The 72089-nt window shown below is 31.6% G+C and overlaps 1 protein-coding gene across 1 annotated transcript; it reads right to left on the reverse strand.

The window, feature by feature from the left end:
- Positions 1-11604: 11604 nt before the first annotated feature.
- Positions 11605-48743, reverse strand: LOC139515634 (adhesion G protein-coupled receptor B1-like). The gene is made up of 29 exons (XM_071305259.1): positions 48676-48743; positions 47623-47694; positions 46637-46708; positions 45711-45782; positions 44190-44261; positions 42266-42337; positions 41166-41237; positions 40071-40142; positions 39154-39299; positions 38078-38188; positions 35384-35583; positions 34855-35040; positions 33148-33219; positions 31935-32043; positions 30917-31036; positions 28451-28523; positions 27269-27383; positions 26878-26924; positions 25768-25891; positions 23471-23574; positions 20575-20677; positions 19789-19939; positions 19311-19380; positions 18771-18837; positions 17738-17823; positions 15892-16018; positions 14475-14516; positions 12651-12734; positions 11605-11793 (listed from the first exon to the last, which is right to left on the reverse strand). Exons 5-29 carry the CDS (start codon positions 44240-44242, stop codon positions 11737-11739), a joined length of 2463 nt encoding a protein of 820 aa, XP_071161360.1. The 5' UTR covers positions 44243-44261; positions 45711-45782; positions 46637-46708; positions 47623-47694; positions 48676-48743; the 3' UTR covers positions 11605-11736.
- Between the last annotated feature and the right edge of the window lie 23346 nt (positions 48744-72089).

Consider the following 72089-nt stretch of genomic DNA (forward strand, 5'->3'; position numbering starts at 1 on the left):
TTTCGGAACTCATACATAGAAAGTTTATAACGTCAATGCTGCAATTAAAAAAAAATTCAAACGCAACTATCAAGACAAATAGATATAAGAAGAAGCATTTATGAATCTTGTAATTATAAAATAGGTGAGGTTCCGATTTCGGAGAAACATACATGTACCTAGCTTGCGTGACTGATGACAGAAAAATTGAGACTCATATATTTAGCTTTGATGAAACAAGCACTATACCTTTAATCTGCTGTAAACTCATGAAGGTATTACCGATCTGATAAAGTAATCAATGTGTATATGTTAAAAAAAAAAACGTAAAAGGGGAAGATATCATGATTTTCATAGAGAAAATTCTAAACTGATTGTCTCAATTGACAACTTTTGAGTTAGTTGTTTTTCGTAAAAAACCTGGAATACCATTCGTTCGTTGTAAACGTATTGTATATCTAATGCATAATATTCAATGTAAGCATAAATAAGGAAGATATGGTATGAGTGTACTAAAGACAAGTAACAATGTGAAAACAGTTTTAAACAATTATAGGTCAAAGTACGGCCTTCGACACAGAGCCTTTGCTCCTAACGAACAGGAAGATATATATAAAAAAAAAACTTTTCATTATTCTGCAACCAAAGTATGGAATAACTTACCACTTGAAATAAAAGAAAAATATCGTAATGCAGAATTATTCAAGAAACATTGCTATAATCATTTTCTTGAAAATTATATTCTAGTCAATAAGTTGTTGTCCTTTAACAAAACTTGATCACATATTGCCCTTTATTACCATTTGTTTATTTAAATGATTGAATTATGTATATACTAGTATTATATATATATTAAAATATATTGTATTTTAATGTATGAATATATAAATGTTAACTGTATGCATGTGTTTTGTTTGAGGGCCTCAAAGACAATTAGACTAGTTCTTATTGAGTTAACCTCTTTACATAAAGAATTTATTATTACTTTTTTATTATTATTATCATAGGGAAATCAAAATAACTAGTGTAATACAATTGAAACAGGAAAATCTAAAGTCTAACCTATTGAAAAAACGATGAACACTGAAAATGAAGCGGGTTTTACCGTTTAACAGACCTATCTTCAGCGTAACTTGATATTTGAGAAAGAAACACTATACAATATCAATTGTCATGGCTTCACTCGATCCAACAAAACATATTATTATCAACAATAAACTAACAAAAGAAAATAGACTTAATTACAGTGTTGCTAATTATCTTTATCAAACGTGCGTGTACTCTAAACTGGGAGAATTCTTTTTAAACAATTGAAACAATGATACATTTTAGAACAATTACAAGGACATGTCTCATTGGTTATGGAATGTGCTTAAGCATACACAAAGGATAAAGTAAGATACGTTTTATTTTAAAGGCGCATTTATTATTCCAATAAAAAAATGTACAACGGATAAAATTGAGAATGGAAACGAAGAATGCTTCAAAGAGACACCAACCCGACCAAAGAGCAGAAAACAGTTCAGGGCCATCGATGGGAGGTACATCAAATAATACAGCAAAAACAAAACGCACCCGGAGAAAGGCTGTTTTCTCGTCATCGGTGTATTCTTGTGCACTGATTTTTTCTATCAATCTGATAATCACACGCATATACTTTTGACTACTTAATTCTTGATACCTAGGGGAATCCGCCAGAAGTTTTCGTTACTGATGCTGTTTCATCTTCTACTTCACAGAATTGCTCAATAAAAATATATTATGCATACTTATTTTAGTTTTAGTACTTCTATTCTTAACAACATTGTACTCAATATACTTTAAGATTTTACAATTTGTTTATAAAATTACAATCGTTCACACAGTTTGATACTGCTAGATAATACTCATTCGTTGTTTTCAGTTTATTCATGTATCTATGTTTGAAAAAATAAACAATTTCCATACAGTCTTGTTATAAAGCAGCCATTCAGAAATTTTGTCACAAAACATTCATTATTTTGTCAAAAAAAACAAATAAACAAGATGTCAGCAAAATTTAACTAAACAGATATTAATTCCAAAAATATTATTGTGTAACGACTGGATAAAACAATCTATTAACATGGTCAGAGTCATATTACTACAATAGGACATTCGTTTACAATCTCATCGATCTAAACTAAAATGCGAAGTATCCTGAGATTTATCGATATTGACACTTTGGAAACATCTTAAATGAAATGCAATATTCAATCATGATCAGTTGTAATTCTATGAGTCATTGTCCCTATATTTCCCATGTAAAGCCCCATTGAAAATAATATTGTTATCTCCCGCAATAATGCTTCAATAATGGTAACATATTTTGCCTATAGATGGTGAATTGTAAGTCCTAAAGACGGGACACATATTTTGTGGATTGGATGAAAAAGATTGACATTCTTGAAGTATCCTTGCTGAGTAATATAGATCGTATAAGTAACACAATATGAAGTTATACTTCAATATTTAATACAAATTCATCAAATAAAGAAGAGAATAAACACTGCAACCCAAAGTAAACAAGTTTTATAAAAAATGAAATGTATTCATGTGTGTTAAAATATCTGAACGAATTATACTGATGCATCATCCCTTTTACGGGGTGTAAATTTAAAGGGTTATTGTGTACAAGATATGAAAAACATTACATTATGATTAAGTTTGGTTCAATAATAGATTAACGTGTATAATCAAATATCATAAATATATATTGAGGTATTTTCTTTTAGAATGATAGGTTATTCTTTCGAAGAATCAACCTGGACGATACCATGTTTCAAGGCTTGAAAATTCTAAATAAAAAGGCAAAATATGATTGACTCAAGCATATAACTCGTACGATAGATTAGTTGTTTTTGCTAATTGAGGAATTTATTTTCTTTAAAGTTCCATCTTTGAAATGTTTAACAAAAAATCGTTATTGACGCAGATTTTTTCTTTAAAAACGAAATAATGTAATGTTTTGTCAATGTATCACTACAATAAACAGTCATTGTCATATATGAGAGATGAATTTAAATGTAAAACAACGATTATTTAGGTGTAACATTTGAAAATTGTATTGACTCACATTGAACAAGAAAGCACGACTTGACTTGTATCAATATGTATTTCGTGTTATGTGTACATACATCGCGATTTATTGCTCTCTTCGTGTCAGTTCTTAATTGTTTGAATATACACATGGAAAAAAGTATTGCAACACCAAATTGAAATTGAAATTAAAAAAATACACTTTTTATTTTTTTGTGTAATAATTTGATAAAATAGAACTACTTAAAACATTATTCAAGTATCGCCTGAGTTATCCAATAAAAATCGACTCGGTCAGTTTGTATCTGCACATGCAGCTACTGTACCCGTAAACAGCAAAACAGATGTTTTCATCCTCATTGTTTTCAACACTTTAAATAACCAAGTTTTTAAAGTTATGTGATTGACACCTTGTAATGGGTCCTCGACAACTCTAAACTGCAGCATGATGACAGATTATCAGCATGAGAGAAGCAGGGATGTCGCTTTAACAAATGCACGTATTTTTGGTCATCACCATTACACTATAAGTCGTTTTGAGAATAAAAAATGGCACTAAACGTTGTTAAAGACCTTCTGAGATAAAGAAAACCCCCTTTACCATTTGCTAGGGAAAATCAAGCATAATAAAGGTTGGTCAGAAGGAAACCCATTGCATACAATACAATCCCAAAAAGAGAGTGGTGGGCATACAGGAGCCTTTTAACAAGAACTGTTCGAGATCGACTCATCGCTATTGGTTATCGTGCCTTAAGACCATTTTGGAGGCCTTTGCTTACGAACAGACACACACTTATCCGTATCCAATGTAGTGCAGCGTTCACTAAAGTTGAAACTTAGCATCGTAGAGGAAGATTCATTGTTCAAATGGAATTCGGGTCATCTTCCTTGGACGGATCGTAGCCCAGATTTGAACTATATCAAGCATATATGGGACACTATTGGGCGGAAAAAAAAGAGGGACGAAAGATACCAAAGGGACAGTCAAACTCATAAATCTAAAACAAACTGACAACGCCATGGCTAAAAATGAAAAAGACAAACATAAAAACAATAGTACACATGACACAACATAGAAAACTAAAGAATAAACAACACGAACCCCACCAAAAACTAGAATTGGCAGTCCTGGCCTTGAAGGCATAAAACTTTGCTCAGTGCTCTGAGTACAAAAATCATGCTTGAAAATTTTATGAACATGAGACCTGAAGTGATTGCTTTGTGAATCACTTCAGAGACACACATTCTGTTGGTGTCAAATTCTGATTAAATACAGATTACAGATTCAATTTCTGAATGCTGAGACAAACTTAAATTGAAACTACAGTAACAATGAATAATTAGCAAATAGTTTTATTTAAGGCTTATCAGCACATGTTTTATATTTGACAGGTACAACACCAGATGGTAATTATGTGTATTCCTTTGAGAATGTAGGGGTCGGAAAGTGCGCAAAAGAACACCCCAGTTCAAGCACATCATGACATAACTAATGCCCTTCATCAGAAATGGTTGCTGCTACCTTAGCAACAAATTAGTCGATTTTTGACAGGAATCAAAAGACGTTAAGATGCGGTTATCCGTTTGAAAGGAGTACAAAGTACTAATTCTTTGGCGTATAACGATCAAACATGATGTGAACAGTCATCTGAAGATTAATTTTTGAAATGTCTGACATTGTAAAGTTCGACTACAGTCAAAGTTGTACAAAAAACACTTAATTTTAATATTTAAATTGTGGTTATATAAATAAATTTGTTTTCAACCTTTTTTTGTTCGTGACAATGCCAATGTTATCATAAACTTTGTTTCAATAATATTATACAAATATCTTATTATATATCATCCAAAAAAAGAGGCTGATTTTTACAAGTTTTGAAAAATCAAGGTGTTGCAATACTTTTTTCCATGTGTATATATACGTTTTGCTCTAACAAATGATCAACTGATAAAATATTCTCATAATCTATTGACTAACAGCCTTTTATCTTACAATGGAGTCGGGGTAAAGGGGTATATAATTAAATCCAGTAGCACCCCTCACATAAATTTTATTGATACAATATATTACTTACAAAGTGACTGGTATTTCTCGTACACCGTTATCGGGTGGTAACACTTCATTTGTGTCTTTTTTCATGTAGTTACAGTGATATTTGTAATGTGTCTGGATAATGATTTTTAGCATTTATATCTAGATTTATAAGTGAGTTTAATTGCACATTCTAAATAAGCCGTAGGGCGTATTAAAATTAGGATGCACCAGAAATGAATATCCTTCTTTAGTGTGGTCGGTAAAATGAAATACTAATACTACAAATCTGTATAGAAAAAATATTTGATGCTTTTCTAGAGTCTTCATTACACAATTAAATTAACATAAAAATGTTACAATTATATTCCCCTATATATTTTCGGCTAGCATTTATGATAACAAGTTTGCATATTACTACGACGATTCGTTTGACAGTATAAATCTTCTTGACAAATTAGCTTTTTTTATATCACAAAAGTTTATAACAACTACATGTAAGTTTAAGTGTAAATGCTATATGTTATTTTCATGTTCAAACATTGGTTGAATGAAGAATCAAACTATCTCCTCGAAAACGTTTGTGTTTACATTCTAGAAAAGCATTTTTTAAATAATGGGTACCTGATAACTTAAACAATTTTGCGAATATATTTTGATTTAAATAAACAAGTAAAAAAATACACATACCTTCAACACTTGATCGCTGAACAATACTCATCGTACTAAATGATTTGTTTTAAAGATTTAAATGTTTTAACGAATCGACCAATCATTTGATAATTGTCAAACAACACTCTTGTTATATATGAATTGTTATCTTTGAAGGGTTATATGCATTGTTAATTCATTAGCATTAGTTGTGTTTTATAAAAAAAAACTCTGCACTGTAAAAATACATATTATAGTAAATAAACGTATTGTTGTTGGTGATGATGTATATATGCTTACAAATAGTAAATTGTGTTGAGTCCTTTCCAAAATCACAGAAATCAACCATTAACAATGACAAAAGGTCAATATGAACCGCACTGTATGTTATTTTATTTCAACTGGTCTATAGCGTGGTCACTGAGGTCATTTCTAATTCCGTTGGCGTATATTAAAAATATCGATTTTAATTACAAAGTGACGTATCTTGACACTAACTGATATTAATAATGTGAAAATGAAAGCTCTATACGAAGAAATATATTTTAGTATTACATAGATTAAAAGCCATTCTTGGAGGCATTTTCCCATATTTCCGATTTTAACACGACATTATGATCTACTGTTAATAAAATTGAGAATGGAAATGGGGAATGTAACAAAGAGACAACAACCAGACCATAGTCAATACAACAGCAGAAGATCACCAACAGGTCTTCAATGTAACGAGAAACTCTCGCACCCGGAGGCGTTCTACAGCTGGCCCCTGAACAGATATATACCAGTTCATTGATAATGAACGCCAGACTAATTTCCAAATTGTACACAAGAAACTAAAATTAACATATTACAAGACTAACAAAGACCAGAGGCTCCTGACTTGGGACAGGCCCAAAAAATGCGGCGGGATTAAACATGTTTATGAGATCTCGACCCTCCCCCTATACCCCTAGCCAATGTAAAAAAGTAAACGCATAACACTACGTACATTCAAAATTCAATTCAAGAGAAGTTCGAGTCTGATGTCAGAAGATGTAACCAAAGAAAATAAATAAAACGACAATTATACATAAATAACAACAGACTACTAGCAGTTAACTTACATGCCGGCTCCAGACTTTATGTATTTCGTTATTGGCTACCATAAATCAACAAAATCAAGGAAATAGAAACAGCAATTCAACAACAACATTTCGCATGTATCGGAATAAAAAAAACACTCTTTTATGAATAAATAAACTCATCATAGATACCAGGACTAAATTTAGTATATACGCCATACGCGCGTTTCGTCTGCAAACGACTCATCAGTGACGCTCGAATCCAAAAAGTTAAAAAGGTCAAATAAAGTACGAAGTTGAAGAGCATTGAGGACCAGAATTCCTAAAAGTTCAGCTCAGGTAATTTCAGTGACTTAATTTTAAAATCGTTATGCCAATATGAATCTTGTTGTATCAGTGAAAATTTAGAATTTTCAAATCATTCACCAGCCAAAGTCAAAGAAGTTGCAATATTGGAAAGCTTAGACGTAACCAGTCTTTAAACCTATATGCCACACAAACTAGGATAAGTTACCAATAAATCATGGCTTGAGTCATATATGTTTTAATGACTAAGATATTTATATAATTTGTGTTGTAGGGATTGAAAATCATACTCGATAATAACGCCTTTTTCTTTAATGAAAAATATTATATTCACATGTTTTTTACAGCTATTGGAATTAAAGTTATTCTAACATACCCAACTCACGTGATGCGATTTAAGGGTATAAATAAAGGCAACAGTAGTATACCGCTGTTCAAAACTCGTAAATCCATAGACAACAAACAAAATCGGGGTATCAAACTAAATCTGAGAGAAGCGCATTAAATATAAGAGGAGAACAACGACACAACATACGAGTGTAACACAAACAGAAACGGACTAAGCATAAAACAAAATCCAATGAGAATAACAAGTATAACATCAAAACCAAATACACGAAATTTGGGATAGAAAAGTACCGTAACACGTCTTATAGTAATGTGAAATCACACTCAAGCACAAGAGAAAACAAACGACACAACGGAAACACAACGTCAAAATGTAACACACAGAAACGAACTATAACATAACAATGGCCATATTCCTGACTTGGTACAGAACAGTTTTAAAGACAAAAATGGTGGGTTGAACCTGGTTTTGCGGCATGCCAAACCTCGCATGTACAATATATCAAAATGTTGAAATTGAAATTGAATTGATACAAGGTTTTCATTTACCAAAAAAGTGTTCATTCTTCACGTAAGACGTCCACAATTGTAAGCAATGACCCCATGCAGGAATAATGTTTGAATGAACAACTGATCTTTGTGAAAGAACAAAACTATCCAAACGAACTAATAGTTCAGGAAATGGAAAGCGCAGAAGCAAAAAAAAAAAGACGAAACTGAGGATCCAGCACATAGAGGAAGAACTGCAGAACTTATTCCATTATAAAAGAGACAAACATTTTTTATTTTGTTTTCAACCATAAAATCTTAAAGTTTTTACTCCAGAGATGTTTATAAAAACACTATATAATGTGAGAATATGAATTTCCGATCTGATAATTTAGTTGGAAGGTGGAAACATTTAAAAATCGGTATTTGGTGGTACTTTCCAATTGAAATTTAACAGTGAATGACATAATGGCAATCATACTTACTTGTTGCTCACATTTACGACATAATCCCAGAGGTCAGGCCTATGATAACATTAACGTAATAATTTTATAACTTACGTGATCGACTCAACGGGTGCCACACGTGGAGCAGGATATGCATACCCTTAAAAAATAACATAAGATCATTTTAGTTTATCTTTCGTCCTTCTTATGCTGACTGGTGTCTGGCATTGCAGGTAACTCGTTACTCGTTAATACATCTTGAATTATAGGGGTTGCGTCCATATTTGGAAAGATAGTTGAATTAGGGGACATAGTTTTAGGGCCACACTCTTTAAACTGACATATATTTGTAAACGACCTATTGATTGGACACATATTTGAGGTTAGGACACACATTTGAGAATGTACACGGATTGGAGTCGGACACAAGTATCATCTAAATATTGAAAGCAAGAGTACAAGGTCCAATAAAAGCCGTCGTTTGGTCCCCTATAAAAGTGAATTGAAACTAATACATGTTATAGTTTATAATTTCAATAAACTAAGTTTTCAAAAATGACAATTTGGATTGGATAGTATTATGTGTTTCTTGTCTAGGTACAGATTTCAAACATTCCATTCATTTTCCCTTTAATAAAACGACGGCTTTACCTTATGAATGAAAATGCATTATTGAATACTTCATTAAAGAAATCTAAAATAGTTAATTCAATTACATTATTCAAACGATTATATATTTATAAATAATATAACCACCAGATTGATCCTTAGCATTACACATCTCATTAGCCAACCAGAGACTTTGATGTGTGCTCAAGAAAGTTGGGCTTAGACTCTGATGTAACACATTTGTTCATTGTAGGATCGTTTAAACCGTTGATTTTGTGTGCCAATTTTATACCTTGTATTGCATTATACACCGGATGAGAAGTGGAACCGTTGATAACCGAGATTGTAAGGTAAAGTGAGACCTGCACTAGTTTAGATGGCAAAGCAACGTGTTCGTGAAGATATATAAAACGTCTACATCTTTGAAAAGCATTTAAATACTAGTACTGTATGATCTAATTTGGTTCTCTCATTCTTTTGTTCTTCTGTGAATTATTGGAAACTTTTCTTATCCAATGCCAACTCTCATGACAAAGAAAAATCTCGAAGGGGTTACAATTCCACTACTGACAGGGATTTAATTTCGATTCTAACATGACGTCCTTCAAACGCTTTGAGTACACACCCGTGGTAAAATGTGAATATATTGCTAAGGCTGTTCCTATTGTACTCCCACGTCAGATGTATTTTAATTAATGAGATACCCGACGTCATAGAACAACGACGTCAGAATATAAGCATTTTACGGGAAAATACACGCTTGTGAAACCGAAAATCATCACAACTAGAAAATGTAAACAAACGATGCTAAAATGTGATATAAGTCCATTTTTTTTTAAGAATTTAAGACATTTGAGTAAATAAGTCATTAAATTCATCCAAAACTATCTAAATACATTATTGTTAACAGTTTAAGTATGTCCCTTATTCAGTTTGTTCCATTCTTTTACGCGAATTGAATGATGCGTTTATTTATGGAAACGGCAAATATCAGCCTCCACCTAGCGCGTTTTTATCCAAAAGAATTGCCGTATTTGTCCTATTAGAATCGAAATGATTCATGGGGGCTTGAATATATCTATATTTTACCACGGGTTGTCCATTTATGCCGATATTTTACCCCTCGCTATCGCTCAGGGTAAAACATTTGTCATAAAGGGCCAACCCTTGGTAAAATCACGATATACATTGTATTCAAGCCCCAACGAATTATTTCTTAATCAGAATTTTGAGTGGTTATTTTGTTGTATGGTGTTGCCCTTTTGTCTGTATCTTTTTTGTCAGTTTTTCTCTTCCCATCTTGATCTCAGCTCTTGACTGTGCCTTGTGTATTTTCCTTTCGTACTCGTAATTCTCGACCAAAGGATTAGCGATGTCTGCAGCTAATACCCGTCACCCTGTCCTGACTAATAAACTTATTGGATCAACTTTGGTTTGTTTTTGAAAAGGTCCATACCTTTGGCTTAACTTTTTGGAATTGTTGGTCCTCAATGCTTTTCAACTTTGGACCTAGTGGTTTGATAGCTGTTTTGGCATGAGCGTCACTGATGAGTCTTATGAAGATAAAACGCGCGTCTGGTGTGTAGCCGGGTCCCTTTGATAACTGTTATGCATTGTTAAATGATTTATGTTACTGTTAAAAATGACAAATGGATCGGACACCAGTTTTGACAGTAAGCATCGTCTTCTCTTAGCTGAACTTTAAGATATTTTAAAATGAGCTTACTTTTTTTTTTTTTGACGTTCGAACATACCTTTATGACTAGAACTACTCGTTGGTACAAACAGGCTAGAATATTTTAGTCTGGCGTATTAAATTATAATCCTGGTACTTTTGATAACTTTTTACACCACTGGGTCGATACCACTGCTGGTGGACGTTTCGTCCCTGAGGGTATCACCACCCCAGTAGTCAACACCTCGGGGTTGACATGAATATTAATAATGTGGTCATTTTTACAAATTTCCGGTTTACAAAACTTTTAATTTTTCGAAAAAACTAAGGATTTTCTTATACCAGGCATATATTACCTTAGCCGTATTGAGCACAACTTTTTGGAATTGTGGATCCTCAATGCTCTTTATCTTTTTACTTGTTTGGCTTCTGATGTACTAAATTATAATCCTGATAACTATTTGTAAAATTTAAATGGCACTGCAAAAGGACCGTTGATAAGAGATATCATCGGCATCTGATGCATGTCCAAAGCCTTGTCCACATGTCTCTCGATTGGCTACCGGTAATCTCCAATCTGTAACGTGACCGTTGTGACGTCAGTGGAGATAACGCTCACGTTACAAGTCAAGAAACTCAAAAAGTTATTCGCCGGTGAATAATAGGGTTTTAGACCGCTGATGTAAATGTTTAGGGTTATTCATCCTACCTTGCAATGGAATGAAAATTAACTGAATTATTCCATGTAATGTGATAACGTGTTACCCAATATATTTTTTTGTAATATATGCAAGGTATAATAATACAAATTATGCTGTTTTTCGTATTAATTGAACTTGATTGTTAAGCTTGCAAGTAGCACTACGGAAATGCATTGTAGTAATAAGAACAGTTCTATTATCAGAAAAGTACAACATCTTAAAGTACGCAAAATAAACATCAAATCCGACACATTTTAAGTACAAGTTTATGTAATTCGGTAAGACATTTTAACAAAAATGATAGATTGGTATATATACTGAAGGTAAAAAAAAAGAAACAAATCACAAGACTGCGTAAGTATGTATTGCCATAGTCTCTACTTTATTTAGTCTCTGAGCTGATATTGTCAAAGATAGGCTGTTGTGTTTTGTGGTTTTCCTATAAGAAAAGAAACGGTACGTTTATCAATTATAATCATCAATGAATCTTACGAAACCACAATGTACATAGATAATCAGATAATAGAGAGATGTTTAAAGAAAAACTCATGCCAAAACATCGTGTTTTTTCTGTAAATTATTACAGAAAATGTTATCGTTAAATATTTTATCGGTTGTTTCACTATCTGTATCACTCCTCAATGTTCAATGCATTATGTATCCCGATTTGGTATCTGGATAATGATAAAAAAAACACAACATTTTTGCATAACACTTTTAAAAAAAAAAATACTCGCATTCGACGAAATTTACTTATGTTTTTTAAGTTACACGAGGAGTATTTCTCTTCGTGATAAAAAGAGGGAGAAGAAAGCAGAAGCTAAGATAAATAGAACACTTTTCTGAAATCGACAAACAAAAAAATAGTATAAAGTTAACAATAATTGAAAAAGAAAGGATATGGGGTGTTCATCCATAACACAATCATGACAATTCAGTACATGCATATCAAAAATAACACTAGAAGCAAATGCGAGGAGCTGTTAAGATGCTGTACCTGTCAAAGTCAAAATGAGGTATTCAACAGAGAGAAAAAACAGAAACTAATTCCACCTTCAAAAATCATAATATTTTGAGCTCTTAAATGATACATGATTTAAGAAACACACTGCATCTACAAAAATAAACTAATAACTCGTGTTGCTTCAGACATGTGTATTAAGTATACTGTAACTGGCATCTAATTTCATGTCACTGTTCCGGTAATAAGAATATACTTGATAATTACTTATTGCCGGTATGACACCGTTTCTTATCAACCTTTGTTAAATTTTATATCTGTATAATAATTCTTACAGATTTAGTTGACTCGGTAGATAGTTTCGAATCCATACGACTAGCGTGTCGTCGTCTCTGATAATGACTGTAGCCCAGCCTTACCTGCAGAATTATTACATATTAACATATGTTCAAATTAAAAAGAAAACAGAAAAAATACATTTAGTTTTTTAAAATATTACTGATTTTAATGATGCCTTGTGATTATATTAGCCATTGTTTATTACTATGATTTTTGGTAACTTGTGTAGATTTTTTAAATTTGCAATCATACTACATGTTCTGTCCAGAACGAGTGTTAAATGTGGATCAAACTATCCAAACATCCCATCTGCACTTGATATTATTCCAGTATTTTCTGCCCAATCTTTTATTTTGTTTAATTCTAGTAACCTATAGGTCAGATAAATGAACTTCTAACCATCATCAAGTTTCAATAACATCAATCTTGGCATGCTACCTAGTAAAATTCAACTTATAGACATTTGGAACGTAAACATCTCATATCAGAGGATCCAGTAACCAATATTTGTATTTAAACACATGTCTGTATCGTACTTTGAAGTAACAATGTTTCAATAGTTGCTCACTCGATCTTGTTCATGTTGTTAAGATTTTGGTTATGATTTGGCAACACGAAATGAAGGCCATACGAATATATGTGCAGATATATATAACATATTAACAAAGACCATAACATCAGTTAACAATATTTCATTTGTCTGATGAATCACATTCAATCTCAATTCGTGCCGTGGAAAAAAAAACACAGACCTAACAATTTTTATCTTAAAACTCCTCCTTGTAGAAATATGCAAGATTACAGGACAATATGTACATTTGTATGTCAACTGTGACACCCTACAAATAATATGATCGTCTATCTATAGAATGTTTATAGGGTAGGATTACGGTGGTTGGAAGGATATTTGATAAAAGTTAATCCAGTGGTTGTAAGCAAACTCATCTAAGATGCAGGAATTAAATTAAGGAACACTAGAAACAACACAAAATGTAAAAAAAAAATGTATATCCATGTAAGGCATTTTGACAAATATGTCAGGTTTATCCTAGTTAGCTAGCTGGGACGGGATTGTTTCCCTTAGAAAAAAAGTAAAATCACAAAAAAACTGAACTCAGAGAAAAATCAATTAGGAAAGTCCATGATCACATGTCAAAATCAAATAACAACACGCATCAAAAACGAATGGACATAGAACATGATGTAAATACCTAGTCAGCAATGAGCGGTTGAGCTAAGGAAGTACTTCTTTAGCTCAGTCGAGAAACGCGTTCCCTTTTAACACAGAGTTTTCGCGAGTCCCGGTAGACTCATGCGATTTTGCAGAATCATATTCTCCAGTTACATTGGCGCCCAACTAATAAAACACGGAGTTTAGAGGGGAACTCTAGCAAGAGTACGTTTGAGTGAGAGTAATATTGGTATGATGACTATTGAGGTGGGGAAGTGTGACGGGATTGCTTCTTTTAGAACATGTGGTAGATACGTAGTCATCCGTAAGCGGGTGAGCTAGGTAAGTACTTATTTAGCTCAGTCGGTTAACGCGCTGCCTTGTAACACAGAGGTCCCGGGTTAGAGTCACAGTGGAGACATGCAATTTTGCAAGTAAAATCATGCTCTCCGGTAACATAGCTAAACACAACTGGTATTTCTTTCATTGATTATTTTCTTATTGTGTGTGGTGAAAGTTGGATTGTATATGTATACATTTTGAAAGTTTCTGTTAATCTATCTATGTTTGTGGATATTGGATTGATGATAGCTCGTGTAAATGTTTGCTTTTCCTTCATTTTGTTATATCCTATCAAAATGATACATACCTGCTCATTCAAAAAACAGTGGAACAGGCATATGAACAGACCCTGTTTAAAGGAAAATAAAAACAATAATATGTTTATAAATGATAAGATACATGTATATCAATCAATAACAATAGATAAAACACTAACAATTTAAAAAAAAAAGGACTTAGTAATGACATGTTTCGAGATCGCTGATAAGGCTTCTTTATTGGCTAATTGCGTATGAACGAGCTAGACGAGCATTTTCTTAAAATCAGATTCATTTATTGCAATCGAATAGAAGGAGCTGGGAAGTCAAATTTAAAAATACGAAGCTCGAAACTTGTGATTAAATAGTCTAAAACATAGCCGTGAAAATTGAATCATGTCATAATTACTTCAAACTTTCAGTTTGTTGAATATGATATATTTGCAAGTTACAAAAACACACATGTGTACCGGTTTAACCATTTTCGTTATTTCCAATGCAATATCTAAAAAAAAAATTGTTAAAAGAGTTATGCTATTTCCAATCAGACATATATCTCTGTTAATAAGGGATAATATGCACTGATCATTCAACCTGTCTGAGACATTGTTGTTATAAACGTTTAAATAATGTTTTATAAAATTTACAAAGCATTAATATTATTAAAAGGCATCTTTTTAATTTTTAAAAAAGGCTTATTTGTTCTGATGATCGACATTTTACAAAATATTGGTTATATAAAAATCTAACATATATAGTTTGAAAAACAGAGCACCTAAAGAGCAGTTTTCCATATACCTGATATTCTTAAAAAGGATGAGAGGCACTGATTTTATACAATCATCCGGAACTTATATTCATCTTTGCTAAATCTCTGACAAGAACAATGCATGTATAACAAAGCAATTTTCAATATAGTGTTTTGTTTACAAGGACATCACTCTTACAAAAAAGACAACTTCTGTGAACCATTTCTCTGTGGCAACTTCGCAGTAACGTTTTTATATCGAGTGGTTATTTCCGATTTGAGACGATTTTATCGAGCATTCGTTTTGTAATATCGTTTCCTGAACAGATGGTTGCTATTTTTAGTGAAACTTGATCAATTTGGCAATCGTTAGTTTTTCTATGCTTTTATGACAAATGATTTTCTTTTCGTATTTTTTTTTTTGTATTTTTATTGGGTTGCTATTCTGTCTTCAACCTGTTATTATTGATATTTATGTGGTAATTTCCATCTATTTGGTACAATAAATTTATATCGAAATTAAAAGCTTCAAGTTTAATTTTGTTATAATTTAATATCCGATTGCCATGTGATTATTGACTTTCCGATTGGATTTTCCTCTGAGTTCAGTATTTTTGTGATTTTACTTTTTACAATTACTTTTTTAGATGCCTGCATTTAGTTTTGATAATTTCGTAAATGCTTTTGTCTAGGGGATAACTAAATTTGATATAGTGTACCTGGAGAGAATTGCAAATTGCAAAAAGGTATTGGAACATGACCAAATCATCGTTCAAAGAAAATGCTCCCAGCACCCAAGTTACACCAAACAACGGCAAAATGACACAAATGCTTTTTAAACCAGTCCTATCAAAAAGCAAGATGAATGTGTTATAACAAATACATATAAAGTATACATTTCTCAGGTCAGACGATATTACAGAGCGTTTATTGCTTACCTTATATGTACTGCAATGAACAGCAAGGTATGTGTCACATGTTGAACGAAGAAATCCTAAGCATATCCATGTTTTCCTTTTCGCTTAGGTTAGTGTTGTCCAGGTTGTAGTGTCCTACCTATTCTTTTTTGATTTGTCCAATTGTCGCTGTGTTTCATTTTTTTTATCATGACACTATATTTTATAATTTTGGGTTAAAATGTCCCGGAGGCTTTATTCTTTTTTTTTATTTTCGAGCCAATCGAGTTAGAGACAACAAAAGTAAACTTCAGTCGTGTTTTTTTTTAATCTTTCATTTAAATATGTGCTTTGACATATTTGTACCGAGCGATAATGGAAAAGCCAAGTGACTGTATTGACTTGTTATATAGATTACATGGAGTGCGCTGACCAAGTAACGTTTGCTATGCAATGTATTGTCTTTATAGTTTACGAAGACAGTTATTACTTCCACTTTTTTTGTGTTATTGAATTTGCTGTTACAAAATGTTAGAAATTATTATAAATTAAGGGATGTATCTCCCTCGTGCAAAGATCTGATTCCTATCACGAATTTTACTATACTTTTTTGACCTTTTGGATTATAGCTCTTCATCTTCTATATAAGCTTAGGTTTTGTAATATTTTGGCCACGATCATCACTGAAGAGATATGTATTATCGAAATGCGCATCTGGTGCAGGAAAACTGATAACGTTAATGGTTTGACTCCCACTGGGTCATTGCCTCTGCTGGGGGACTGATTGTCCCTGAGGGTATCACCAGCCCAATAGTCAGAACTTCGGTACTGGCATGAAAATACGGATTTGTTTTGTTTTATTAAAATTTGCTGTTACAAAATGTTAAAAATTATTATAAATTAAGGAATGTATCTCCCTCACTCAACGCTCTGATTCCTTTCACGGATTTGGTTATACTTTTTGGACCTTTTGGATTATAGCTCTTCATCTTTTATATAAGCTAAGGTTTTGAAATATTCTGGCCACGATCATCACTGAGGAGACATGTATTATCGAAATGCGCATCTGGTGCAAAAAAAACTGATAACGTTAATGGTTTGACTTCCACTGGGTCATTGCTCTCCTGGTGGACTGTTTGTCCCCGAGGGTATCACCAGCCCAATAGTCAGAACTTCGGTACTGGCATGAAAATACGGGTTTGTTTTGTTTTATTAAAATTTGCTGTTACAAAATGTTAGAAATTATTATAAATTAAGGAATGTATCTCCCTCACTCAACGCTCTGATTCCTTTCACGGGTTTGGCTATACTTTTTGGACTTTTGGATTATAGCTCTTCATCTTTTATATAAGCTTTGGATTTCAAATATATTGGTCATGATCATCACCGAAGAGACATGTATCGTCGAAATCTGGTGCAGGAAAATTGGTACCGTTAATGTTATTAATGCCTATATTGCGTACATTTATTATTGGGATTTTAACATGATTTCTTAGGAAAAGCTGCATACTACTATGGGTGATATAGATTACAAGCGAGTTCTCATCAAGGCAGTATTTTTTGTTATTTGCTATTAAATGTTTATGACTAATGTCTTATGTCAAAAATGCATTAAAAGGATTGTTTACAAATTATGTTTTAGTAGTGATTCAATACATCGAAGTCTTACTTATATTTCGTTTGAAGTGTTTTGGCAGCTAACCCTGTACTGGTCAATATTTTATACACCGTAATGATGATAATAATTAGATTTATCTGAAATAGACAATGTGAAAATATAGATAATTAACTGAAAATACATTAGGAATACAAAAAAAAGTAACTTCTGATCATTATGGCAATTTGATTTTTTGATGATATTTAATGTTGTTCTATGCATCTCTTTATCTGATTTGCATTGCCCTCCTACTTTTAAGCATGTTTATATTAACATTTTTTGTTTTGAATTTGAGTTATTGCACACAATACAGTTGTTATTAAATAAAACCTCTGAAGTCTTTGAAAATACACAGTGCGTCATATTGTTGTCATGGTGTAATTGCGTTTAATTTCATAACCATCTGCCATTATCAAATGCTGCGTTTATGGCTATGTTGATTATTTTTTCCTTGAATAAAAGCCTATATAGCAATAGTTATGACACATCTTAGTATACAAAAGCCGAAAAAATGTCAATACCAAGCTATTGTTACTGAAGACATTCGGCACACCGAAACATAAAAAGAAATATTGGTCTGCTCAAGCATTTTTGACGTTTTAAATGACCAAATCTTAATTATTTCTTTTCATACTACTGTTGACAAAAGTTTTCGACAGTAAACATCATCCTCTGATTTACATTTGCAAAATATTATTGTACCTCTGTTGAACAATGTTTTTAAATATTTCTACCAGAAAATAGAAAATACTCAACCTTTTAAATGCTTCAAATGTATAATCTATATTTTCTTGCCTTTATCTTTTTTAGTGCTACTATGTTTGTTTTGTACTCCTATCTTTATAATATTTTTGTCCTTTTTTTCATTTATTAGGAGAGATCTTAATACTGTTATATATATTGTATACAAACGAGGTTTTGAGCCAAAAAATAATCACGAATATTAAAGGTTAAAATTAGAATGAAAAAAATAATGACAATTACACATTTAATAATTGATCATGATATTCTATGATTTGTTATATTATTGTCATGAAATACATACCAATATAACCAGCAGTGCTGGTCCAATAAATGTCCAGATCAGATTTGACTCAAGGGTTAACCAACAACTGAAACAATTTAAGCAATCATCTTGATGGTTATCAAATAAATATTTTACGTTTTTCTTCTGTTTTGTAAATGTTCAGCGCATTCACACTTCAAATACATCAAGTATGCCCATCTAGCATGTGTTTGCTCAGTGTAATTTGCCTTCACACAGTAAAAGTAGACAGAAAATACAAGAGGGAAACTCATAGGTAGAAAATAAAATAAAAATAAAAGACACGTCTTATAGCAATACGAATTCACACTTATATAAACATGTCATTTTGGGGAATAGGTCACGTTCGGTACGTAAGCCCAAACGACATAAATGGTAAACCACTATCTAAGAAGACACAAATGTCCTTAGTTAGTTTAGACACATCGTATTGATCAACCATAGTAATACAAAATGTTACGAAGAAAATTAATATGTTTCTTGCTTATACTTTTATTTATGAATCACATTTAATTTGAAAATGAATTTGGTAATACGTACAATTGGTGATTGTCATATCCTTTGAGTCTTGTCGCTCCAGCTGAAATTCCAACTATAACAGCAGGAATAACTGGAATAAAGAAGTAATCCCTTTCTATAAATCAAAGCCTATGTACCCGAACCATCGTTATAAGTTCAATGACACAGTTGTTTTTGCTATTAACGTCAAGTTTTCTAGTAACAATATCTCTCCTGCACTGACTTGTAAGTAAAGTAACGATATAATCTCAGATTTCTCTATTTACTACGAATATTTGATTGTTTGCAGTATACTTTCATTCCTTGTTGCAACAAGAAAAAACGATAGTAGCCTGACATATCACAAAAAAATATTTTGTTCTATTTATTAAGATAACACAAATTCGTTGACAATATCAAAAACAAACAGGCTTTTCAGAAACTTACTTTATTCAGAAGCCTACTTTATTCTTTAGACTTTCAATTTGAAATGTTGCTACACGTAGGGTTTTATACTTACTCCAACATGCTGGTATCAGCTTACGGATAATAGAGCCTTTGTTAAAAATTATGACTACCATTCTCACTATCTGGATACCCTGCGCCAACATCAGTGCAAAGTCTGTCAGGAATAGATAATGCAAAACAATTGCAATCGCTGAACAAACAACCTTAAAAAAATATACGAAAAAGTATAACACAAAATATAAATATGTGGCAATTATGTGTAAGCAGGTAAGTTTATACAATGCCAGTTGATTTTAAAATTGTTTATCTTTGTTCATAGATATGATTTAATTTTCTTTTATTTTTGTCGATTTTGACGTTTCAAAATGTTGAGTACTACCTCTATAAAGTATAGATTGTAGTTTAAAATTTAACCCTATATCATATAAATTTATATTTTGAATTTTAGTTCAAAAAGGTTAACCCGGCGTTGTAATTATAGTTTCTTGCTGGCATATACATTTTAATTTTGGTATCTTTTGTACAAAGAACGATCAAATGCATTTCATGTGCATCGTAGATTTGTGATGAACGTAAATTAACAGCTCTGCATTTTCGAGTCAAATAACGTGTACTTTAGGTCTGAGAAGCTTTGCGTTATACATTTTGAATATAAGCCGCTAGTAGGAAGATACATATAGCCCTCCTCATGTTTTGGGAAAATTGTGTTTAATTATTCGTATTTTTTTTTGGTTTTGCAGTGGTGTTATCAGTTTTACTTCGAATGATATGCTTCTGATTTCAGTTTTGAATGTATCACCAATTATGTAATAAATAATGACTTTCCTGTTTTTGTTACCTTGTTCTCTGTTCTTGAAATACCAGCTAAAAAAATGACATATGACAAAAGTAATGCCACACATAAGTTCATCAGTGTTTGTGTTCTTTCATTTCTCACATACCTGAAAACATGACAATATAAATCGACATATGACAAGTATACGTCTTCATTCAATCTATGATTGCATTCGTATCTTTGAGTCCAAATAACTCAACAAAATGTTATTCGAGAAGTTCTTAACCGACATTCGTTGTCAAGCTTTCGATATCACTAAAGATATGAAATATCAATTCATAATTTGCTCTTGATAATTATATTCTTAAAGTTTAACAAGTGCGATTGCATTAAAGGCTACTATTGTATCGTTTTGGGCCATCTTCTCATGTTTACGTATATTTACAAGGTTTTTAGACGTTTATCAATAATCAAAAAGGTATTTACATTATCAGAGAGGGAGAAAAGATACAAGAGGGACGGTCACACTCAAAGATTTAAATAAACTGACTACGCTATTGCAAAAAAAAAAAAAGACAAACAGACAAATAATTGTACACAAGATTCAACAAAGAAATATAAAGACTAAGTAAAACAAACCCCATCAAAGACCGGGGGTTGTCTCAGGTACTCCAGAATGGTAAGCAAATCAACATCCATATGAGATCATCCCAATTTTTGTGGGGTCTGTGTTGCTGAATTTTCTATGTTGTGTCTGATGTACTATTATTTGTCTTTTTGTTTGTAAGCCATGACATTGATTAAATCAAAATTTGAAAGATTGTGTATAGTAACTTAAATGACCTGAGAAATGGACGCAGAATGATATAAAAAAAGAAGATGTGGTTCTATTGCAAATGAGACAACTTTCAACAAAAGACCTAAATGCCACACACATTAACAACTATAGGTAACCGTACGGCCTTCAACAATGAGCATATCCCATACCGCATAGTCAGCTATAAAAGGCTCCGATAAGACAATGTAAAGCAATTCAAACGAGAAAACTAACGGCCTTATTTATGTAAACAAATGAACGAAAAATAAATATGTAACACATAAACAAACGAAAACCACTGAATTACAGGCTCCTGACTTGGGACAGGCACATACATAAATAATTTGGCGGGGTTAAACATGTAAGCGGGATCCCAACCACCCCCCTCACTTGGGACAGTGGTATTACAGTACAACATAAGAACGAACTATAAAAATCAGTTGAAAAAGCTTAACTCATCAGAAAGACAAAAAATACAAGTGGACGTGGCCGGAAACTTATACATCACCACACAAAAAGACACAATCAACAAATCTGAGAGTACTCGCAGTTATCTGACAGCTAGTTCAAAGCCACTAACAACTAACAAAACAATCACGCATCTAAGACTAAACAATCAATCCGTACACATCCAACATCCAATGGATTTAGTGTAAAGACGTTATAAACAGCCAGAGGAAAACACGACCTTGTGCAATGCAAAGTTACAGGTATCGACAGATTGTAGATCCATGAATATGTATATGTATATAACATACTAGTAATATTTAGTTAGCATTAAATCTACTGATAACAAAATCAATATTTATACCAATAAAAACAATATTCAATGATCTTATTACAGTATTGAATAGGTACCCTTTTAGAATAAGTTTATTTACAGGAGCGACAAGTTTACATGGATGATTTCTAAATTTCCGGGCATGGTTAACAACATTTCCGTAAAAACGAGGATGTGCTATCCCGTTTTAAATAAGTTTTCTTAGTACAACCAAACTTCAAAACCAAATCTTTATATCTATGGAAAAATTTAGTAATTTATGGTGACGATATCCCTGGTTTTATAATTTACCAGTAATACATAGGTTGCGTTCGTTAAAATCAAAAAAGTCACAACAGACACGGGCATAACGAACAAGTTGTGAAATATAAACACCGTAAGATGGTGCCAAAGGAACATCACCATCTAAAAATAGAAAACTAACAATAGGGAACAAAAAATTGTCTCTTTTGTTGTAAATTTTAGTGTGTTGTTTCCCGTTTAAAACCGAAATATCTAAATCCAGGAAAAGACAGTTATTACCAAATAAATTTGATTTATCCAAAGTAAGTTCCTTGGTGTAAATTTCAGCAGTATTTTGAGAAAACTCGTAATTATTTAACGAAAAAATATCATCAAGATAACAGTAAGTGTTGTTGAATTTGTCAATTAAATGCAATTTCGACGGGTCTTTATGCTAATTTATGAGTCTATATGATAATTTATCAATGAAAGTAAAGGTTTGAACGGTTAGAATTACCACTACTTCTACTATTATAAATTTCTATGAATACAAAATAGAAAAATATCTATAATAGCCTATTACGATGAAAAACATGTAAGTGATACTAAATATATAAATGAACTGAAACTAGACTTAAGGTTGATTGAATGATTAGTGAAAAGTCTGTATTTGCTTCTGATAATACGTTATACATATGCATGCAATTTTTCTATGTTGTGATGTTATCCTATTGTTTCAGAAAAAAAGGAGAAGGTTTGCATGGTTTTGGTGCCATCAAAACGTTAAATCCCGCTGCAAATATTTGCACCTGTCTTAAGTCAGGAATCTATTGTACAGAAGTTGTCGTTTGTTAATGTAATTTATACGTGTTTCTCGTTTCTCGTTTTTTGTATAGACTAGACCGTTGGTTTACCCGTTTAGATGGTTTTACACTAGTAATGTTGGGGCCCTTCATAACTTGTTGTTCGTAGTAAACCAAGGCTCCGCGTTGAAGGCCGTACATTGACCTATAATGGTTTACTTTTATAAATTGTTATTTGGATGGAGAGTTATCTCATAGGCACTCACACCACATCTTCCTATATCAAATTAATGCTGATTGACAACAACAACGATGCTTTCAATACGTATAACTTACCTCCAAAGAACTATATGAACGACAATTGTAATGACTAGAAACAAGATTGATACTCCACATCCAATGGCTGATATGACACTCAATGGAAAATAGTGAGACGATGGCTTGTAAAAAGTGCAAAATCATATTTAGAAAAAAAGATGCATTCAATAAATGTATAAATGTGAATAATTTTTGAAATTATAAATACTCCTTATGTGATAAATGGTAAATCGATGTATCTGCATAAATATTTAAAAAGGGGGGAAATTTAATCAGTATAAGAGAGACCAGATATTCATACTATTGCGCTAAAATGAAACTGACAATGCATTGCATAAAAACGAAACCCCGATAAGACAACAGTCTACATAATACCTCACTTCCTTTTTTTATTTGAGAATACAATCATTTTCTGAAAATCTTTAATTTCAAAATATGAATTTGTATCAAAACATGATCAATAGTTCCGATTCCATGACAACTAGCCCAAATTCTCTATTTACTTATTTGTTACTTAGTATAGTAAAAAAAATTCAATCCGAAATGATTTGAGAAGAGAGTTAAAGGATATCAAAGGAACACTCAACCTAAAGTCAGAATTAAACTGACAAACTCATGGCTTCAAAATAAACAGACTTACAGACAAACAAAAAAACAAACCACATAACATAGACAAGTAATTTCTTCAATAGTAAATTAGATCAGTCAACTTTCACTCACAACTTTCGTTTTGATCACATTTTTTATTATTTCCTGAGGCGTACACGAACCCTTTAACTGTCATAACGTCACCAAAGAATACAATCAATCTACGTAGGTGCAGTTGGGTGTCATTAAGATAAGTCGCAGTCGGTTTGCAGATTTTTCGATTTTGGAAACATATTCCAAACTACTGTACTCTGATTTGTTCTGGTATCTATATTTGAATTTGAATTTAGATAACCGAATTGTATATAAATCGCAATCATCGTAAAACGCGGTTTTACTGTTGCGAATATCAATAAACCTAGCTCTACTACGCATCGTTATGTAATATTTGCGTTTGACGTGGGCCAGGATTCACCTACAATACGTCATAAATATGAACGATAGTACATATTACGGGGCGGTGATAACCTGATGTCGAAGTGTCGGAATATATTCAGGGCGTAAATTGGTTATTTTCCACTCGTTTTGTTGGGTTAATGTCTCTTTGTCACAGTTTCCCTTACCATAATCGAATCTTTCTTACATGTCTTAAAATGTTGGCATTGCTAAATGTGTTATTTTTTGTTAGAATAAGAGGGTTTTTTAAATAAAAAAATCCACATAATTGATACACCTTACACTGTCATATTCCAAAAGGATCTACAATTTTGAAATTAGTGTGGCGTTCATTATCACTGAACTAGTATATATTTGTTTAGGTGCCAGCTGAAGGACGCCTCCGGGTGCGTGAATTTCTCGCTACATTGACGACCTGTTGATGAACTTCTGCGGTTGTTTTTTTCGTTGGTCGGGTTGTTGTCTCTTTGACACATTCCCTATTTCCATTCTCAATTGTGTACTCATGTCATTTAGTTTAGCAAAACATATAACCTGTACATTGCCCAACATATAGATACCGTCAGATTGTACGGTTTTAAATGTACAGCTGTGTATCGGAATGCTAGTTATTGTTTTAGGTTGATACAAAAATCAAATATGTTGTCATTGATCATCACGAAGGAGACATTTGTTGTTCGAAATACACATTCTGTGCATTAAATTTGGTGTTGTATTAGTTAAATATTCTACCAATAAAATCAATCTTGAAAGATTTAATTAAAGTCATAAATTGATTATCGTTCAAAATAAGATTATTTCAATAATCGCTAAGATATCCCCAAACATTTCTACATTTCTTCTGCGTTTTAAGTTAGTGTAGCTCACCTTTTAGAAAGTGTTGTAATTTTCCACCACACACATATATGTGTCATTAAATACATGTTGTTAAAGTCACAAAAACGGCTGTCCGCGGTATAGAGTGGACACTACGCCCAGGATGTCATTGACATAGGTTGGGCACCACGCCAACGGTGTACAATGGACGTGGACAGAGAGTGGAAGGCATTGGATTGTCCAACGTGGGCGAGTGGAAATTACAAATTCAACCTGGACCATAGTGTGAAAATGTTAACGATGTATCTTATTGTGAAACGTAAATAAATCAATTGGTAGTTGTAATTACATATAAATACAAATTGATTGTTCAAGTAAAAGATCTTCAAATGTTTACGATGTATCTTATTGTAAAACGTAAATAAATCAATTGGTAGTTGTAATAAAACACATACTGTTTTCCCTGGGCTCATCAATATGGCGAAATTAGTGGTGTGATTATATTCACATATTGTGTATGAATCTGAAGCGTCAACAAGTCGTGAACCAAAAGAAGACCACGCTCCATAAACAGTATTTCTACAAAACAAATTGTTTATTGAATAAAGAGTTATAAATGCTAAAGTTGAAATCATCCATTGCAAAATCCGACGGACATCATCGGATACACAATTTACAACGAATATGTTTAAAATGTAATAAAAATAATCATGTTCTCTTTTCCTAAAAAGGTCACATACCGAATGAAACTTATTAATGCGTTCTTATTCTATGAGCAACATGATATTCATAGACCAGAATCTACTGACACTTTGGTAACATTTACTATAAAGCAATCATTTTTAAAGGTTAATGTGTCTTTTGTTTGCTATGCTGTTTATATTTTGATTGCTTTTCAACATTGTATTGGTTGATTTTTGTACCATATCATATAGAAACAACTAGCTATGAGTGTAAAGATTTTTTTTTATTTTGCTGAAATTGTTGTACCCTCGCGCCTTCTTAAGTATCATTTGACTATTGTTTATCTTGTTTGCAAGTGATTCAAATGATGATGCTCAATTAACAAAACTTAAATATTAAGAATCAATCAGCTGAGAGGAATCAAATGATACATGGCAAAGCAGAACTGAAATCAATCAAAAGTTTTAAAATAGTTCTTCAGGAACGGACTAGGTTATTAAGGGTTGATTGTTCTTGAACATGCCTTTTTTTCTCATTCTAGATTTTCATAACCAATCATTGTTCTTAAAATATGCCTGTACCAAGTCAATAATATGACCGTTGTTTTCCACAAGATCCTTTGCAAATTGTGTGGAACCTTCCTTTTATAATTTAGATTTCGGCATTCATGTTATTTTAATATGTTTTATTTTATTAAATGTATGTTAACAGACGATAAGATGTTTTTTTTTCTTGTTTTGTAATGTTGTGGCATGCTACAAATTACTATGCAGTTTCTGATTTGAATGTTGTTTCAGGCAGATATCTAACATGCTTCCAGTATATAGTTGTCACTTTTCACCAATACAAATGTTCTTAATTTATAAAGACTTCAAACTTACATAGCACTGAAATTCCAATGTCCACAAAATGGCATGGAGAAGTTATCCTTGATTAAAAGAAAAAAATGCAATTGTAATTTTTATACTTTAAACTTTTAAATTTTGCATTTATAGAACATTTTTAGATTTTGTATAATCAAAACCAATATTAGTAAGCGTACAGATAGAACAATCCCTTTAACGGTATTTTACATTCATTAAGTTTTATTCGTATGCAAAACAATCATGCTAAAGAAATGATACTTTCTTTAGACAAATACGAAACGAAATTTAAAGTAACAATATATTTATTTTATGGAATGGATCCAGCAAGTTTCGCAAAACATTAGATGTGTATAACACCACAGTAACAAATAATATTGTAGACAGTTTTTAAAATACTTTTACTTACCAAAATGTGGTCGAATTTTATAATTACGGAAAAATCTAAGCAAGATGTTCCATGAATCGTAAAATCCGTAATGATAGAATTAACATCATAACTCCCATTAAAAGGTTTTACATTCCTGAAATATATATATATATTACTAATAACAAAGCAAAATAAAATACGTGTGTCGCATCACTTGCTTGTGTAACGGTAGTGTGAACAAGCTTTCTATAATATTCAATATTTTCTAGACAAGACTGATCACAAAGATGTTTTTTCAACATTCAAAAGATATATTACATCACCAAGAACAGTATTACTTTGATGAGACTGTCATCAAAGTTAGATGTTTAGCTAGCTATAAAACCAGGTTTAATCCACCATTTTCTACATTTGAAAATACCTGTAACAATTCAGGAATATGACAATTCTTATCCATTCGTTTATGATGAGTTTTGTTATTTGCTTTTGCCATGTGATTATGGACTGATTTTCCTCTAAGTTCAGTATTTTTGTGATTTTACTTATTAATAAAAATGCAAAGATAAGATCTTTGGTAAGAACAAATCAAACGTTTGATTGTATCTACCCGCAAATAATTGGAAAACAGCTATCATTCAATGCAAATATAGAAGCGTGAATAAAAAAAACAAGTCGACGGGTAAATGAAAAAAAAAATCCGATTTTAGTTGAATAATTTGAGGTGCATCATGAACATAATTATGTAGTCTTCAATCTTTTTTTTTATCAACACGTGTTAGTTGATTCAACAAGGGTACATGAATGAGTGTCCAGTTGCTTTGTTTAATACAATTTCATGTGTTTATCAGATGAAATTAAAGAAGAAAAAAGGAATAATGTTAGTCTTTTAAAGTTTACTATTTAATAGCAACTTCAAATAACAAACAAATTATGGTTAGTCTACTACGGTATTACCAACTAAGTACTTCGTTGCATGACAATACGGTTTTGGGTTTGTACAATTTAATGTTACAAAATGTTTTAATTTGTTTTCGATAAAGAATATATCTCCCTCATGGATTTTATTCCTGGCCATACGCTTTGTGCATTATAATTTAAAGCTATTATGATTTTAAATTATCTCTTTTTTTTTTATAAAATCTGTGGGTCTCAAGCATCACTGAAGAGACAATAATTGTCAAAATGCGCATCTGGTGTAATTGGTACCGTTAATATTATTACCCATCTAGTATCAAATACTTCGGAAACAGTCCTGAAATACTTCTATAGAATGTGCTGCTATATCCAGTCAAACCTTAAATAGAAATATTGAAAATCAATTTGTTTAGTTCATGAGTAATCGTCAAATCATTATTTGAATCAAGATTGTTTTTCTCATTTAAAGCACATAAGAGAATAACGGGTATTTAATGGCTCAATACAAACATGAATATTCAGTACTATATAACAAAAAAATATATAAAATAGAAACATTTTATGTTTTTAACCGACAAACTGAGTAAGAATTGTTGACATCTTTGTAATCTAAAGCTGTTGAAACAGAAATGTCTATCCTATCCATTGTTATAATATTGTTCGTTTCTGTGTGTGTTACATTTTAACGTTGAGTCGTTTGTGTTTTCTCTTATTTTTGAGATATTGAGATAAGACGTGGCACGGTACTTGTCTATCCCAGGTTCATGTATTTGGTTTTGATGTTATATTTGTTATTCTCGTGGTGTTTTGTCTGTTACTTGGTCCGTTTCTGTGTGTGTTGCGTTTCGGTGTTGTGTCGTTGTTCTCCTCTTATATTTAATGCGTTTCCCTCGGTTTTAGTTTGATACCCCGATTTTGTTTTTTGTCCATGGATTTATGAGTTTTGAACAGCGGTATACTACTGTTGCCTTTATCTATCCGTAAGTATTTTCCCGATTCTATGATCTTACGTATTTATGTCATATATTTATTGGAGGCATATCAAAATAAATAAAGGTTAGCGTAGTATTCTGCTGTTCATTAATCGATTTAGAAACAAACAAATCCGGGCTACAAACTTAAACTGAGAAAACGCATCTATAAAATACTTTTGGCAAAGTTGTAAGTTTAAGCTGACCACCTTTCTCACTAGAAAAATCCAAATCATCGAGATCTGAAATGTTCCGACATTAAACGTTTTGCTTATTATGTGAAATGTAGTTTCAGAGTAAATCAATATCCTCTGTTGTAAATTGTTTGAACACATGTTGTTCAGCGAGTGCAATCCTGACAAGTAGCAGCAACATGGATATGCAAATATACCAGCAATAATTTTCTATAATAATATGCAAAGAAATTCAAACTGCTTAGTAACAACAGTTTCATGTAAACCACTAAAAGACAAATTAATTTTGATTAAATAAAAGATTACTTATGGTTAGTTTTTTCGCTCAATCGATTGATGAATTTCGAATAGTGGTATTCTTCTGTTTATTTAGGCAAAATTAAATTTATCTAAAAAGTTTATATGAATCTTAAGTAAAAAAAGCATAATTTAAGTACTAATTGAAACTACATATTTTGAAATTGTAGGAAGCCCCTTTGCGAGCTGCTAAGTAGACAAATCTGACTCAGATTTTAACCTTTTATATGCATTTTTGCTACTTTGGTTTCAAATAGAAGGAAAAGAAAGCTAGTATTTGCTGCAATTTTGATAAATTTTCTTTTATGGAATGTAAGGCTAATATGAAGAGAAAATGGATGTTGTAAGGCAAATATTTTACCCTGTGTCGTAGTTACAAAATCACAAGGTCATTTCATCTGACAAAAATGCCTTGATATCACATAAGTAAATACTTAAGAAAACATGTTTAAAACAAAGTTTAATCCACAAAAAATACTGAACTCCGGAAAAAACAAATCAAAACTGATAGTACCTAATCAAATATCAAAATCAAAAGCTCAAACAAATTAACTGAAAGGATAACAACTGTCATATTCCTGACTTGTAACAGGCATTAACTTACGCAAAACGTTGTGTTTGAGCTTTTAATTTCGGCGTTTGATTAATGACTTTCCGTTTTGTTTTGACTTTTCCATGGAGGTGAGTATTTTCGGGATTTTACTTTTAACAATGTTGAGTGTAAATGCGTTTCATTGTTACCTTTAATTCAGGTTTTGCTCTAAAAATAATTTTGTAATTTCCCCTATTGAACATTTCTCTCCCTTACAATATGAGAGCATTCTATAAGGTAATTTTTGTGAACACGTATACGGAAATACCAAGCATTCATATCTTTTTAAGTTTTTTTACTTGTTTGTAGAACACTAAGAATTTAACTTCTTGAATAGTATATAAAATTATTATGACATAATTAGAGTTGAATGTTCTGTAAATTTATTAAAACCAATGTCATGAATATACAAAAAAAAAGCTATAAAGAGTACGCATCAGCTATATTATTGACAAGAGTATCAGAATTAGTATCTTTTTCTTCATTTTGCTTTCTTCCAAATCGTTGTGTTTTATATTTTCATGTTGGGTGTATACCGCCTCAATTACGAACGGTCTGTGTAGTATCCAAGTTATCAAGAGCTAGCTCGTAAAATATTAAGCAACTGCTTAAAAATAAAGTTTGTTGGTTTAATTTCATAATGTTCGATCTAGGGTTCAAGGAATAAAGTAATTCCGATACCAGTGCTATTTTTGTTTTAAATGTGTCATTTATTTACCGTAACACGTGTTCTTTGTCAGTGTAATTTCAGTCAGTGTTTCTGATATCCACGAGTCTGACGTTTTCAAGCGATCAGGAACATGTATCTCATCCGACGAAGTCTTCCCTATTTGTATTACTGTAATAGTTGATTTAATTTAAATAAATGGTTTATAATAAAGATACATAAGTATTTTATATTACAGATTAATGGTAATTATACCTTATTTTGTATGCGCTGGATAAGTTCTGTAATGCTTGTTTATATGACAAAAATTGCAAATTTCACAGAATGACTATCAGAACCAATACATCCAATTTGAATGTTACTGCTTGCATGCTTTGATAACGCAATGCTTGCTATTTTGTACCAGAAATAATCATGCTAATATGTAAATCATAATTTACAATATACTCATTGGCAATCATACCACATTTCTTTTTTTATAATAAGAATCTATCGTTAATGCTTTTTTACAACAATATCACGTTTTACGATAATTTTAAGTTCAGGAATTCTGCCTAAACATTTTAAACAGCTACCAGAAAAACCCACTTTATAGCGAAAATACGACTTATTTAGAAGCAACAATGTAACGATTGACTTAACATTGATTCAATGATATCGTGCATCGGAAATGAATGCATTTATTCTAAAACCAGTTGTTTGCATGCTAGAGGTTATTGTGTCTACGTATATGTTATTGATGATATGATGCGTAACCCCAAACATGCGGGAATGTGCTTGATTTTCACACGAATAAGGCAAGATTTTTCAACTAGATTTTTCGGGGTCAGCGGCTTATATGTCAGTAACATCGGATACAGTCTTCTGAATTTAACTGTTCGTATTGCTGTGTGTGTGGTCTTTATTCAACATGGCTTGAGTCATGGGAAAGGTCTGAGATATAAGTTACTATAAGAGCGTTATACAAGTTTTGGTTTAAACGAACTTACGTACTAACATTACATAAACAATAGATCTTCACAAATTAAAATTATTACATACAAGAAACAAAGTAAATCCAAAAACTTACCAACATTTCCCCTTGCTACGACAAGGGAGAATTCACCGTCCAACACATCATTAAATGCTTTAGTAAAGTCAGAAACTGCGCGTACGAGTGAAGTAATACCACCTGACCCCTGGTTAAAAAAAAGATAGATCAAGAATATCGATAAATATCTTAATACCAGCAGTGAACCATCACTTATATTAGCTAGGGGTTTGGCTAGCCATGAAACCAGTTGCAACCTATATATTTTTTCTCACAAAAAGTTTTATGCCAATTAAGGAACATGGCAGCTGTTATCAAGTAGTCAGCGGTTTCTATGTATGTTGATGTTTGTTTTTACTGCACCTCAGTGTGTCTGTTTTTCTATTGTATCCCTCTGATAGTGGATATGTTTCCCACGGTTTTAGTGTGTAACCCGAATATGCTTTGTCTAATCGATTAATGACTTTACTAATTATTTTGGTTTCATCTTGTGTATTTCCCCTTTGTCAAAAAACTACCCTTTTTCCTTCCCATACACATAACTTCAATCTTTTCGAGTCGTCGATCATTGATATTAAAAAGAAACTGTGCGATTTGAGAAATACTTTTATCACATACCTTTCCGTATTTTCGTGAATTGATAAATTTAAGTTTAAAATGGACACCAATGTTTTTATTCTAAATCGTAAGTTCATGTTAGGTGGATGTTCTTTGATTTAATTTACCAGAAGCATTTTTTTAATTTAAAAAAAAAATTAATTAGATTAAGAATCGATTTTGCAAGGGCTGTATAGCCAGTCAAGGTCGTTAAAAAGTTCCTTTTGTTGAAGATTAAGAGATACAATCTGTCAATACATATAAGGTATAACATTGATCATGGAAATGTGGAATGTGTCAAAAAGACAACAACCCTACCAAAATGCTGAAAACAGCCGCAAGCAACCAAAGGGTTTTCAATGCAGCGAGAAACTCACACCCCAGAAGGCGTTCATCGCCTGGCCCCTAAACAAATTGGTATACTAGTTTAGTGATAATGGTCGTAATACTAAACTCCGAATTATACACAAGAAACTAAAACTATCGAGATCGGTATCTTTCCTTTCAAACAACCCAATCGTACAAACTGATAACGGTATAATTCCTAAAAAAAAACACACTAAGATCTGTAAATCTGGTTTTTCAGTTGGAATAGGTATCAAATCTTATAAAAACCCGATCGTATATATTGAGATTTCTATTGTAAAATATAAACCTGGACGTTAAGCTCATTCCATTGTTGATAGTTTCTGTCGTCTAGTAAATTGTTGCACAGAGTACCAAAGATCTGAAAGGCAAATATGAACGAAGTAAATATGTATTAGCCAAATCAACCTATGGCCTAAATTCTCATATAGTCGTGCTCGGTAAAATCTATAAAAGAACATGAAGGAGGACAAACGATATCAGAGGGACAGTCAAATTCATAAATCGAAAATCAACTGACAACGCCATGGCTAAAAATGATAAGGACAAACAGACAAACAATAGTACACACGACACAACATAGAAAACTAAAGAATAAACAATACGAACCCCACTAATAACTAGGAGTATATACACAGATTGTCCGACTATACGGTCGACAATTTGAGTATACATATATTGTCATGATCATACGCGTATGTTCTGGAACATGTAAATGAAAAAGATTTGTCCGCTCAAATGGTCAAAGAAAGTTAGTACAAATACAACACTGCCCGTCCCTGAATCTTAATAAATTCGACTGTAAGGGGACGCTTACAACCAATATGTATTATAAATAGATGATTTTTTATTTCCTATTGCTAATCATCTATTTTTAGAAGGCGAGGCTCCGTTGTCACAATCTAATGATATTTATTTATTTATGTTCATGTATGTGATTGTATTTTGTATGTATTTACCTCTTGTTTCACATGTGAATATGACGGATTTTTTTTAAAAAGCATATTGTATTATATATTGTTTTGTATATATCTCAACTTTTTCGATTTGCTCGTGTTTGTAACAACGTATCAGATTTTATTGCAAGAACTATTCATTAGCGGATACATGTAGAGAAGGTTAAGAAGGCATACGCCTCTTCCCCCTTTTCTAGCACTTGTCATAAGGCTGTTTTAGAAATAAATTCATGGAAGCGATGGATTTGTTGGAAATTTTCACATGTCCTGAGACGTGATATTCGAATGAAATCCTGAGCGTTAGCGAGGATAAAATCAACGACTAACACGGCCCAGGCCACGTGTAAATTTACAAGCATGACCCTTTCAAAGAGACAAGGGATGTAGCAAGTGAGTATTCACTCCCATTGCACAATTCCTCTCAAATGAAGGGAAAACTTAATTACACTAAAAAAAAAGTTCAACAGCTGTAATGTTTACCTACAAAAACATGTTAAACCTCACACACCCCAGCTTATAATAACCTTGCTGAATGTTGATCCCAAGTCAATAATCTCAAGCTAGATTAAAAGAAAGTCTAAGGTACGGACAATTTGATTTTCGAGGAAGGGATATTTTAAGATAAAACAATGACCCTGATGTTTGTCTGAAAAACTGGCCGTACCTGAAATGAAAACAATAATCATGCCCACTTTTTGAATATTAGAACAAACAAATTACAACCAAATTATTTAGCACTCCTTGTATAAAACGGGCTTAGTAAGGTTTAATGGTTAAATGCCCTGTTACTTGGGTATGCACATATAAACCATGCACTTGACTAAGACAGATAAAACAAGATAGTATTATTATACTAATATGTTGATTAGATAGACATTATTGTACGGATGACTTATTTTGCAAAAGAGATGGTGAAACACGCTTGATTTAACAGCTATGTATTTAGAAGTTGTTTACATCTGGAAAGTTCTGGTTATATTTCTTGCATTGCTTCATAATACAAAAGTGTGTGCAAAATGAATTTAAATTGCGTAACTTACCTCAAGTTGATCAGATGTATGTTTGTCTTTGTGTTCTGTAACATACTTGGCGATATCATTCAATATAGCTGATGACGTAAGCAGATCACCAGACCGTAGTTCGTTGTTATCTCTAGTTATGTTTTCTAGATCTTCCAATATTATGGTCACATTATTATAGTCACTGGCTCCAGCTAATAACTTAGTCTTTATTTATGAAAATATAATAATTTCTAGAGAAATAATATAGAGGTATCATCATAACTGTACTAAATTATCTATCAAATATCCAAAACATTTTAGATAAATATATATCCATGATGTATGTCTTTTTATTATTTAAACTGACGTTGACAATGTAAACTAATGTCATTATGTTAGCTTATAAGGCAATACAATGGTTATCATTTTCAAATGTTAACTATAATGAAGAGCTGCCTCATTGGCGCTTATACCACATCTTCTTATGATTTTACAATTTATCAATTCAAAAAAAATATCTAAATTATGTTATTTATGAACAAAATAAGTCATAGTATACTCAGTGTACCTGTGAATTGATATTTTGTATTGATTTACTAATACAATTGCTGTAGTTCGGTTCCTCCCATTTCCCAAAGCTACTGCAGTATCTTGACACATAACCTGTATAATACCCACTGCATTTTAAGGTAGCTATTGTGTTTTGTGTAGTTATGCTCCATATAGTATCGAAATTGTCCACATTTTCTGCACAAAGATTTGAAGAATCTACAATAGGACAGCAAAGGGTAACTAAACAGGCAATATTATCATCAATTTATTTATTAACGAAGATGACAGCAAAATAGTGATCAAAATATAATAAAGCGTATGTTTGTTGTTGTGTTGATTTGTTTGTGTCAAGTAAAAAAGAGAAAGTACATACAGAGATGTAAATAAAAGAAGCATAGAACAAAATTAAACAACCAAAAAATAATATCAATTCTAGATTGGAGTACTCCTTTACTTTTATACTATACTATAATGTGGATCGTCCTGTCCAGATTGATGTTATTTATTATATGTTCCTGCTTAGAATGTAACCAAAACACATATTACATATTTAAACATGGTTCATATTAAAGATTTATTGTTAATGTTACCGGTGTTAAAAACATTCAGTAAAAAAATAAATAAATTATGCAATTCAACTGTTATATATTATATGTAAGCATCACTAAATCGATTCTACAATGAACTTGGGTAAAGTAAATGTGTAAATCTCACAAAATGTATTTTGCAAATTATGAGCAATGTCAGTCATGTCAGAAAACAACAAAAAATCTAAAATATTTTAATCTATAAACATAAAATGGCCTGATTTGTTTACATTACACAGCAACTCCTGACAATAAATAATAAAAAAAACACTTCTCTTTTGCAAACACATACAGAGTAACAAAAAACAAAACAGTTTCATCACAAAGTTTCAAAGAAGAATTCCACTCCTTTTTTAAACTGTTCTTAAAAGATTTTTCTTCTTTTGATTATATGTAGTTGTTATGACAACGTAAAGTTATACTACAACCTCAGTTAAATTTTAAACGTAGTTCTCTTATATTTGATGCGTTTCTCTCAGTTTTCATTTGTAACCCGAAATGGGTTTTTTTTCCCCATCGATTTATGAATTTCGAACAGCGGTATACTACTGTTGCCTTTATTTGGCACATTGATAAGGTGAATTCAAAGCTCGGTATAATTTGTCATGATATACAATAAACTTATATTAGACGGAAACAATGTTTACAAGATAAACTATCTAATGCTCAAAAGCAACACCGATTTGTATAGGTTTTATTGTGTTTCCATCGTCTAATGCTATCAACATGTACGCCTTTATTCCTTTTCAATACAAAAGATCCAACTGCTTATATGTACATCCTATATGTTCATTCGATTTAATGATGTATGCAATACATGCATGTAGTTACTTTGTAACTTATCTCTTAAAGTATATGGACCATAATGAATCCACGGCCGTGTTCACACCAAACACCATGTACAGTTAACATGTTTATAATTACTTTAATGTAATGTACACAGGTGTCACATTAAATTGGTTCACATATATCACCTTGTTTAATTGCATTGTACCTGTACATAAGATTTGTTTACACGTGTACTATATGTCATTTAAATGTTCATTACATCAAACCGAATGGCTCTTTTATTGCAAAATTTTCATGACATTTTTTCTAACAAGTGGTGAACGATAATTTAACTTCAAAAAGGGGGTGTAATGTAATGGGTTTTTCCTTGAAACATAAACTTATCTCAATTTGATATAAAAAAAAATATAATGATCAAAGACATAATAAAAAAAAGTATTCAGAAGCCGAATTTTCCCATCTGGCATAAATAATAAACCTGAATAAAAATGTCCCGCGAAAAAAAGTCTGACTCTGAAAAAAATACTATAACATCCCCCTTGAAGCTCAGTGGTTGGTTCTTTTTAAAAGCCATTTTGATGATAGTTTGAAGTTACTAAAGATGTCTCGATTACGCAATTAGAATCGTGGGGTGCATCCGCGTGCTTACAAACGAAGAAAAAGTAGTGAGATGTTAAGGATCACTTTATTGCTATATTTGTTGTTTGTTGCAATAGTCATTTCTTCTCATATTTGGCGAAAAAGGGGGTGTGTAATATATTATTTTTCATTTCTGAGTGTATTTAAACGGATCTGAGATTCTGGACAAATGATTTTAAATTTACAGCTCATACTTTGAGCAATATTTTATTAGAGAATCGTTGTTTTAGTAAAGACCAGTGGTTTATATTTCTATGTACGTCCAGACGATTCGGGAAGACCTTTTTGGCAAGGATGATGCTTTGATTCTTGATAACGAGTTGACAAGACTTCTAACAGGTTTTATATAACAAATAAATATATCAAGTTAAGACATATATTTATGTAAAGAATTTTATTAACAATTGTTATGAATATCAAATTTATTCCAAAAACTATTCTACCATGATGGTTAAGTTCAAGTTATAAATACCTAGCTTGTGTTTACTAAACTCACACAAGGCCTACATTGACTATTGACTGCATGTAGACAAGCCATGATTTAAACTACATGCAAACGTTGAGTTTTATCAATGGGAACGTAGTTAGGTTTAGTTTACGTGTAAATTACACTTACACAACATCGAGTTTAGTTTAATGTGAAAACAGTCCATGATAATTAAATGAAACACATTTATTCACTTTTTGCCATTTACCTGTACATCTTTCACCAATCCACCCACCAGCACACGAGCAGTCTAAATCACCATTATTTTTTTGGCTGCACGATCCACCGTTTGAACAGTAGTCAGAATGACAAGAATAGTCTGTGAAATTCAATACATTAAGTTTAGATTGTATACATGTAGTTCTTCGACTTTTTAATAAAATTGAGAATGGAAACGGGGACTATGTTAACGAGACAACGACCCGACCAAACGGCAGATATACTTGGTTTAAAATATACGGCTTTGTCTCGTATGGAGAGTTGTCCCATTGGCAATCATACTACATCTTTTTTTTAACTATATTTCAGTGTTCCTGGTGAAAATTAGTCCGGAAATACACTATAGACGTGTTTAAGTTAATATCAGGCATTCATATAAAAATAAAACTTAATAAAACAACCTTTAAATAACTCGTCATACTGAAAGAGTTAATATGGCGATCAGAATGATGTCAATATATTTTCCGACTCATGGTGTCTGCGGAGTTCGACTAAACTGTTTTGAGTAGCACGACGTGCAGCGTGATATTTTTCGTGAATTCCGAAGCTGGTTTCGTTTGTTTTGTTGATACGGTATGGGACAATCTTGAGATGTGCATTATTTTCTGTCGTGGTTGTGATTTTTGTTATTGGTTTTGTTTGAGGGAAGTTGATTGCCTATTATGATTGCTTTTTTTATTGCTTCCCTTAACTTAGATATTTTGAAAGCTGTTATCATTTTTTTCTGATGTGCGCTGACATGAAAAAATATGTCGTTCATGATTTGTACCCGTTGGTTCTTGTACGTAAAAAGTGTTCGTGTCATTTAAGAGGTCTGAGTAGACAATCTTGAAACCAACACATATGTTTATCCAAAATCAAATAGAAATTGTATAGCTGTATATGATATAAACTTTAACTCTATAAACATGATAAATAAAGTACTGTCAAATGATTTTCTGGTATACTTTTCCATTACCTGGAATATAATGCAATACAATGTCTGAACTATGTCACACTTCATACTTCATTCTTCTCATAAACATGGTTTTTAAAGTAGATAAATAACAATACGTATACACTTACCTGTGCAATTTTCGAAGTCACTGGTTGGAAGACTTGACAGCTGAACATTATTCTGATCCAAACATGTTACACTACCTCGGTTGGGAAATGATTTTATCCAGGACCAAAATGGAGCGTTAATGCAATCACAAATTAATTCAAGGTAACTGTTTAATAGGAAGAATGCAAAGTGATACAGTAATGGTACATATTTTTTTTTCAATAAGGGCAATGCCACAATTCCGAAAATGATCACATTAGTTTACTATACAAGCAAAATCAATACAACACGGAACACCACAGAGACATGTCTTACATAGGTGTCTTAATTGAAGTTTTCGTTAGTAGTAGCGATACTAAGCGACAAAATATAACTATCACATATGTGTTTAGACTCTCCTAGTATCTAGTGTCTCGATAATTGTTATTGTATGACATAATATGATTTAAGAATTACGTGTATCCCGTAAAACTGTCACATCGACATTGCTAGTTGTTCCTTATCTGGTATATCTTAAACCGAATAAAGTGACTTCAACATCGCAACTGTTCAGCAAACCAATACCAATACAAGATACTAGTATTAGAAATGAACCTAAGATCCGTCCTCAACAGAATAGTGATAGAGGTCATCCGTAAGATGGCAAGTGTATCCCGTCTTCAAAGTAGTATTCAATTTCAAAATTAATTAAGTTCGTTTGTCAATTTAAGATATATTGCATTTGCATCTTAGATGTAAACGGTTCAAAGCTAACAGTAGTTTTGGTTTGATTTGTTGTTTGATTTGGAACATTTCATTTCATTTTGAAGTTCACTTAATTATGAATACCAACTTAAACATTGACATACGTATTAAGTGTCAATTCAAAAATTATAACGCAACGTGCTGGTGACTTAAGGCAAATTATCCTTTTATTTGAAACTAAAATAGTACTTACAGAAATCGTAAACTTGGATTACTGGTAAAAGTGTCACTCTTGACAAAGGTAAAGTTGTTACCAACAACATCTCTGTGAAAAAACAATTTTTTTACAACTCTAAGACAGTACAGAACAGATTGGAAATGTCCATGTTCTTCAGCAAAATCGTAGTGGGCATATTTAGGTAGCGACGAAAAGTGTTTCATATTATTTATTTTAACAATAAATCATTACAGTATTCTCGCAAATCTCGTAACAGCTCTTAACATTATATAGAATATACCTCAAAATACGTCATCGTACGAAATTTTCTTGAAGTTTTTTGTTTTTGTTTCCTTCTATCAAATTCGTATTCAAATTTCCTTTACAAATTTATGAAAATAAAGTTAGCTTATTTAAACCGTACACAATTATAAACATGGTAACGCTAATGATACATGTTATTGCTAACATGCTAAAATATTTCAAGAAGAACAAATTAGGAATGAAAAATAGAATGATGATGTCTTTGACTAAATCATGTAATGTGTATTGACTTACGATGCACCTTTTCTATCAAAATAAGGAATACCTCAAAAATAGTTATATCTTTATCATATTTAGACACACATATAGAAATATCAATAGAGGGCGGTTTTGAACACAATTTTTATCGACAACAGCAATGATTTTATCATCTCATTTTTAAATTTTCATTTCTATGACGTAATATAAGTTATAACTTCTCCTAGTTGTTACTGTACGTTGTCCAGTAGATGTATTTCTTTAATAAGTTTTCCTTTGTCTTTGTGCTGACATAAATAATCATTGATATTGTTATATATATATAAATTAACTGTTAACAAATTTTGAATTTTTTGAAAAACTAAGGCTATTCTACCTCAGGCATAGATTACCTCAGCTGTATTTGGCAACACTTTTAGGAATTTTGGATCTCAATGCTCTTTAACTTAGTACTTTGTTTGGCATTTTTAACTTTTTTGGATTCGAGCGTCACTGATGAGTCTTTTGTAGACGAAACGTGCGTCTGGCGTAAATACTAAATTTAGTCCAGGTATCTATGATGAGTTTATTTGCATAAAGTATTTATAGTATTTGAAAAAATATACATACAGCTGGTTTAGCGCTGGTAGGCCTTGAAACATTCCTTTGTGAAGTGCGGTTATAAGATTGTTTTTAAACCATCTACAACAAATTTTGTAGAAATTATTGTTAAAAATGAAAGTGCAAACATTTCCTTTGTTTATTGAAAATCTTAAACCGGCATTTTGTAATCAGAAGAATGCTAGTTCTACATGGTTAATTGAATAACTGTGTTACCTTCAAATATAAGCACTAACCATATTTTTACTTGATAATAAAATATATCAGTTTCAAAAAAGAGCAATAACTACTAAATTGTGTCGGCTTTAATGTTCAATGTCAATATCTTTTATTGACATAACTAACCAAAGAATACTAATCAAATATATTTTGATAGTTTATATACCGAAACTCTCTGCCTACATCAATGCAAATTCTCAACTTATTGCACCATTTGTTTGCTGACATGCTCAGTCGTTGATGATCGGTTCGGATCACAATAACCGTTTCAAACAAGAATTGTTTTATAAGTGTTTGGAATGACTTCGTGTCATTCATTCGAATTGTATGTGTACTGTTTGTTACTGTTGCTTGATCTATGGTCGTCTTATTATTTGTCATGATATTTGTAGTCTTATCTGACTAATCATTTTTGCTTGGCCGTTGGTATGTTTAGGTTCCTTGTTTCGCATGTTCATGTTAGTATTTTGTTTTCTTCATTTAAATATTTCTTCCCTAATTACATGTACGTGTATATTCTGTAAGAATAACACAGGCAAAGGATTTCAGTCGAACAAGAACAGTTTAACCTCTGACCACCGTCGTGTTTTGTTGTCACATTTCTAAATTATGCTTTAAGAAACTACGAGTTCAGTTATAACATTATCTATATGTAATCATAGTTAGAACTCACGATGAACTCAACACTTTTTTTTATGATGACAGTTTAGTAAATAAATGAAATATCATGGCAAACAATTAGTTACAACTTTAGACGTCAAAAGGAATACATTCATAATGAATTTTGCAAAAGAAAAAAACCATGAACCGTTACTTATTGACATAATTTATATTTCGATTTGCTTTTTAATAAAATTAAGTGATCTTAATTATTAATTATTGTTACATACAGTCTTTGAAGTCGTGGTAGATATCGAAATGAACCTGTCTCAATTGTGACTAGTTGATTGTTCTGGAGATATCTGGAAAAGAGATGGAATAACAAAATTATGCAGATATGTTGTTTTATGTCTTTGCAATACAAATATCGTATCATTATTTTCTTAATATTTTTTGTTTCACAACAGTTTCAAATGAAACTGCAACTCGAACATGTCGAAGTATTGTCTCACATCGAAAAGCAAGCAATTAAGGGCACTAAACTGACATGTGTTAAAACATTCATACGGGATAGCCAACGGTTTGATCTATAATATATATATATATTGAGAAACGGGACACACTTATGAACTACATCAACAAACGACAACTACTGAACATCAGATTCCTGACGTATGACAGGTGCAAATACATACAGCGGGTTTAAACGTTTTAATAGGTACAATGTACCAACTTTCGTTATTATTTGAAACAATATGGCAACACCCCAACATCAAAAGGACGCAATATAAATAATCAATTAAATTGGCTTCATTTAATTACAAGACATATATAATTAAAACAAGTGAACATTAACTGAACGAATAAATTTGATTTGTAACACAACGTAAATACAAAATATAACAATACGTCTGCGTGGGTTGCATTTCCATATATTTTTTTGTTTTTAATATGGCAGAACTAGAAATATCTGTCATATATGTGAAAGGTTTATGAAGCTTTTAAACCAGGTCTATCGTAACATTTTGTTAGAAAACGCATTAACAAACTCAGGAATATGGCAGCTGTGTTTCACTTCTTCTGTATTTTAATATCATTTGATTTTGTTAGTTAAAAATAATTTTCCTTTTTAGAATTTGCCTTTGAGTTCAGCACTTTGTCATACTTTTTTTAGACAATCTGTAAGGTATGTATAGATGTGATATCGCAAAAACATGTGGTTTGTGAGTTAAAAGAAAGATTCATTAAGGTTAACAATTTTTTTTATGGTTGCCTTAGCGTTTAGGAAAAAAAAGCTTTATATACAAGCTTCTTAATTGTTTGGTATTCTAACACTTTTTGAACGCTCTGAACATGAGTACATGCTAGCAGTGAATTATAAAATAGCGTGTATGGAAGGGTTTGCAAATTTTTACAATTTAAATTTAACACATACTGTATTTACTTTATGTTCATCTTATTTATATAAACAAAAATGATACTTATGGGTTTCATAACGAGTAAGAATGGGATATCGCTGGAGTTGATATAAAGCGAAATCCAATTCTCAGAAATTGTTAAAAACCTTGCCATGGACAAAATATACATAAAATTGAGAATGGAAATGGGGAATGTGTCAAAGAGACAACAACCCGACCAAATAAAAAACAACAGCAGAAGGTCACCAACAGGTCTTCAATGTAGCGAGAAGAGAAATTCCCGCACCCGGAGGCGTCCTTCAGCTGGCCCCTAAACAATATATACTAGTTCAGTGATAATGAACGCCATACTAATTTCCAAATTGTACACAAGAAACTAATATAAAAATAATACAAGACTAACAAAGGCCAGAGGCTCCTGACTTGGGACAGGCGCAAAAATGCGGCGGGGTTAAACATGTTTGTGAGATCTCAACCCTCCCCCTATACCTCTAACCAATGTAGAAAAATAAACGCATAAAAATACGCACATTAAAATTCAGTTCAACAGAAGTCCGAGTCTGATGTCAGATACATAACCTTTTAACCTCATCAATGACTTAACGAATAGACAATGGAAATGTAATAATATCTCCTAAAGATCATGTATAAGACAATCAAATTACCGCACATTTTCGTTTCAATTCTTTCGTTTCACACTCCGTGCAGTGTGATACTAGATATATCTTAATATGCAATAAATAGATATCAGGCCTCAATCATAAAAAAATAGTATTTCTTATTTTTTTGTACTTACAAATATCTTAACGAATACAGATTCACAAATGTGTCTTTCCTGAGATGTATCATGTTGTTATCGTTCAAGTCTCTATAAATAATTGAAATTAAAATACGGTAAAGTATTGATGTTTTGATAACATTTTAAGATGGCTCTACAAAAAGGTACACAAAATTCAGCAAATATTTAAACGTTTTTTTTTTCATTACAAAATGTATGTATTACACAATTAGTTGTAACTTTAAGATATGGTAATAAAAAATCATCCAAAAACAATCGTTTTGGCCCCAGATGACTTTTAAAATGTTTTAAAAAAAAACTCCAAATTATCTCCCTTCGTTCAAAAAAAATCCCAGTATTTTGAATTAAAATTGACACATTGTTTTAACTCACTGGTGTCCTACGTGTATACTTTTTGTTATATTTTTAAAATAAGCGGTACTTAAAATAAACTTTTGTAAAATTTAAGCGATTGCTGTAATTTAGTTCCTTTTTATTTCGATATTACCTGTTTTCTCCTATTAGTTCAACAGAAGAAAAAAACCTGAACAAAAATGCAGGCCTCTTCCGAAGGACGATTGTGAGCTTAAATTAAACGGTGATCCCATATTTTTTTTGTTTTTCTATTAGGTATAGGATAAAAAAAATATATACAAACAAAAATAGCGAAATCCTTTTTAAATTTTTGTTTTCAACATTTCAAAATAACTAGTCAGCATTACTATTTAATGTATGTGTCATATGATAATCTGATTGAACACACAAGTTTCGATGTATTCACTGACACGTTATCTAGTATATCGATGCAGCTTGAACAAACAGTTGAGAAAATGTTGATTCAAATTCCGACGTATGTGATACTAATTAATATAACAGTTAAAATATGTACTCTTTTTAATTTTAAAACACGTATTTGTATTTATGTTTTATTCAAAAAGTGTCGGCATTCATTAAAGCAGTGTTCAAACACCAGAACTACGTGCATGCTCTTAATCTTTTTTGCGTGTTCTTGGAAGCGATGCATCAAGTGTTTAATCATTGGGACTAGACTCTTACTCTTAATCCCTTTTTGCGTCTGGCGTATAAAATTATAATCCTGGTACTTTTGATAACTTCTTATAGTGTATATGCAGTAAAATATGTATTCATATACAAAACGTATCTGTTTTGTAAGTAACATATTTAAGACGACAACGTGATTTGAATAAACATAATGACTGTCTGATACTTTCAAATTGAGTCAAATGTTTACGCACAGAGGAACATAACTTTTTTTTACACGAAACGCGCGTCTGGTGCAAATAGGGAATTTTGATCCTTGTATCTATGATGAGTTTATTTCAAACCAATGTATAAGTCTTTATTTGTATCCAAAATGGTAACTACTCTTCTTTTAAGTTTGTGTTTTTTTTCTACAAATCTTTTTTGAACTTGATAGGATATCGCTTTTTTGTATCACCAGTTGGAATGGTCAAATAGTAATCTAGACATGCATTTCATTTGTAACTGAACAAATCTTTAAATAAAATGTATACATACAAACGTTGTAGTACTGCATGTTGTTCAAATGCGCCTTGTTCTATAGTTGTTATTGTATTATCTGCCAAGTACCTGAAATAATATTCTTGTACTGTTCCTTATGTATCTGAAGGACTGATTTAGTGTTCTTCATTATTCGTATAAAACTTATTGACAACAGTATTTTTCAACTGTTTGTTTTACCCTATCCATGCGTCTTTATTCCGTATGTACGTGTTGTTTCCTTTGATATGTGGATAAAAGCAACGAACTCAAAACGAGTGTATGTATAGTAAACGGTTGTCTGTTTTGTTATGCCAGTATTAGAATGTTTATTTTCATATTTTAATACTTGAACACCTTATAAAAGTGTAAGAACCGTAGACCTAGTTTTTGTTTTATATAATTGAGCTAGTTTGCTCTTATATGGTACAAATCGTCTTATGTAACCTTTGTGTTGCGTTGTTGGTGAATAAATGTAAGGTATGCAGACAAAATTGCGAGGACATGGTGTGACATAAGAAAATGACTGTACCCAGCAAGGAATATGACAGTTGTTGTCCATTCATGTAATATGGTTGTGATTTTTATTTTGCCATTTGAGTAAAGACTTTCCTTTTTAAATTTTCCTCGAAGTTCAGTAATTTTTTTATTTATCATTTTAAAGAATGTTTTACCTCAACACTGAACGTTTAACAGCCATCTTCCCTTTCCTATTTTAGTCTTCAACTTCAAGCACCAATCAATCAAACGATATATAAGTAGATGATTGAGAAGCAAATACTAATTTCCAAGTATAATATGCCAGAATAAAACACATTGATATCAATACTATGGAAAGTAAACACTCTGATTTTCAAAAAAGTTTAACAAATATACCATCTATAGAATAGATATTATTTTATCTTGATCATTTAAATAAATGTTTTTAATTACTTTATACTTACAGATGATTAAGAGCTGGTACGTCCCCGAACGTTCCTTTGTGTAATATAGTTATTTTATTGCTGTATAGATTTCTGAAACGACAGTGTATCTGTGTTCTTATTATGATTTATTGCAGTGATTGTTCCTAACAAACTGTTGAAAGTTGCTGCGAATTTGCTGTCCATTTAAGTCTCTTTTCTGATTGTAACGTTTTGTTTCCTTAAGTCTCTGAACGAGTGAACCTAAATCAATTTCTAAAAATCCAACTGTATAGCAAATTGTAGTATATATTTTTTTTAATTCAACATCAAGACCATACATTTGTTACACTTGTCTTCCTTAGTGAAAACAAATCGTCAACATTTGTTAAATAAGAACAGTGGGAGAAAAAATATAAAAGGACAAACGCTGTCATGTTGTGTAAATAAGATGATGAGCTTGTCTTTTTTTTAATTCCATTTTGGTGACTTAATTTAGGGCTATCCAATACCGTTTTCGTCTTAAGTTGCTTTTTGTTATCTACAAGTCAGAGTGGTTGATTATACCTTCAAAAGAATCTGTCTTTTAACAAGACAAAAGTGTTTAAAAATCATTAAATTAGAAAAATATTTATATTCACATTCCTTCTTGACTCGTGCATGAGTTCTATTGACATGCATCTACGCGTTGTTTTTTTTAAACATGGTTCGTATCAAGATCTAAATAGCCTTGTCGCGATAAAAACACGCTTATTTTTATCAAGGACACGCAACAACTATTTGCTTTTCACACCTAGATAATAAGTGAACGTATAAAATGCAAATACCTTTCAAACAATGTCGTAGTATTAATCTAAACGGAATACAAGACATAAATAAAGGCAACAGTGGTATACCGCTGTTCAAAAAATCTTATAAAAATCTTTATTGTTGGGAACACGCACATTGTTGTTAAAAGCTTTATTAAAACGCTATTATTAAATTAGACATGGTTTCTGCCTCTTCAAAAAGTGAAAATGTATACATACAGAACGTAGAGAGCTGGTATATCTGCTAACGTTTCTCGTGTTAATGTAGCTACTTGATTGTTGAACAAATTTCTGAAACGACAAAGGAGAAACACCTCTGTGTTATATATATTATATTTTGCAAAGAATTTCGACAGTTGTTCAATATTTTTAATAAGCGTTTAATTGATGAACTCAAAAGTAGTGAATCAACAAAAAATGTGAAGTGACATTGAAAAGGTTTCAATTTTTAGAAATTGACTGAGCTTATCTATTTGTGATGAGTTTGAGAGCAAAGGTCAATAAAGTAAAGATGTAAAAACTATCAAAAATAAAATTTTGCAAAAAGAGGGATTTTTCAACCCAAGAAGACGCGTTATAAAGTGCTTTTCGAGTTTGCGCTTAGTTATGAAAAAACTAATCACACTTAATACCAATAAAAAAGTAAAATCACAAAAAAAATGAACTCCGAGGAAAATTCAAAACGGAAAGTCCGTGTTTTTTTTTTATCTCAGCGTCACTGATGCGTCTTATGTATACGAAACGCGCGTCTGGCTTATGAAATCATAATCCTGGTAGCTTTTGATTGCATTTTTTGTTTGTGTCTCTGTCAGGTTTGTTGTTCATCTATTTGCATTGTAGTCATATCAAGTAATGTTTTCATCTAAATGTTATATTAAACATTACAATAAAAGCGGGAGATTTGGCAAGCCACAAAACCAGCTTCAAACACCATTTATACTGCCCTGTACCAAGTCAAGAAAATGGTCATTGTTATATTATATATAAAAAAAGAAAATGTGGTATGATTTCCAATGAGACATCTCTCCCTAAGAGACCAACACGATATAGCAATTAACAAGTATATATCACCGTACGGCCTTCAACAATGCGCAAAGTTCATACCGCATAGTCAGTTTGTATGTGTGTTGCATTTCCGTGTTGTGTTTGGTTCGTTGTTCTCCTCCTATATTTGATGAGTTTCCCTCAGTTTTTGTTTGTAACACGGATTTTTTTTCTCAATCGATTTGTGAATTTCGAATATCTGAATGAAGTGTAATACTGTATACATACACAACTTTGAGAGCTGGAAGGTTTACAAACGTTCCTTGGTGTATTGTTGTTATTCGATTATTATGCAGATATCTGAAATGATAAGATAATAACTTTGTGTTTTTCATTATTGCCTTGGTTTTTTCCTTAATCAGGTTGACTGTTGCAGGTATCAAAGTGCATTGTTCAACCTTTATGATTGCCGAAATTCATTTTTCATTTAAATTTCTCATTTAGTTTAAGCATTATAGGGCATGAAATAACTAATAAAATGCACTCTATAATTTTATTCAGCTATGCTTGTAAAGCTTTCCTCCGTATATCATGTTACCATGGTCGTATCAAAAATTATAAGATTAAATAAGACTTGTATTTGGAGAAAAAATACTATTGTCTAAATGTCAATTTAGAAACAAAAATAAACAAATATGTATACAGAAATAAAAACCAATATTTGCACATTAATCTGATTATCATGATGTTTCACTGAACTATACTTTGAAGAATTAGTCTTTACAACATATTTCAATGAATATTGCACTTTAATCGTGCTCCATCAAAAATGATTGGTTATCCCTCGTCAGTGATAAGATGACTTAGTGTTTTCCTATTTGCTATATTTTGATATGTAGTTTAGTAAGCAGTATACTGTAACAAACATATTTAATAATGGCAAATAACACTATCTCTCATTAAACACGTGTGTGCACCTCTCTGTATCGTCTCTTTTCATAAAAATATGCGTTTCATTTCATACATTTTTACAAAAAAATATTCAAAAATATTTCAATTAGCAGCAATTACTATGGAAAGCGATAGATCATTGGACGTTTAACATCATTTCCTGCGAGCATATAGTCTACACATGTCAATATCGTCAGGAACAGACGTCGGCACTGATTTGCAAAGAAATACCGTAATACAAGACAAGTAGTATTCTGTATTACCTTTTCTATTTCAAAAATACTTTTTAAAGTTTTATTTGCCATATGTATTGAATGTTTGTTTTAAATATACATTATTTATCTTAGGTTTTATTTTTGAATTAATATGAAAGCAAAGAGCGACGTTCGATTTTTGTATCCCATTGTTAAAGAACATATTTAAACAAATGTATATGCTTTAACACTACCCATGACTACGCATGTAGTATGTAGATAATATACTACATATATGTTTTGCTGTTGCATCCTAAACATTTTTGAATAATTTGTTTTTCTTTTATTCTGACTTAATCAAAAGTTACAAAGTTTTAACATAACTTATCATTTACAAAGCTACTAAATTGATTGCACATATATTGAATCAAAGAATTGATCCTTTTGTTACTGAAATGAAGAGGTTAAATGGTATGAGACAATCACTTAATACTAAACCATTTAGGATTTATTTATACAGTGTGGTTAGGGCTAAGCACCTGTTTTTATTAATCTTGTTCTATTCAATTTCACTAAATATAAATCTTCCGTTAAATTTGTATCAATTAAAAAAGGACGTACCTTTTAGTTTCTGTAAATGGTTTGCATGAACTCACACTCAACTATACAGAAATTATTGACTTTAAAATCCTTAACAGGTTGATATTAAATAATGTTATTTTTGATAATTGAAATTTACGGCATATACACCCCAAAATTTAATCGGAAAAATAAACTATTTTGAACTGGCAGTAATCTTTGCAGTAAGAGTAACAACTCTTAAAGGATAAAAACTTTTTAAGTGATGTTTGTTGATATATACCCAATAGTTAATGATTTGATGGATTTTGGTACATAATGTGTGCCGTAGATCGACAAATTTCGATAAAATAAACTATTGAAACTTTTTGGGAAGAAAATTATGATGTTGGAATTTCATCTGCAGTAAATTCATAATTCGTATGAAGGGGTGCTCAAATTTTGAAGTTGTAGTAAGATCGTGGTTGTTTTGGACAGACCGTAGTAAGGGTGTGTTATGAAAGCGTCAGTATCGTTGAGATCCACGACCAAATTTGAACTTGCTCACAAAATGTGTTTTGCTGTCTTGACCACAACTAGTCGTAGTATAAGAGTATGAATGTCGTACTAAGGATGTAATTAGATCGGGATAGGCGTAGACGCTTCGTATTTGAAACGTGGTACAATCGGGGAAGCCAATAGACAAAACTTCGATGTAACCTTTCTACAATTTCATTGCGACTATATAACGCTTCTGTTACGATATTGATACGATTATATTACAAGATAAATACAAAATAACGCAGCTTCTACGATTTGGTCGTTCTCAGTATTACTTCGCTTAGATGATTCTACTTTCTAGCGACTTTATTTTTTTGATAACTCTACGTTTTGCACCAATAACGATAAGTGTTTTCGATACCTTTACATTCATGTTTTCTCAAAGAAAATGCATTCAGTTTACAATGAGAAACAAGGAAAAATGCATTCAGTTTACAATGAGAAACAAAGAAAATGCATTTAGTTTACAATGAGAAACAAAGCAAATACACTCAGTTTACAATGAGAAACAAAGAAAATGCACTCAGTTTACAATGAGAAACAAAGAAAATGCACTCAGTTTACAATGAGGAACAAAGAAAATGCACTCAGTTTACAATGAGGAACAAAGAAAATGCACTCAGTTTACAATGAGGAACAAAGAAAATGCACTCAGTTTATAATGAGGAACAAAGAAAATGCACTCAGTTTACAATGAGGAACAAATAAAATGCACTCAGTTTACAATGAAAAAACAAAGAATATGCATTCAGTTTACAATGAGAAACAAAGAAAATGCACTCAGTTTACAATGAGGAACAAAGAAAATGCACTCAGTTTACAATGAAAAAACAAAGAATATGCATTCAGTTTACAATGAGAAACAAAGAAAATGCACTCAGTTTACAATGAGGAACAAAGAAAATGCACTCAGTTTACAATGAGGAACAAAGAAAATGCACTGAGTTTACAATGAGGAACAAAGAAAATGCACTCAGTTTACAATGAGGAAGTCGCGATATGAATTTAATGACAACATAGCTCAGTTTTGGTTCAATCGTATTAAATTCGTATTGAAATCGTTATGTCATCGGGGAGGTCTTGATAAAAGCGTATATGGATCATGTAAGTCGTGCTAAGTTCTTCTCTTCATCAACAATTTTACATATTGAAGGCGTCAACGTACTTGCAATTATAATTTCAGTTTTGATTGATATATAGTATTTACACGAACAATGTATTAGAAGCTACCGCAAATTTCTCATACGTGTTTTGATATTGTATTATATATTGATAAAGCATACACTGAAATATGAAATACCATTATCAGTTTCAAAAAGAATCATGTATAAAAAAATTCTATTAAAATTGAGCAGCATGCACTCTTATAAACCAGTATATCCCTTTACTGAAAATAACGTTATACTCTTCAACTTAACATTTAACTTGCAGATACTTACAAGTTCTCAAGGATTGGCAAATTTATAAATGCGCCTCTTTCAATGGTTGTCTAACTTGTTTCGAATGCTTAACCTGTACATTCTGATTCGGCATTCATAGGGGAAAGGTACAACTCATTCATTTTAAAAATAAGTATTTTCATTAGGACTAGTATTTAATGTTGAAGAGCTGAAATACAGCTTTTTATAAAGTATTTCACACTAATGCAATATATGTATTACTCATAACATAATTACAAAATCAATTAATCTATCTATCTATATACACAATTTAATTAAAAAAACATTATGACCTACCTCAGATACTTCCTTTACTAAACATTGTTGTGCTCAATACCCCTTTAAACTTCTTTAGCTATATTTTGTTTTGTATTAAACGGTCACAAATCATTAGGAATGTAGGACAACACTCTTTTTATTCGTGTCACCATTTAAACATACATTGTTGTCAAAAAGTCGTTCGGGTAATAAGATCACTTTTTCGAGTAATATGATCTTTTTAATTGAAGCGTAGTTATCTATAAATTATATAAATAGATGAAGAGGTTTTCCTCATACATTAAAGTCGTACTTTGAACTATGGGTGAGATGGTTGAAGACAAGTGCATTACATTTGTCTTTGAATAAATAACAAAATACTTTTATGACGTTTTCGAGAAATTAAAGTTTAAACTTGTTTGTATTATAGATTACAAAAACATAAAATTGCATTATGGATAAAAAAAGTTCTGAGTTTTAAGATCAATTTACATCAACAAACTTCCGGAATATATAGTACGCATGTGAACTTGAATCGGAACCTCAATTAATCTATAAACAACCGATTTGATGTGACTGACGTATTATTTTTTAAATATATAGGTTGCAGTTTGTAAATACAGCTGTTTCTTCAGGTAGGCCTTGGTAACACCAACAATTTTCTCTTGTATAATTTTTCTTATATTTACATCATTGAAAAGGTAGGGGTCCATGCATCATCTGCAAATGTCTTAATGAAATTCATTGTTTCATTTTATGTTTAGGGTATATTGAATATGACCAGTTTTGGGGTCGAAAACACTAGTAGGTAAATTTCATTGAGTGTTTTTGCACATGTTGTTTTTAAAAATACCCCTGACTGTTAAATTGCTTAGAAGAAACATATCTTAAAGTAAATCTGAAAGATCATGGTAATATAAATAACCGGAATGTGAAAACAAAATTTTGGATAATTGATACGGCGAAAAGTCAGGCCAGCTCAGATAAAACATTTTTTTCTTCAAATCTATAAAAAAAAATGTCGTTTTATTCCTGCAAATAATTATTGAAACATTTATTGGTTATTAATTTTGAAATTCAGAAAATTGTATCGAATTTTACCGTTTGAAATTTTCAAAATCTTTCAACAAGTTGGCTGACACGAAAAAAAAAGAATTTTGGGAGACAATTTATTTTCCCCTTACAAAACCTCCTACATACTGTCTTTGTATTTTTTTATGAGTAATAGTCAAAAGGAGTACTGTCCCGATAATAATGGTGATAAATTTTATAAGGAAAAAAAGTCACAAATTTTCACGAGAACTGATTTTGATCAAGGTTAAGGTCAACGATTAACTTATAAGTAATATCGGACAATAGATAGTACAATTCTTTAATTAAGTAATATGACGATACTGTAAAAACAAATTGTCGAAATTAATGTATTTATATATTAATATAGTATTACTAATCATAATTTATAGACATAATTTTTTCTGTATGATCTCCTTGGTTAAACAGTAACTAATTTACAGGGATACTCGACTGAATGCTGTGAGTTGAGTTAGTTGTAAACAGCAGAGAAATGTGCAATAAAAGATTTATTTAAAAAAAAGAAGGAAAAACAGTAATATCCATTATTGGACGAGTATCCTTAGGACGAGTTGACAACATTTTTTATTGGTTTGTTTTCCTCTAGACTACATAATGCTTTTGTCATCAATAGCAGACGCTATCAAAATTAATTGTTTTGACAATTTGTCACTATCTAAGTACTATATTTGTGTTAATGTCGATTATCTATTAGCATAAGCTTTTACTAGAATAGTGCCTTTTATATTTGAAAAAAAAACACAAATAGTAAGTACAAACTCTGTATCAATGACTTAGCACTAAAACCATATTAATTCATTATTTAATTGATATGTTTGAATCGAATATCCTAAAACTTCTATATTTTTTTTTTCTAAATGAGGCCACAACTGGCACAAGATACTGTTGTCAGTATAATTGCTCCATAATTCCTCACACTCATTTCCTTGGTGTTTTTTTAAAACATCCTTTTCACAGCCAAATGTAAACAGCATAAATGCTTGATCACTGTTTAATTTACTGCTGTGTTAAAACGCACTAATGACTTTCGATACATGTGTTAGAGTTGTCTCCCATATACCAGGTATTCCCCTTAAACCACGCCTCTTTTTCGGGGAAATATAATATTCATAGATAATCAATTTTGTTTATGTACAGGTTCCCAGATATGACCCCTATGTTTGATCTCGTAGAATATGGGAATGTTACCATTAAAAGTACATATATACATAATGGTCAAATTGAAATCTGTAGAAAACCTTCAACCAATGTTTAGGTACGTTTGAAGTCTTACAAGTTTGGGTACATGAACGTTGAAAAGATGCCAAACAGCCCTATATTTTTACCTTTGAAAAAGATAGTATTGAATTAGAACGTTCCTTTCAAAGATACATTCTGTGTTCAAAACATCATAGTACACGTGATATAGTTTGAGCAGTTAAATAAATTCCTTTGAGAAATTGCATTGCCGATATCAACAGATATGCAACCTTTAAAAAAGCAAGAGGATCACAATAAGTAAAAAGTGTTGAGTGCCTGTCCATAATAAGCTTTCAAAATAAGAGCATATGATTTGAACAATTAACACTATATTGATAACTTCACGTGTTTTATAAAGTATTGTATAGATGATTGAAATATTTTACTCCGAACATAACATATTTAACATATGCGTAAGTATATCATGCTACTTGTTTCAATATTTATTGTGCCATGATACAATACACATGATAAATTTCACTAGCATACACACAGCACATATACATGCTTAACAAAAAATTCCAAACTTGCAAACACTGTACTAAACATGCTAAATATGATGAAAAATAGCATGGAAGTAAATTAAACAAAATATACATATGAATGACCTGGATTTTAATTTCGTCTTCATTGAATGAAGAATGTCCAACATATGTTATACAATTTTACAGCTTGCTGATCGATGTGAGCTAAGGCTCTGTATTTAAGACCTTATTTTGACCTCTGTAAATGACATCTAGAACGTTTGCGTATCATCACGTTAATGCGTAAATGACAATATACCAACTAAGACAGCTCGTAAAAAGGATGTTTGTCCATGGATGACATCAGACCTGACAAAAATCATACAAATAATGGACAGAGCTTTTAAAAAGAAGAAAAATCAAGTGATAAAAGTGACAGTACTGCATATAAAGACCTTAAGAGCAAAACCCCAAAAGAACTAAGAAATGGATATAGAAGGTGTATCGAACACATCGCCTTACCAAGACGTGAGTCGGATATAGGTACTGAATGCATGAACAGATTCTGGACGTACATTCATTAAGCATTAACGGTCATACGGGAATAGAAGACATCCTCCTAAATCAGCAGGTCTGCTACACGCCGACTCAACTGACAAAGCTTACATTTAAAATACACAGTTCCAGGGAGCATTTTAAAGTAAAAATTACCTCAACAACACAGACTATAAGAAAAGATATAACATGTCTGTCCAGCACTCCGAAGCACCAGATATTACCATCCCACAAGAAGGAATAACGAAACTACTAAATCGTCTAACTCCTAATTACATCTTTCCTATGCAGCTATGCTTCTGGCAGAAGTAGCCAATGCAATAACTCCTATAATATAATTTGTCTTGATCAGATCATATGAAACATGAATAATATCGCCATTATGGAAATCAACAAACGTTTGTCCAGTATTTAAAACAGTATAAAATATTGACACAATCAAACACAGACCAATATCGGGGAACTAAATCTCTACGAGTAGTGGCATCGACCAAGTGGTTGTAAATAAACTCATCATATATACCAAGACTTACTAAATTTTGTATATACGCCTGACGCGCGTTACTTCTACAAAAGACTCATCAGTGACGCTCGAATCCAAATAGCTTAAAGGCCAAATAAACTTAATACATTGGCTAGAGGTATAGGGGGAGGGTTGAGATCTCATAAACATGTTTAATCACGCCTCATTTTTGCGCCTGTCCCAAGTCAGGAGCCTCTGGCCTTTGTTAGTCTTGTATTATTTCAGTTTCTTTAGTTTCATCTGTACAATTTGGAAATTAGTATGGCGTTCATTATCACTGAACTATTTTATATGTGTTTAGAGGCTAGCTGAAGGAGGCCTTCGGGTGCCGGAATTTCTCACTACATTGAAGACCTGTTGATGACCTTCTGCTGTTGTTTTTTCTATGTTTTGGTTGTTGTCTCTTTGACACATTCCCCATTTCCATACTCAATTTTGTTAAAAAGTTGAAGTGCATTGAGGACCAGAATACCTAACAGTTTTGCCAAATACAGGTAAGACAATACATGCCTGAGGTAGAAAAGCTTTAGTATTTCAAAAATTCATATATTTTGTTAAATGATGGAGCACAATGCATCAAGCCATATCATGTGCAGTTAACAGAAGCATCCTGTATGACCATCCAGATTGATTTCGAAAGAACCTTTCATGTGAAACCCAGGTGATATGATTCATAGACGACATCACAAAAACCTTTAGAGTTGACAACAAACTGCCTGATTAATCTGGAATTTTCTAAAGTATTTGACAAGGTTAGTCATAGTCTACTGACACACAAGCTCCAACTCTATGTCACAACAAGAAAAAAAAACTGGACTAAAAGATTCCTAAGTGAACGAACCATGCGAGCACTGATAGATGGGAAAACATCTGACTCATTAGATGTAGAGTCTGAAGTACTAAAAGGATCGATATAGGAATCTTCCTCTTTTATATGAACTACATCGCAGAAAAAAAATCGACTGTTAGGTAAGTTGTAGATGGCATAATTGCATACATCACATTAACATCAGTTGATAAATGGATTATCGAATGCCATCAACATAAATGATACGTAAATTCAGTAACAAAGAACCGAATACCTATCTTAAAGAATTATCTTTTACATAGCCACACTTTGGAGCACGTGACATCTACAAAATACATAGGTGTATTATTTACTGCATGTACTATAACATCAAAACTTAAATAAAAAAAAAAACATATAAGAAACATATGAGCCTAGTAAAATAAAGTAATTGGATTTCTGAAAAAAAAAAACCAATATATCCACCAGCGATATCTAAGTTAGGTTAATATCTCCCTAGTTAGACAAACAGTCGAGTATTCCAGCACTATATGTAATCCACACCTGAAAAAAGAAGTAAGAAATTACAAAAAGAAGATCGACCAGATATGAACAAACCGGAACAGAAACAGATCGATCATCCGATACTGATATGTTGGAATAACTAAAGTGGCCACCATCAGAGGATATAAAGATACTGACGATTATATTTTTTTTCTGTGGATATTTATTTTCCCGGATTATGGAAAACTAAAATTGTTGTCGATATTTAATTTCATAAGTCTGCGTACAAGCCAATAGGAAATTTGTCATTAATTGAACATTAATTTTCGTGGTAAACCTTTACCCACGATAACCACGAAAATTGATATCCAACGAATAACAATGGATCCACAGTGCGATCAACAACCAAGAGGTCAACGTTACAGCAAGCCACACACTTGGATCTCAAGACATATGGACATAAACCAGGTTCCAAAATGTAACACAACAACTAGGAAAGAGTCAGTATACCCGAGGACCATCAGGAATTGGAATGTCTTACCCTCCCCAGTTACATCTGTAAGCAGACTTAAATCTTTTAAAAGGCTCTTGACTAACACATAAATCAATACCCCCTGTTTTAACAACCACTGTTAAATATTTGCATAGCACCCTTTTTTGTTATTGTATTCAAAATTAAATTTAGTTCTATAAGTTCTAGAAGTAGAAGACCTATAATGGTTTTTCTTTTAAAAAATGTGATTCGGATGGAGAGTTGTCTCATTGGCACTCATTACATATTCTTATATCTATAAATGAACAAATCAAAAACTGGTAGTCCTATGTTATTTAATATGTAACTTGTAATACTCTCAATTTCATTTTAAATAATGACTAAATCTTCATGTGTAATGATCATTTAGTTGTCATTCAAGGCGAGGACATCGTAATCAATATGATTTAAATGTAATACTAAATATATGCTGTTAATTTGACTGTAATGAATAAGTCAATATGAGAAGATGTATCACCAATCTTTCTCACGTTAGGTTTTAGCCTCCCTCCCCCCAAACAAAAACTCGAAGATAAGTTAAGAAAAGGGATAGTCCATACAACCTGACAAAACATTTGAAACAGCTGTGATATTCCTGACTTTACCTGACTATCCAATTCACAATGAGACATACGGAGAAAACAACTTATTGTTTTTTCAAACGTTTGCAGCATCACAGATAAACTAAATACTGTCCTCCACTGACAATTCAAAAAGTCAAATGGCAAAACTGTAAGCTCAAACACATCAAACGAATAGTAAACAACTGTTATGTTGCTGATTTGGTAGAGGCATGCTGTTATAGTAGCTAGATAAACTTTTCATGTGTACGACAAAGCATACATTTTACTATATCAAAAACAAAAACAAACATTATAGCTGACTATGCGGTATGGGCTTTGCTCATTGTTGAAGACCGTACGATGACCTATAGTTGTTAATGTTTGTGTCATTTTGGTCTTTTGTGGATAGTTGTCTCATTGGCAATCATACCACATCTTCTTTTTTATATAGGTAATGGGTATAACAAAAATAGGAATGCAGCAGTCAACATTGTTTTATAGTGTTGTTCACTATAAAAACAAATAAATGTGTCATAAAAGAAAAAAAAATGACGTATAGAAAATGCACAAAGTAAAAAAAAAAGAAGATTAGAATACAAAAATTACCACAGCACGACATATCGGTTGAATTCACATGTATCGAATTACGTTAAAAATTATATTTTAAAAAATGACTAACCAGTAAAGATTGTAAATTTACAAACTTAAGACAAACACAAAACACTATCATACAGAAATAAATAGACAAACAACGGCAGCACATATAACTATAATTCAAGACTATCATGTAGTATTTGTGAAATTGATATTGAAGGTTTTTCAACATGTTTTCCTATGAACATTTTTGGAAAAGCATTAGACTTTTTTGTCAAAATCCGGGTTTATTAAAATTCTGCTTGGACACTGCTGAAGTTTTACAAATATAGTAGCTATAGCAGGCTCCTTAACACCGAATGAGTTTGGAAATATATATCCCATATGCTGATGAAAATTTTACATGCTACCTAAAAGGGAGGGATTTTTAATTTGAAAATTAAAATCGTTTCGATTGTCAAAGATTCTGGTACTGCGATTACCATTGATGTCAAATTTGAGGTATTAATCTAAAAACGAGGCGGATGAAACCGTCTCTGCTTGCGTCTTGAAATTCTAGTTTATGGGGAGATATTATTAAAACCCAAACAACAAATAGTTAAATCGTTAATACAAAATATCTTCAATATATCTGAATATGATATTAAATGATCGGTTGTCTTTGGTCTTTCTCGTTTTCAACAAATGTATGAATGAACATAAGAAGATGTTGACAACAAGGGGAGTCACACAGTTCGTTCTTATAGGAAAGCCGACACTTTCTTAAAAAAGTCTGCCTTTTAGCTCGACATATTTTTTTTTCAATAAGAAACTCAAGCAGAGTGTTCACTAATTCCTCTTTGTAGCATATTTACCTTTTTGTTCATTCTAAGAAACTATTCCGTATGGTATCCAAAAGTTAAAAAAATTATAGCGTATATGTATGCTACCTTTTTGATATTGGATAGCTAGGATTGTGATTTATTTTCAGAGACGATTTTCAATGGGAAATGGTGGCATTCAGGGTTAAAAAATAAAACGTTTTATAAGAAATATTTAAAGAGAAAAATTGAAATTTAAAAGTTAATAGAGTTGTTTAAGAATCCACATATGGTTTCCACTAACCGCGATAGTAAACAGTTTCACGTTATGTCTGAAGACCCATTTTATCTGCGAACATTTTTGTTTAAAACTAATTTACAGTTCCATAGTTCTAAAGTAAAAACTGCAGATGAGCAAGCAATGTATGGTTGTTTGTGTGGATTTTGTGAAACTAAGGTAAGTAACACAAACAAGATGAGTTCTTAGGTTTGCTGTTACATGTAATGATCATTTAAGAAAAAAAAGAGCTTGTGATTTTTGATATTCCAAGCCTTAACAATTAATACCGTTGTTGTGTGTAGGATTACCGTAGTGCTCATGTATTCATAATTCATAATTCTTTTTCAAGGCACGTGTAGAAGTCCAAGTTTCATTAAAGGAAATATCAGTTGAAGCTATGTTGTTCTATATAATAAGAATGTTTGTATCCCGGGCATAAAAACAATGCCGTATTTGGCCAAACCTTTTCAACTTTTGATCTTCAGTGCTGTACAATTTTGTACTTTTTTCACTTGCGATCTTTTATATTTGGGCGTCACTGGTGAGTCTTGTGTGGACAAGGCGCGTTTTTGGCGTATTAAATTTTAAACCTGATGCTGTTTGTTATCTATTAATCATGTTTTTCTTTGTCTCATATGTTCTCCTATTTTTTGTATTGTAGTCCTGTAATACTATGTTGTCATTTCAATGGTATATTTACCTTTGCAATTAAAGTGCGAGGTTTGGCATGCCACAAAACAAGGTTCAACCCACCACTTGTATTCTCTTTTAATAGTGTCCTGTACCAAGTCAGGAAGATGTCCATTGTTATATTATTGTTCGTTTCTGTGTGTGTTGCATTTTAACGTTGAGTCGTTTGTGTTTTCTCTTATTTTTGCACGGTACTTGTCTATCCCAAATTCATGTATTTGGTTTTCATGTTATATTTTTTATTCTCGTGGTGATTTGTCTGATGCTTAGTCCGTTTCTGTGTGTGTTGCGTTGTTCTCCTCGTATATTTAATGCGTTTCCCTCGGTTTTAGTTTGTTACCCCCATTTTGTTTTTTGTCCATGGATTTATGAGTTTTGAACAGCGGTATACTACTGTTGCCTTTATCTAGAAGAACAATCCCCTATTCTTCAAAATGTAAAGCAATTGAGAGCTTTATTATCTGTGAAATGGATTTCAGTCAATCGTTCATACAGTTTATCAACTTATAAATTTGATTCAGAACCTGAATGTTTTTACTCATTCTGACAAAGTGTCCAGCTCCGTTTCTTCCCGTTAAGCATATGCTTTTCCGTAGTTTTTATTAAATTTAATCCATAAGTATTTTGAAGTTGCGTAAACCAATACCCTACCAATCCATTAATCGAATTTCTACGTTGTGGTTCTCTGAACTAAATTTCATGACATCTTATCTTGCAGAGACGTTCATTTTGAATTTCAGTATCCACAGTTTTAAGATGACCAAGAAGACTGTAAATATTAGGCGAGTGAGAATAGTAACATATCAGACTTTTTTTTTTATGTATTTTCATAAATCAAACTCTGGCAATGGTTGCTTATACATTTTTGTTTTGTAATTAAATACTTTAGATCAAATAGAATATTTAATGTGAAATTGGAGATTTATCACCTTCAGATTCCATAATTTAAACACTAAACTTGAACATGTTGAAGGAAGTACCTCTTTTTACCATTTAACCTATATGTTTCATAATTAAGTGCCAGTCTATGTAAGAATCAGGCAATTTAGGTAAAAATCAAAACATGATCAGAAAAAAACCACCGCGTTAATCATGCTACTTGATATTAACCATTATCCTGAATTAAAAGTTATTAGTTTTTCGTTAAAATATATATATTTATGATATTTGCCGTACTCAAAAGAATATACAAAAAACCTGAGGGACATTACAATGTGTGTTATTACTTTACTGAATACATTACAATTGATCATGTCAAATTCACAGTTTATTTCTATCTGAAATAAAACCTCATATACATTCAGTGGGACCAACGCGAATTTGCACACGTTTGACGACATACATAACTTTGGTTTCACTTGTTTCACATTCGAATATTTTTTTATCACAACATCATTTAAAAATAATTCATACAAGTATTCATTCAATGTTTTTGTCATAAGCAAGGTGGATTGTTAGTTCTCAGTCGTTAATCAATTTAAATGTTTATAACGAACATTATCTAGTCATGTATAAATCATTCATTTTTTTAATTCCATCCGGTCTTTTCACGCCACGGAACTACTCTAGTGTCTATCTATAACAACTTCATTCCAATGCATGGTTTCAATCCGTGGATTGCCTATCCATGATATCGGATTCACTACCTGAAATCTCCTATTCACAAGTTGGGGTCTCAGATCAATAAAAATATATTCAATTTCAAAGTATTTTTTTATTGTATCATATCATGATTATATCTGTAATTAAGTACAATATAAAACAGAATTTATTTTAAGTAAAACAAAAATATATAGAAATTTAAAATATACATGCTTACCAATTATCTTATAACTAATATCTTAAATTTAATAAAATCCATTCATATTTTATCAGTGATTCTATGATTTAATCCCTATAATACATTGTTACCTGTTTTCTCATATATTTCTATCAATACGAATAGTGATTTGACCAGGGACCTAAATGCCCTGCAAATCAGACATACAAAAAGAAGCCTGAACATTCTTACCAGAGAGTACTGTATAAACAAAGACTTGGAGCAAACAAAACAAATATGAATACCATTGTAAAACCATATTTACAGTTGATATAGATTCAATCACATTTTAGTATAATTCTATTAAATAAATTAGCTTGAAATTATACGTTGACCATATTCGCCTCAAATTGAAAAAAATAAAATTTTACTAAAAAATGCCTCGAACTTCGCTTTATAAGATAATGGTCAGGCTGAGACGTTTTGCCCTCTTAACAAATAAAGAGGTCAAGTGTAATTCTTATTTATATGCCCTTTATATGATATTATTAGAAAACGATATAACTATGAATTTCCAAAACTAACAATATCTTCATGAAGATATTCTACTAATCGAAATAAAATACTATGGTGACATTAATTTTTATTTGAACTAAGTGATTATCTGTATTCTTTATTAAATACGAAAAGACAACAGATATGAGAACAAATGTTTCTTCTTGACAATGAAATACTTGCAATAAGTTTATGAAAATTGGTAGTGAATCTGGTATAATCCTCCTATGTATACTTTATGGACTGACTGTCTCCCTTTAGGAAGTACACCACTTATTCGTGGTCCCATTGCTTTCTATGTAAAATTCCTCCGTTTCAAGCAGGCACACCTCTTTTATTCTAAGTTCAAATAAAGTGGCAATCATTGCATTTCAAAGCAACACTTTATGGCGTCTTGTACTGAAAAAATCAACATGGCCTATAAGAAAGAACTGGTTCCCTGAACTTCAGATGTACCAAAACAGGTACTTCAGATCTGACAAACAGACAAAATATACCCTCTTTTTAAAATTTGGTGCAGTATTTTTAATATTCAAAACTAAAAGTCCAAAAGTGTTTCTACAATGATCACCAGTCCTTCAGCTTTCATTTGATACCAAAAATACCTAAATATTCTACATATTTTGAAAATTACACTCATGCGTAGGAACTATTTTGTGTTAAATATGTACTACTTTCTGGTATGTGCTTTCTGGCCGGGCCTGCATAAGTGGTTTTACACCTTTAATTATTGTACATCAATGTGTGATATATGTACAACTTATGCTATAAACTATTATAATGTTGTGTTTGTACTTGTAACCTCATTTCTGTGATTGTTATGAACACTTTTGTTGATATAGTCATAGTATAAATAAACAAAATATGTACTGAAAAAATGCTAAAACTAGACCCTACTTCTGACAGGCTTGATTGATAAGTACAATTTGTAATTATGTAAGACGTTTTTTACGCCAGAACAAATAAGATAATAAGTATTCATAAAATAATTTAAAAAAAATTATTAAACTGCGTCTGGTTGATGTGATATGTATTCTTATTCTCATTCATTTATTTCTTCTCTTCACGGATATTATCGTTGAGACGATGTGTTTTTGAATTGTCTTATATGAAAATAAGAGAAAAATAAAAACAAAAAAAGATCAATTAAACTTATTTGAATATCACCACAATTTCACTAAATGATTTGCAATTTCTTTGGCATGTATATGATTTGTAGCTCTGTATTTACTATTAAGTAAAAAGAGCGCTTATGTGGGGATAAAATCATACAATATCATTCAAATATGTATATAGATGGCCACAGGTTAACAAAAAACATTTCTGTTTAGTATTAAATTTATATTAAGATCCATTTTGTTACATCTTGTGATCAATTTTATTTGGCAATCCCCAATGGCAGTCAGCAGGGTTAAAGAACATCAGTTGTTCGACCTGTTAGTCAAATGCGTTTTGTTTAAATATACTTTTTTACTTTTTTGGTCTTTTGGAAAATGTTGTTTGTACTGTTTAGACCCTTCTACAACGAAATTTGTTTGACATGCACATGTATAAAAATTGCGGTTTTTATCCAACGCAATCATAGGTCGAACGTAGTTTTCAATTTAGACTCATTAAAATTTAAGAGTTTATCTAAAAATGAGGGTACTTTTTATATGGCCTGCCAAATACCGTTTCGATCCCAAACATCACTAAAGAGACATTTATTGTCGAAATCCGGATCTGGTGTACTAAAGAAATATTGACACCGTATGTTTGTGGCACAACATCGTAGCCACAGATTAACATTTTTTTTCTGTTTAGTATTAAATTTATATTAAGTTCCATTTTGTTACATCTTGTGATCATTTTTATTTGGCAATCCCCAATGGCAGTCAGCAGGGTTAAAGAACATCAGTTGTTCGCCTGTTAGTCAAATGCGTTTTGTTTAAAAATACTTTTTCACTTTTTTGGTCTTTTGGAAATTGTTGTTTGTACTGTTTTTAGACCCTTCTTCAACGAAATTTGTTTGCTATGCCCACGTATAAAAATTGCGGGTTTTATCCAACGCAATCATAGGTTGAACGTAGTTTTCAATTTAGACTCGTATATATATTTATATATGTTACAGGCATTTTCTAAATTTAGGCATTTTGTAAAATGACTGAATTTTCAGGCATTTTCTCAAATGCCTAAAGTTGACAGACATTTTGAAAAATGCCTAAAGTTGACAGACATTTTGAAAAATGCCTAAAAAACCTAGTCATTTTGTAAAATGCCTGAAATTTTTAAGGAAAATTACACAAAATGCTTGGTCTATTTCAGTCAAATTGTGTAAATATGAAGAAGATTTCCACCCTCATCTTTTTTAACTTTGTGAATTTTAAGATCAAAGTTTTCATTAAAAAAGATGGCCACACCTCTCTGATTTGATGTAAATGAATTGAAAAGGCATTCTCCCTTCCACTGATTTTTAATGTTTAATTCATCTTGTTCTGTGAAATGTTTGTCCTGAAGACAGTATATATTTAAATTCTTTGACATCTCTCCGTTTCTCTTTTGTATACAGACCTTGACAAGGATAAGAAATTATATTAAGAATATCCCCCTTCATGCATGCGTTTAGCTTTATCAATATTTATAACTCTAATGATGAGTGAGTATACATGAATATACCATGAAATTTGTGAAATCAAGGGACTTTTAGAATTCTTTTCCGTTAAAACTGTATAGTTTTTCCAGATCTGTGAAACGTTAAGACATATTTGTAATTTACAATAAATACATATATACGAAAACATAAAATACAACATCAAGACAGAGTCCAACATTAAAATCAAATACTTAATTTGCACTCTGAGACATTCCTGTTGTTGTATAAGATATTCACTCTAAATGGTCTAAGGGAGATAACTCAGAAGAAATTTCAATAAATTCATTGGATTCAGATGGAAATTTAATTTGAGCAAACCCAACAGTGAATATCTGTATAGTTCATGTTATGTACATATTTTGAAAGATTATTTCATTCCTATAGTTTCATATTACATTTAATTTCCTTACTTTCATTCTTTCCAACACACACAGACACTTTTCCATTATATGTGGTTATGGCAAAAAAGAAAAGATAGCACAAGAAGCACAAGTATACAAATGTCCATTGCTCTGCCTTCAAATCTGATCCAGTCAGATTTGTCAGTATTTTTATCATAAGATGTTGTCTGTCTATCACGTTCAATATTTTTGAAAAACAGTTACCTAAATATGCCTATTATGTACAATATTTCAAGACTGTCAGAGTTGTTCAATTGACTACAGGTAGATATTGGAATTTCAATGTTTGTCCTTTGTATCTATGTATTCAAACTCCCATGTCAATTACACAGGTTTATATGATCCTATGTCTATTTAAGAAGGCAGAGATGTTTTACACTCATTATATCTCTGATACATTTGTACAATTAAGGTGGTACCCAACACTTTCGCTAAAATAGATTTGGCTCGTTTAATTTTCATAAAATTTTGACAAAGTATTTACTTTGACCCTTTAACAAAAATTTCAAAATTTCAAAACATTTTAACCAACCGTTTTGTCAGAAAAATTACACTGGTTATATAGCAGTTTGACAAACACCAATTTTGATCATTAAGAAGCTTATTATTCCCTTTACAACAAGATGTAGCTATATATATATAAGATTTATCTAAATGTTAATATTTCTTGTTTAAAAAAAACAGTGCGTACTTGATGGACGATTTCAAAAAGTTAACAACTCTGACTGACTTCAAATGTAGTATCACTATATATAATGTAAATGAAGTAATACTTTTGTATCACAGTGTAAATCAAATTAATGCATGATCAATATATCTTAAAAATAACAAAGCTATCTAACAATCGAACACAGACTGCACATCATGAGTGTGTGTATGCATATCTTATTAATGAGTAGGTTTCAGCAAAGATTGTGCAAAACGTACTACAAATGTACCGTAAGGTCACTTCATAATAATGTACATGTACCTTAAACACAAACAAGGAAAGATAATTTCAAACAAGCGTCTCATTCTTAAATTTGGAATAAACATCACTGTACTTTACATTTTATAACTTCATTTCCTTTGTGTCAGTCTGTATTTGATTAAATAAAGTAAACGCATATAGCAACCACAGTATTAAGCAGATTATAGCAGTTCCAAATAAAAGTAGATAACTAGCAAGAGCAAAATTATAAATAACTATATAAGCAGCAGAGAATAAACATATAAATGATTAATAAAGGCAAAAATTTTAACACAGCACGTTAAAAAATGAGTATATATATAACAGCAGAATCAGCATTTCAATGTATATGTGTCTGCCAATATATCGCAGACAATCAGGCAAGAAAGCATAGAGAGCAAGCAAAACTAATGTAATAAAAAGCAAAAAGCAAAAAAACAAAAATAAAATATTTGCATAATTAGATAATAAAGCTGGAATGTAATTCCCCGTTCTATATTTACAATTTGATATCAATTTATTAATGGTATCTGTGAAAATATGACAAAGAAAAAGGTTATACATGTATTTAAACAATAGATGAAAGAGAAAATTGGTCAATTCTGTTTAGTATTCATTTAGCTAACTTACTGTAAAAAAAAATTCTCAGGGTAAGTATACAGTTAGGAATTAAAGAATTATCTGATAAGTTACATGTAATAAAATAGATATATATATCTGCCTATAAAGTTCTGTAGTTTCTCACAAATACAAAAATGTAGGTCACAACAACCTATATAATATAACTATGGCCATGGCTTATTGTTGTACATGTACAAATTTGTATATATATTATATTTTGACAATTTTATTAAATGTTACTGTTTATTTAACGCATCATGTAAATATAACGGAATTTGATGAGATTGTTATTAAAGAGAGAGGGTTAACGCTATAGAACCAGGTTTAATCCACCATCTTCTACATTTGAAAATGCCTGTACCAAGTCTGGAATATGTTAGTTCTTGTCCATTCGTTTTTGATGCGTTTTGTTATTTGATTTTGCCATGTGATTATGGACTTTCCGTATTGATATTCCTCTGAGTTCAGTATTTTTGTGATTTTACTTTTTTTTATATACATGAAAAAAATTAAGAAAAAATAATGTATATTGTTATGTATCGCTTATCATTCTCTTGCACTCCATGGTTCCCCTCTATTTTTTCCGGGTTTCAAGTGTCATATGTGCCCCGACATCTCGAATACGTGTTTGCAATTTTTCTCTTTTTTCGTATTTTGTAGGCTACGTGAGACAGAAGAAATCTTTCCTCTTTCATGGATACCGGTAAATCATCTAGAATACGAATTTGACTACCTTTCAAATTGTGGGCAAATGTATTAGTTGCAATTCCCCATGTGGATCGAGGGAAAGGAGACCCGCGTAACCTTATGGCTGTTGTTACTGGAAAGGAAGAGCATGGTTATAAACTTGGAATTAAAGATGGAATATTACGTAGACTTTACACCAGGAATCAGTTTGAATTATCTGACAGTAATTTTATTGCTATTCATTGAGTAAATTATGATAATGAAATATCCTTTAGAAAAGCTGTCAGTAAAGTTTTTTGTGTGATGGTCAGGGGTACACAAAATGTGGCTGTAGTGCTAGTGGTAAGACTAAATGTAACACTAAACGTTGCCTTTGAAAAAAGTCAGGACAAATGTGTAACAGTCGCTGTCATTCAAACATTACATGTAGCAACACATAATTGCCATCTTCAGTGTTTATGTAAATGATTGATTTAATTACAATAATAAAACTTTTACTGTTTAAATTTCATGCAATATTGAATGATAGAATAAAATTATTTATTTGATATTTCTAGTCGTTAAATTTTGAGTACATTCCATTCAGATTTAGTCTTTTAGGCATTTTGTAAAATGCCTTACCATATTTTCAGGCATTTTGTAAAATGCCTGAAAAAATAGTCAATTTGTTAAATGCCTAAATCATCTAGGCATTTTAGAAAATGCCTAAAAATTTCAGTCATTTTACAAAATGCCTAAATTTTGAAAATGCCTGTAACATATATATAACTCGTTAAACATCAACCCAACAATGTTAGATCTGTAAATTTGCTTTTGCAATTTTTTTGTTCTTCCCACGCTGGGATTCGAACCCATGTTACTGTGATATCGTGACAACAAATCGCCTGCACTGCAGCCGTCCCTCTAGACCCCACGACCACCTGGGCTCTTCAATAATAAAACTTTCAGTGGCCGGCAGTTGTAATCTAGCGGCGTACTACAGTACATGATATATAAGGCATGGAGATGTTATATATATAAATATAGTCCGAATACTAAAAACCTTAGGAAAAAAGTGAAAAGATGAAGAAAGACAAAATTGCGACATCAAATATATACCAAAAAGATAGCTTTTCTTTACGTTTTTTTTTATTGCAGATATGCTTTGAAAAGTATAGTTATGGGGGAAAAAAACTAAGCACGAATTTACTTATGTTTTTCAAGTTCATAATGTTATTGACTATATATTTATATCTTTTTGATATGATAAGAGGAGGGAGAAAAATAATACGAGACAGAAATATATACCGAAATATTGACGAAATCAACCAAACAATATAAGAGGTTATGATACTTCCTGAGCACCTGAGATATTCCTCTAGTTTTTGGTGAGGTTTGTGTTGCTTATTCTTTAGTTTTCTATGTTGTGTTATGTGTACTATTTTTTGTCTGTTTGTTTTTTACTTATTTAGCCATAGAGTTGTCAGTTTATTTTAGATTTATGAGTTTGACCGTCCCTTTTGGTATCTTTCATCCCTCTTTTTGATCTTGCATCCTGTATTAATTAGGATGCATATTCTGCATATAAAGACAACACTTGAATGAAGATTCAGAGTCGTGTATGCAAGATACGTATACGTAAGTTTGTATTATGTATGTCAACTTAAAAAGGAAATACCTTCTTTTGATATAAATGTACTCACAGTATTAGTAGACTCGGTGGGTAGTTTTGAGTCCATACGATAGACGTATCGTTGTCTCTGGTAATGACTGTAGCCCAGTCTGACCTGTCAACAATAAAAACATCATTATACATATGTACATGTATGAATAAGTACATATTTTTGTTAGGGATCAGCGGAAGCCAGTCTCTGGTTTCGTACTTTTCCCGCTGTGTTGAAAACCAATAAACGGCATAGATCTATTTTTGGCTTTGATCGGGCTGTTCTTTCTTTGATATATTCCCCATTTCAGTTCTCAGTTTTAGATCTACGAATTCATCAATTAAAATATATAAGTTAAAGATTAAGGAAGCTGGCTTGTCACGTTTTAAATGTTTAGTAAGATTTTTGGAATCCTCTGGTTTTATTCATTTGAATGCCTTGAAAAAATTTGCACGGTGACCCCCATTTTTCTTTTTGTAAATCTTTTGCATGTATAATGATAAGCCATCTGTAAAAGTCTTATAAAATTTTGATTACTTTTTAACAGTTTTTAAGAACTTCAACTTGTCAATGATAAAGCTATGAAAAGTCAAAAAAGAATATCTTCCCGCCAAAATTTTAATGTCTAATATCTCGGAACAAAGCACGGTGACCTATATATTTTGTTTGCTCTTTGGATTCCTTTATTAATTCCCTGTCTATATATACTAACTAGTGTTTTGAAAAGTTAATTACTTTGAAACTGAGAAGCGAATTCCCTTTAACAAATACATGATCGCTAGTTTACAAATGTATTGATGTCTTAAGGTTACAAATTTTATCACATGTTTTCTGATGCTTTGATTTATTATGTTACTTATCAACATAAAAGATAGTAATAAGAAAACAGGTGTCACATGTGGATTCGTATATGTTACCGCCAAATAGTCCTCAGTGTTATTGATGTAGTGTTTGAAATTCTGGGACCTAAATGCTCCTCGACTTTGTATTTGTTTGTCTTGATAATAATTATAATCTGAACGTCACTGATGAGTCTTATGTAAACGAAACGCTCGTCTGGCGTACTTAATTATAATCCTGGTACCTTTGATAACTATGTTAACAGAAGTTCTTGGGTTTTTTATGTCGCTTCCCGTTTCTCTTCAAATGTTGCTGTTCAAATTAAACCTCGATAATCAGAAAATGTACTGACTTAGAAAACGCCAGAAAGGTTATATAATATAGTTGCTTACATCTTTAAAATTTAGAATGGAAATGGGGAATGTATCAAAGAGACAACAACCCTACCATAGAAAAAACAACAGCAGAAGGTCACCAACAGGTCTTCAATGTAACGAGAAATTCCCGTTCCCGGAGGCGTCCTTCAGCTGGACCATCAACAAATATATACTAGTTCAGTGATAATGAACGCCATACTAATTTCCAAATTGTACACAAGAAACTAAAATTATAAAAATACAAGACTAACAAAGACCAGAGGCTCCTGACTTGGGACAGGCGCAAAAATTCGGCGGGATTAGACATGTTTATGAGATCTCAACCCTCCTCCTATACATCTAGCCAATGTAGAAAAGTTAACGCATAAAATACGTACATTTAAAATTCAGTTCAAGAGAAGTCCGAGTCTGATGACAGAAGATGTAACCAAAGAAAATAAACAAAAGAACAATAATACATAAATAACTACGTATATCAGACTACTAGCTGACATGCAAGCTCCAGATTTCAATTAAAATGATTGAAAGATAATGTCTTCATCATATGAATATCACGCACAATCCTTCTCGTGAGGGGTTTAGTACCATACGAGCATAACATATACATAACATAAACCGTGCCATGCCAACAACTAGTTTTTAAATAAATGTGTT

This window comes from Mytilus edulis, chromosome 3 (assembly GCF_963676685.1).
Source record: "Mytilus edulis chromosome 3, xbMytEdul2.2, whole genome shotgun sequence".
NCBI classification, from domain to species: Eukaryota; Metazoa; Mollusca; class Bivalvia; order Mytilida; family Mytilidae; genus Mytilus; species Mytilus edulis.

Coding starts and splice junctions, on each gene's coding strand:
- LOC139515634 (XM_071305259.1), bottom strand. CDS start 44,242: ATGATACATCTCAGGAAAGACACATTTGTGAATCTGTATTCGTTAAGA. Junction 39,300..40,070: donor AATCCAAGTTTACGATTTCT/GTAAGTACTATT, acceptor CCTATTAAACAG/TTACCTTGAATTAATTTGTG. Junction 20,678..23,470: donor GTTCATATAGTTCTTTGGAG/GTAAGTTATACG, acceptor TCATGTTTTCAG/GTATGTGAGAAATGAAAGAA.